The sequence below is a fragment of the Lepeophtheirus salmonis genome, chromosome 1 (assembly GCF_016086655.4).
Source record: "Lepeophtheirus salmonis chromosome 1, UVic_Lsal_1.4, whole genome shotgun sequence".
Classification (NCBI taxonomy): Eukaryota; Metazoa; Arthropoda; class Copepoda; order Siphonostomatoida; family Caligidae; genus Lepeophtheirus; species Lepeophtheirus salmonis.
In genome coordinates this window covers 32811208-32863046 of record NC_052131.2, presented here as the reverse complement: position 1 = coordinate 32863046, position 51839 = coordinate 32811208, and the positions used below count along the sequence as shown (strand labels likewise).

The 51839-nt window shown below is 33.0% G+C and overlaps 10 protein-coding genes and 1 long non-coding RNA gene across 15 annotated transcripts; 8 read left to right on the top strand and 3 right to left on the bottom strand.

The window, feature by feature from the left end:
• Positions 1-2493: 2493 nt before the first annotated feature.
• Positions 2494-8948, bottom strand: LOC121124593 (eIF-2-alpha kinase GCN2). The gene is made up of 3 exons (XM_040719754.2): positions 7868-8948; positions 7269-7797; positions 2494-7205 (listed from the first exon to the last, which is right to left on the bottom strand). The coding sequence occupies exons 1-3, from the start codon at positions 8191-8193 to the stop codon at positions 2937-2939; spliced, it is 5124 nt and encodes a 1707-aa protein (XP_040575688.1). The 5' UTR covers positions 8194-8948; the 3' UTR covers positions 2494-2936.
• On the top strand, positions 8931-10131 carry LOC121124632 (uncharacterized). The gene is made up of 3 exons (XM_040719808.2): positions 8931-9136; positions 9224-9341; positions 9415-10131. Exons 1-3 carry the CDS (start codon positions 9075-9077, stop codon positions 9988-9990), a joined length of 756 nt encoding a protein of 251 aa, XP_040575742.1. The 5' UTR covers positions 8931-9074; the 3' UTR covers positions 9991-10131.
• Positions 10038-12290, bottom strand: LOC121124617 (uncharacterized). Of its 2 annotated transcripts, XM_071891232.1 has the most exons (5): positions 12233-12262; positions 12155-12186; positions 11871-11986; positions 11628-11810; positions 10038-11562 (listed from the first exon to the last, which is right to left on the bottom strand). In XM_071891232.1, the coding sequence occupies exons 3-5, from the start codon at positions 11958-11960 to the stop codon at positions 10225-10227; spliced, it is 1611 nt and encodes a 536-aa protein (XP_071747333.1). In that variant the 5' UTR covers positions 11961-11986; positions 12155-12186; positions 12233-12262; the 3' UTR covers positions 10038-10224. The 2 variants fall into 2 exon arrangements, with proteins under 2 accessions (XP_071747333.1, XP_040575716.1); XM_040719782.2 differs by lacking the exon at positions 12155-12186 and having other exon boundaries at positions 12233-12290.
• Positions 12291-12772: 482 nt separating this feature from the next.
• Positions 12773-13534, top strand: LOC121124582 (bublin coiled-coil protein). The gene is made up of 2 exons (XM_040719744.2): positions 12773-13023; positions 13107-13534. The coding sequence occupies exons 1-2, from the start codon at positions 12909-12911 to the stop codon at positions 13274-13276; spliced, it is 285 nt and encodes a 94-aa protein (XP_040575678.1). The 5' UTR covers positions 12773-12908; the 3' UTR covers positions 13277-13534.
• A 489-nt stretch (positions 13535-14023) lies between these two features.
• Positions 14024-16540, top strand: LOC121124535 (uncharacterized). Its single transcript, XM_040719699.2, has 2 exons — positions 14024-14210; positions 14387-16540. Exon 2 carries the CDS (start codon positions 14394-14396, stop codon positions 15021-15023), a length of 630 nt encoding a protein of 209 aa, XP_040575633.2. The 5' UTR covers positions 14024-14210; positions 14387-14393; the 3' UTR covers positions 15024-16540.
• On the top strand, positions 15817-16284 carry LOC121113587 (required for excision 1-B domain-containing protein-like). The gene has a single exon (XM_040707447.1). The coding sequence runs from the start codon at positions 15817-15819 to the stop codon at positions 16282-16284; it is 468 nt and encodes a 155-aa protein (XP_040563381.1).
• On the top strand, positions 16534-19660 carry LOC139904695 (lysosomal alpha-mannosidase-like). The gene is made up of 2 exons (XM_071891195.1): positions 16534-17158; positions 17231-19660. The coding sequence occupies exons 1-2, from the start codon at positions 16724-16726 to the stop codon at positions 19613-19615; spliced, it is 2820 nt and encodes a 939-aa protein (XP_071747296.1). The 5' UTR covers positions 16534-16723; the 3' UTR covers positions 19616-19660.
• Positions 19661-19751: 91 nt separating this feature from the next.
• LOC121124562 (histone-lysine N-methyltransferase SETD7) lies at positions 19752-21588 on the top strand. Its single transcript, XM_040719723.2, has 4 exons — positions 19752-20261; positions 20317-20521; positions 20579-20821; positions 20884-21588. The coding sequence occupies exons 1-4, from the start codon at positions 19920-19922 to the stop codon at positions 21480-21482; spliced, it is 1389 nt and encodes a 462-aa protein (XP_040575657.1). The 5' UTR covers positions 19752-19919; the 3' UTR covers positions 21483-21588.
• Positions 21490-25966, bottom strand: LOC121124545 (extended synaptotagmin-2). 3 transcript variants are annotated; one of them, XM_071891215.1, is made up of 4 exons: positions 25416-25656; positions 25130-25327; positions 23944-24559; positions 21490-23890 (listed from the first exon to the last, which is right to left on the bottom strand). In XM_071891215.1, the coding sequence occupies exons 3-4, from the start codon at positions 24395-24397 to the stop codon at positions 21723-21725; spliced, it is 2622 nt and encodes an 873-aa protein (XP_071747316.1). In that variant the 5' UTR covers positions 24398-24559; positions 25130-25327; positions 25416-25656; the 3' UTR covers positions 21490-21722. The 3 variants fall into 3 exon arrangements, with proteins under 3 accessions (XP_071747316.1, XP_040575642.1, XP_071747324.1); XM_040719708.2 differs by lacking the exon at positions 25130-25327 and having other exon boundaries at positions 25416-25966; XM_071891223.1 differs by lacking the exon at positions 25416-25656 and having other exon boundaries at positions 25020-25136.
• Positions 25967-26027: 61 nt separating this feature from the next.
• On the top strand, positions 26028-30138 carry LOC121124573 (trypsin-1). Of its 2 annotated transcripts, none has more exons than XM_040719732.2 (4): positions 26028-27576; positions 27637-27845; positions 27910-28055; positions 29831-30138. In XM_040719732.2, the coding sequence occupies exons 1-4, from the start codon at positions 27406-27408 to the stop codon at positions 30052-30054; spliced, it is 750 nt and encodes a 249-aa protein (XP_040575666.1). In that variant the 5' UTR covers positions 26028-27405; the 3' UTR covers positions 30055-30138. The 2 variants fall into 2 exon arrangements, with proteins under 2 accessions (XP_040575666.1, XP_071747345.1); XM_071891244.1 differs by lacking the exon at positions 29831-30138 and adding an exon at positions 28313-29213 and having other exon boundaries at positions 27372-27576; positions 27910-28129.
• Positions 30139-36613: 6475 nt separating this feature from the next.
• LOC121126925 (uncharacterized) lies at positions 36614-37818 on the top strand. The gene is made up of 4 exons (XR_005867363.2): positions 36614-36867; positions 36926-37034; positions 37093-37432; positions 37502-37818. It is a non-coding gene; the product is annotated as an uncharacterized lncRNA (long non-coding RNA).
• Positions 37819-51839: the final 14021 nt, after the last annotated feature.

Genomic DNA, 51839 nt, shown 5'->3' with positions numbered 1-51839 from the left:
GAGTAGATGTTGCCGGAGTTTCCACATAGACGGCAATACTTTTTTACACTTGGTACAACGATGCCTTTTTGTTGCCTTGATTTTCTCTCCGAAATGTTTTTCTGCAACGTGGTGTTTGAGCTGTGCCAATTGAGAAAAGGAGGCGCCACAACGCCAGCAACAAAGTGGAAGGGGTGAAGAGGATTTCTTTTTACGCTCTTTTCTTCCAAGACTTCGAGGAATAAAATCTCCTTGATTAAGTATTTTTGACTCTATGTTGAGTTGCTGGCATAGGGATTCCAGGAGATAATACTGGTCCATCAAATTTAATACCAAAGTATTTCCGTACAAAAGTTGAACGAAATATTTCATACATTCTCCAGAGATCTCAGGAATAACTATGTTGTACTGGAATACACAAGTGTTCGTTATTCGAAAGATAATAAATAAAAATGTATATATACACGCATGTAAAAACAGGATTTTTTTTTGTCGAAATCGTTCTCAAAACTTTTGAAGACTGTTTAATATTCCTTGATGTTTATATTTATCCATTTTGAAAATTAAAAATAAAGTACAGTATTATTACTAACAAATTGTAAAGTTTCAATAATAATATTTAGAAATGTAAATTTGATTAAGTATTATGTATTTTCTAGGTGAAATTAGTTACTTTTTTTATTGAAAATTTATTATTTATTTTTATTAAGTACAAGGAAGTCGAATGAACTAATTTGAAAGAATAAGTTTTATAGAACTAATATATTTATATTATTCCTCAAAAATTGATCCTTTTTATTGAAAAAAGGATAATAATTAAGTAGACACTGTACGTGAACTGCGTATGGCGTGCACCTTTCTGAAGAAATACTTTTATAGAATAGCATAATTTTCGAAATAGTTAAAAATAAACTTAATAGTTATTGTTCTAATATTTTTAAAACTTTTTCTCTCCATTCTTGTGAATAATGGACCGATCGATTTCAAATTACTATACCTTCAACAACAGTTTCTTTTAAAACTGTTCCTTAAATTATATTTTATATCAATAGATGATATGTATTACATCTTCTTTGTTTTTTTAATTTTAAAGTTTTTATTTTAGAAGGAAAGAAGTTATTCTAATGCATATTTAACTAATATATTATTTGAAATAATGATAAATTTAACCATTTTTTTTTACAAATGTAAAGCATTATACATTTAGGGTAACTTTCTTCCTTCTAAAATAAAAATTCTTTCAAATTAGTACATGCGACTTCCTTGTACTTTATAAAACTAAATTACTTTTCAACAAAAGTATCTAATTTCACCAAGAAATACATACAAAAACCTAAATCAAATTTACATTTTCAAATATCATTAATGAAACTTTAAATTTGTTATTAATATTTCTGTACAAAAGGTGTCCGCAGGGGGAGGGCTGATCCCCAAATTAAGAAATTTTTACTTTTTAGTCGAATCTTTTTTTACTTTGGATAAAAAAAATTATGCAAAAAATTTAATTTTTGAAATTTATTTTTCAAAAAATTAAATTTTTCTGAAAGCTCTGATATTTTTGACATTTTTTTCCAATGAATTTATTTTTGTTAACAGCTGTAGATTTTGAAAATTTTTCCCCAAAAATTTATTTTTTGTGAACAGCTGTGGATTATTGAAATTTTTTTACAAAAAATTTTATATTTAAAATATTTTGAAAGAAAATTTTATATTAGAAATTAAATTTTGAATTTTCTTTTCCGAAAAAAATATTTCTTGAAATATTTTGTGAATAGCTTTGGATTTATTTTTTTTTAATTCCAAAAACCAAGCCCCCCTCAAAAAAGAAAAAGATAATCTTGTGGACGCCCCTGTGTCCTGCATTTTTAATTTTTATAACATTTCTCTGAATTTGAATTGTCGATGAATAATTACTTCTTTCAAATTTCAAACTTCTTTTTCTTGAGCCAATATAAAAATTCGACAAAATATATCCTTTTTCGCAAAATCGTACCGATATTTTTTTTAAAATTTTCAAAATCTATAAAATAATCAAAGAATATTAAACAGCCTTCAAAAGTTTTGCGAACGATTTCGACAAAAAACAAGTGTGGATATGTAATATATAAAAAACAACTCACCTTTTCAGATTTAAAGTAATGCTCCTTCATCCATTCCTTGAGCATTGGACTCACGGAGGCAAGTATTGTGCTATGGCAGAACACTTTTTCTCCTCCTTTACAAATAAATGTTACATCGCAATAGGCTTCCACGTCAACGAGAGATTTGAATTCCTCGCATTTTGAGAGATGATGGTTATTTCGTATGATTTTCATATTGATCTGAAGATCTGATACATTTGAGCTGAGATAAGATGGTACAATGTGATTCAACTCCATGCTTCTTTAGGATGTATGTATGTAGTAGATACATATGTTTCTATATATGATCGAAGATCTAAACAGAACAAGAGAAAGTGCAGTGAATAACAACTATCTTTATCAATAGAAAAATGACTTCTACCTAAGAAGGATATAACCATAAGTATTGTATTTTTATTTCATAAAAATAGTATGGACATATTAATTTATAAGATTATATAAGATAGTTCGTTTTTTTTGTTTTTGTTTAAAATAATAATGCTAATTATAGTAATAATTAAATAGCACATCACAGTGTTGTTTGTATGAATAGTAGGGAAGGATAAAGTAAGGAGCGACTTGGTAATCATGGATAGGTTACAATGTTATAGTAAAATTGTTAAATATTTATATTTATTAATTATAGCAGGTAGATAATAATATATACGATCGCATCTTCTGTATAAGTAGATAGGTATCAACATGTGTTTTTGTGCTTTGATTTGAGCAATAAGATTCAAGTTTCTAAAACCAAAAAAAAAAAAAAAAAAAAAAAGATGGACGAATCACACACCACATATTTCAGACATCATACTCAGTTCATACTGAGTAAAACATCTAGGAAACAAGGAATTTAAATATATGATCCTCACAAGAATATAGAATAATTATGTGAACGTGCTTAATAAACTTCAACTCATGAATTTCATCACAAAGGGTAGTCAAGTCCTTGCGATATCGGATGTGGCGATCCGTAACATCCTTGATACTGTTTTCAAACTTAAATTCATTCTCCAAGTCTAAATATGCGGCAAGAGACTTGACTACATTTCCAGGAAAGGGAAGTCCAATCACTTCAAAGAAGTTTTGAGGTCCAAATATAACCAAATTATTTTGAATTCGAGATAGAATGGAGCTCTCAAGTCTCTTTTTTTGTGAAGAAGTAAAGCGCTGTTTATCTAAAAACTTGAAATTAAAATTGATCTTGAATTTACTATGAGAGCTTCCAGAGTTGAGAGAGAGGGAGAGAGGTCCGGCACTACCCAAGCTTCCGGTTATGTTCATACTTCCGGAATTGTTGCTACTACTACAATTACTACTTATAGTGGTAGTTGTCGTAGTACACGATAGTCCGAGAGCTGCAGAGTTATTTGTACTCTCATCATACATATCATCTCCATCGTGAGTAAAACACTTGTGTAAATAGTCACAGAGATCCGTCAGGGCCATCTTTTTCTCTGTAAATCGAGAGTCTTTTTTATCCCAGGACTTGACGCGGATTTCCATTTTCTCGTCCCCAGCTATTACAACCATAACAGTAGCTCCTATTTCCAAACACAAATCCTGAGCTTCATCTAAAGAGTAATCAGCGTCACACAAATATAGACTCAGGCCCATATTCCAAATTCTTTTAGCGATCTCACATTTCTCTCTGGGATAAGAATATCTTATAGAACATAACATAACATCCGCACAAGATCGTAAATCTGGCTCGCTCATGGAAGATACAATCTTGTCCATAGATATAGAAATTCCAACTGCAGAATAGGCATAATTCTCCAATGTTGTTGATGGATCATGGCATAAACTCATATCGGAGTAAAATCCATTGAGAATGCTATCATATCTACCACCGGCTGCTATCACATCACATTGCTTTGTCTTGTGGTAATTTGGTTTCTTCCTCACAAAATGGCAATACATACCTGAAAAATGTCCAGTATTGTAAACTAGGGATGGTGCAATAACGAGATCAACCTCTACCCCAAATGTCCGGCAATAGGAAATAATGACTTGTAACTCATGTATAGCTTTTTTAACATTATGACCAGCCTCATTTTGACGTTTTGTAATATGACGAAAATGACTAGAAATTTCCTGAACAGAGCCTTCTCTCTCTAAAAACTTTGTGAGAGAAGAAATGACTTGATCAGAGAGCCCTATATTCAGCATTCTCTTATAGCGCTCCAGTTTTGTTAAACGACGCTCTCTTAATAGCTCATATATCACAGTGTATTCATCCTCCAGGACCCCACAATGGCTTAGGAGCCCCTTGAGAAGTAAAACATGATTGAAACGAACGAAATAGTTTCGTTCTTTATTTCCCAGCTCGCGTATGAGTTCATCCACAACGAGAATAACCTCAGCATCTGCAACTAGATTTCCAGCCTCTGGGGACACAATATCAAAGGCACATTCAATCAACTCTTTCGGAATAATACCAAAAACAGCTTCCTCTCTATAAACTGGAGAAATACAGTACCTTTTGAGGCAATGAATATTAGATTTGGCTAAATAGCGAGCAAAATGTATACGGAGGTCATGAGGAAGCGTGACAACTCCTCCATTTCGAGTCATGACCTCAACTATGTTGTCTCGATGTTGATCATAGATTCCTCGTTTTCCCTTTGGCATAAATATGGGTACGTTTACACATATTGCACCATGACGTCGAAAAACGTTTGTAGCTATTTTTCTAACACTCTCTTGACATAAAAGAGCCCGTTTCCTTTTGTGTGAAGATACTTTTGGAATCTCTAGATCATATTTGAGATCATCAGCTAATCTCATTTTTTGAGCAAGGACGGCGTCAATTAAATAATGATAAGTTTTACTTTGCTTATTACTGAGTGTATGTCTTACAAGTTCACGAACTTCAGCCTCTTCAACCTGGGGAGGGGGTAAATAATCTGACTGTAAAAGCTCAAAAGACGATGGTCTCTGCATAGGATCGTGATTAAGGAGCCAGCGAATAAGAAATCCTTGTTGTTCCATTACATGTTCGTCAAAGTCTGAAGGGAAGATTATTTCTTCTGAACGGAGATCTGTTAAAATTTTTATTCTTTCCATTCCAGTTTTAAGTGGATGATAGCACATTTCAAAGAATATTATACCTAAACTATAGATATCTACTTTTTGATTATAAACAGTTGAACGCATCTTTTGGACTTCTGGAGCAATGTACATAGCAGTTCCGATTTGTCCAGTCAGGTCACATGGTTGAATTACTCCATTTTTATTACAAGTAAATTCCATTGATACTTCTAAGGAAGAAGATGATTCGTTAAAATCGTTTTTTTCGGATCCCTTAGATCCACCCATAATAATGCTTGAAGTAGCTAGGCCGAAATCCCCGATTTTAACGTGATCAGTGGAATCAATGAATACATTAACTGGTTTCAAGTCTCTATGAATCATTCCTTGACTATGAATATGAAGGAGTCCTTCAATAATCTCTCTAAACATGCGCCATACTCTCTTAGTGTCCTTAAATAAATCTTTGTCGATTGCATTTCTAAGTGTTTGCTTATCACAAAGTTCCATCTGTATGTATAAAAACTGAGACATGACTATAGATTTATCAATGAGGGTAGGATTTAACTTTTTTTCCGATTTTACCACTACATTATTCCCCTCCCTAGATGGCTCAAAGGAAACATCCTCAAATACAATGTCCTCATCATCGTCATCTTCTTCTCCCCAAGAATGAGGAAGGAAGGAAGTACCAAATACCTCATCATCAGATAGTTCATCTGCGTCACCCGAAAGCTCAGGATGAGTAGAGCTAACTTCTTCTTCATCATCATCATAAACAGGAAATTGATGCGAAGAATAAGAGAGACTGAAGTCCTGGTTAATGTCTTGTGGAGTTTTAAAGGGAGAAGATGCATCTTTTCTTTTCCTCCTGCTTAAAGATAGAAACGAAGATGAAGAGTCCGTCACTTCTACTCCATTGTTGCTTTGACTATCGTCACCCTCACTATCCGAGTCTGCCTCAAGTGTTGCAACCTCCATCCATGAGTTATAGTAACGGACAACATTCTCATGATTAAGTCGGCTAAGGAGTTTAACTTCTCGCATGATTTTTTTAGTCACGGATTTATCACGTGGATTTAATTTAATTTTTTTAATGGCATAAGTCTGTCCATCTAATCTATTCTTGACTTTAATAACTTCTCCGAATCCTCCTTTCCCAATATGACTTATAAGTTCGAACTCATCATTTAAACGGGACACTCCACGAGTAAGAGGAGGATTATAGAGTCTTAATGTTTCATCTTCATCATTCTCATCTCCACTCTCTTTAGTAATGTTCAACTCTTGGACTTTAAGTACTTCACCTGAAAATAACTCTTCATCAAAAGGTAAAGTTTCCATTATCCTTTCTTTTAAAAATGTATGCTCTAATAACTGAGCCGCTGTCCAACGATTTCTTTCGTCTTTCATGAAACATTTTCGGAGGAAATCTACAAATTCTGAGCCTAGGCTTTTAGGAATGGATGGAACTGCATCCTGGACAATAAATCCATTACTTAAAGAGAGAGCTAAGATTCCGAAACGATAAATATCCACTTTTTTACCCCCACGTCCAATTGCACAAGGAAATTTCGCAGCATCAGTAATTGAGGGTCCTCCTACTTCCATAATATCAGAAATTAAATCTCGAATCCTCTTATTCCAACTCCAATTACATACTTTAATGCATCCCCCATTCGTAACAAAAACAGAAGTATCTCTCAAATCTCGATGAACCACATTTTTTTCATGCATATAATCTAGGGCTTCAAGAATTCCTGTTGCAAAGTAACGAAGTATATTCAGATCCATAGGAATGTTTTCTGTGAGATAATAAGACAAGTTTGATCCAGGAATAAATTCTTCAAAAACTCTGATAACAATAGACTTCCCATTATTATAATGAGACATTCCGATGTATTGTCCAATACGAGGATGATCCTTTTGGATCTTTAGTATAGAAGACATTTCCTGCTCTATTGAAGATATTTGACGAATGAGAGTTTGCTCATCATAGAACTCTGATGGGTCTATAAAGCACATTTTCTTATTATCAGGATGAGTTTTGAAGTTCCAGACGGAGATAGCAACCTGGGGAGAGGAGGGAAAAAGTAAAAAGATTTTAATTATACAACATTTATCATGATTACGAACCATCTTCCCAGTATTTTGAACAATTCCATAGTACACACTCCCCCCATTACTACAGATCCCTCCAATTCGAGCACCTTTATTCACAATGATTTTTTCACCTTTACTGATGTAAAAGACCTGTTCCACAGGAGTATTATCCGTACTTCCTCCAAAGTCTGAGCTTTCCGACCATAGACCACCACCACCGCCACCCACAGATGATCTCATTGAAGATCTCCGTCTATTGGAGAGCGCATTATTGGATATAAATATGGAAGACTCTCTCTTCCTTCTTGACTCCTCTTTCTTGAGTAACTTTCCTTCTTTAATCTTCTCTGCCGCTCGAGCAATTTCCTGCTGGATTAGCTCCCTCTGTTTCTCTACATTAGCCTTTTCCTGCCTTTGCTTGAGCTCCTCCTGGACCTTGAGCTTTTCATGTCGAGCTTCCATCTCTTCATAGCAGGATTTAAAACGAGGACGTTGATCAATTTTGGTGAGCCAACTCGAAATCTTGAGCGCTATATCCATGATCATTACCTCACCCAAATTACTAGAGAAGTACAAAATATTTTGTTGATATATCAAGGCCATAAATAAATCAAAATATAAAACTAAATTACTTGAGACAATGATCATAGATAATTCTCTTCAGTTCTTTTAAATCCTCATCCGGAATGGAGTTTTCATTCTCGGGTTTGATAAGACATGGAGGGGAATTGGGATAATTTTCAGAGAAACGAACATGCAGATCCATAGATACTTGTTCTGTATCATCTCCCCGCCGGGAGTCATGATTCGGCCTCAGGGTTAAAACAAACTCAGGGGCTCTTTGGATTTTCCAAACGTCATTCTCACGTAAATCCTTTAGGTCTTTGTCATAAATACTCTTAAGAACGTCCAATTCAGCCTCTTGTCGTTGCTCAGGAGTCTCATCCTCTGCATCCATGGATTTGTTTGTTTCCTAGTCCTTAATATTTTGTATCTGCGTCTGCTTTTAAGTAGGAAAATAGGATTGGATATTTGTACATTTTGATACATAGGCTTTGTACATTAATGCGTGGTTTTTTCTCAATAGGTCATGTGATCACGGAGTTGTATGTGAATTTTCAATTCTTTGCGTAGTAAACTATTAATTATTTGTGTGTTAATGTAGTCTGTATACGTACGTACGTCCGAGATTACAGATAGAAAACTGTTTATGCACTGAGCAGAAGTTCATGCACATTCTGCATTCATTAAAAACAGTTACAGAGAACAAAATTCATTAAGTTATTTTTATATCAAATAATTTGCAATTAATCATTTATGTATATTTAAATGTTCTTAATTTCCCTGTTAATCAATGAGTAAATTAAATAATATAACGTACTTCAATTCATTACTTAAACGAAAAATGAAAACGATTATGTTCTTCATTCATCACTGTTAACAATGAAGTATATTTTTATTCAATATAAGTACATCAACGTACTCTTTCGTTTAATCATTTTTATTCATTTTGGTGATTTCATAGATCTTAAATCCATAATTTATGTTTAGACTACAACTCCAAAGATATATTAAGGTTACTAGGCTATTTGTGAATATAATTATGGGGGTACTTAAGTATATAAATTAAGATACAAAAAGATAGTTTTCATATCGCAACCTTTCACAAGGAAAAATAACTACCTAGCTGCTGCTGGCTAGAATTATGTAAGCGTTCATGATCTTGTAATAGTTAAGACTTAATTCAATATGAAAGATTTTATATTTATTACTTAATTCAAGAAGAGAAGCTACAGAGTCGTTGATTTGGGAATAAATACAAATTGAAATTCACACTTAATGTCAGCTCTGGGTAAATGTTTCTTAAAGGTGGGATGCCTGACTCAGTGGACATGCATTAGGTAAATAAAATTACTAACTACTTCCCAACTCGTCTAAAATTGACAGTTCCTCTTTCTTACCCTTGAACTATTCCTCATTATTATTAGGTGCATAACAACAACCAGGGTCTCATTTTCATTGGAGACTCATTATGAAGTACTGAATGTGGAACGAAATGCTAATTCCAAGCAAATAAGAGAAGCTTACATCAAGAAATGTAAAGAGGTGTCCTTGAAACCGTGAAGGATATGAAGTTTTTTCTAGCTCTACTTATATATTCTCCTTTTTCCCCATTTAGTACCATCCAGATAAGAATATTGGTCGTGGAGATGCAGAATTTAAGCGCATTACAGAGGCATATGAAGTTCTGTGTGACAATCAACGCAAGCAGGACTATGATAATTCCTTCTCTTCTGATTCTGCATGGAGCTCTCCTGACGAAAAGTATGATTCTAATCCGAATCTACACTACCAAGAGCTTCGAAATGCTCGTGAAAGATCCCGTGCCTACGGATATCCAGAAACAGATGACGAGTACTTCAGGAAGTACTCTCCCATGACTATTGCAATGGCTTGCGTTGCTTTCGCTGTTGGAAGCTTTTTTGTGCATTTTTACATCGCATATCTTGGGTACGAGAAACATACAAGGCATCTTGACAAGGTTAAGGATCGGTTAATACAGCAAAATAAGGCTCCATCGTGGATGAACTATGCAGCCTCAAGTCATCCTGTAGAAGAGCAGGAGTATACTGAAGAGGCAATTGAGCAAAGGAAGCAGTTGGATATTCTTGAGCAATATGAGAGACCTGACTATAAGGAAGGACGGGAAATTGATCCATTTAGAAAGTATAGGAGTATTAAGAGCAATTCTTAAAGTGTGTTGCTCCTTAATTTGCAGTTTGATCATTTATATGCCAATTGTTCACATTAAGCTAAAATCGAATTATATTTAAACTTTGAGTAAACGATCGTTCATATAATAAAGAAAATATTAATATAGTGAAAAGTAAATAAACTTAGTTCTTAGAAGTACTTTTTTATACAGAAAACACACCACTGAGGAAATGACAATTAATCAACAATTTATAATAGGCTGAAAAGTGTTTCACTATTGTTCCTGAGATATAATTTTAGATAATAGTGTTGGACTTTGTAGCAATTTGCAATAAAACTCCACCCGCTCTCTCAAGTCAGGTTCAACCATGGAAATCTTTTCCAAGACAATTCCCATAGTAATTTGTGTCGCTAAGGGATGAAAAACAAAAACTTTAAGAGTGGCTGACAGAAAAAGCGAGAGTAATTCGTATTTTTGAAGTTCAGCCTCTCGCTGACTCCAGAGCATGTCTAAAATGTATGGAGAGTCCTCCAATATATGAGAATACTCATTTATAATCCAAATAAGATTGATCAACTCATTGGAAGTAAGGGATTTGAAATGTCTAGAATTGAGACAAATCAGGCTCAAAATTGGTGCAACTGACTTGTTATGCAAACAAATGTACCTTATTAGTTCCAGAACTGGTTTAAGCAATGCCAATTTCCTTTCAGAATTCCTACTTAAATTTTTCTCTATTTTATCTATCAGGTCCTGTCGAGGAGCGTCACAGAGAGCGAGGATTAGCTCTTTCTCCACCTTGGGCTCACTAGAAGTCAAGCAAAACTTGAGTAAGTATGCATCAATTTCTTTCTTCAAATCATTGGACGCAAATTTTCGTATTTGCGTACTTAACAGTCTTGCTTTATAACACAAAATGTCAGTGGAGTCTTTATTCTTAAAACGAAGCTCTTTAGAAATACTTAGAGCCTCGTTTTCACCAAGTTGATTGAGAAGGGATATAAACTCCATGATTTGAATGGCTAATGATGATTTTCTCAGAAATTTACACAGTTGAGAGCAAATCCGTTGATTAAAGTCTATACATAATTTATTTGCTCCCTTTGGTATAACTTTGTGAAAGAGTTTAGCACAACATAAAAAAATGGCTCCGTTTTTAGAGTCCAAAAATGGATCCAATGCATTCATGAGAACCATTGACTCTTCTTCCTTTTTTAAAGTATAATATTTCTGTAGATAATCAATCACAAAACATAACTCCAACTCTGGTAGGTCATTCAAACGACTCAATATATATTGGGCCATACTCCTGGGAATCACAATCCCCCCTTCATCCTCTAAAATAATATTAAGAGTTTGAAGAGAAAAGGTAAGAACCCCTGGATCTGGATCTTTAATAATTGAATAGAGAGTGTCAATAAGTCCAGATTCTCTAAGTATATCAGGACTTTTCAGATAGAATTTCCCAGTTCCTGTGACGGCAGCCTTGCGGACCAATGGATTAGAGTCTCTGAGACATCTTTGAATCGCATGGATATTTGTCTCTGCGTTGAGAGAGGGGAGTGAACAGAGAGTACTGATGGCAACACTTCTTATCCTGGGATTGGGATCCTTTAAATAAGGTGAAATTACTTTTAAAGTGTATCCACCATTTATTACTCATAAAAATATCTTACTTGTGTGTCTTGCATTAGAATATTCTGGGCTAAAACACCGACGTCCCCTTGATGGGAAGATAATTTGAGTAAAAAAGAACAAACATGTTCCTTGACTTCAGCATTATGGCTCCCCAGGAGACGAATCATGGGAGAAATAAGTGGTTCAGTCTCAATATTTCCTGCTTCAATCAAGGATGGAATCTACTCGGAATAAACAATTCAACTATCACAAAGAATCCTACAATATTAAATAGTATTTACTGGTTCGATTAATTCAACCAATTTTCGGGAATCATTTTGGACGGAGGGATCCCAGAGATTTTGAATGATGATTTCCGTGGGTGAAGACATCTTCAGTGTTGTTATTGTGTCGATATCTGAAAATCTAGGATTATAAAACTTTTTTTTTGTGATTCAATAGCAGCTTGACGTCACATTGTCAACATTGAATTAAGCAAATGTTATCTCTTTTTTATAGTTTTAATATTAATTAATCTAATCAATTCACATTTGTTCAAAATCGCCGCAAAATCCTTAATGCTCACCAATTTTGGAAAACTTTCTTATTCTATAATTACTTAATAAATTACTATAAATATGAAGTTATATATATAAACACATACCATATTATTTGATATTTGTATCGAATATCCAACACTGGTCGACACACTATACAATAATACTTAGATATTATTATTATTGGAAGACCTGGTCTTTAAAGTATAGAGTTTGAGCAACCTCTCCTCAACATTTATCACATATTTTATGATCGAATGACGAAATGCTAGTAAGGGTAAAAATTTAACATGGCAAATATATTATATGAAGTATGTACATGACATAATCATTTGATAAATTGCTTCTTCATGAGATATATATATATATACCCTATTTGGTCAAATTTTAGAAATGGAGTTACTGTGTTCAGGTTCAGCTTATATGTAGTATGTCAAAAATACATTTTAAAGAGCAAAAAAAAATATTTTTCTGCTCCTGAACTATTTTGAAATAGATATTATTATTTATGACATAAAAGTTAAATGTAGAAAATGAAAAGTTTTGAGGAGAAAAAGGGAATGCAAGTCCATAGAAGATGCTTCCACTCTCCTCCTCAGCCCGCTGCATGACGTCACATAATCACTAAAACTGAAATGATGTTAACTTAACAAAGTTATTTAGTTCGTAAAAAAAGAAAAAAGAAGACTAATAAGTAATAACTAATAAATAACTAACTTAATAAGTGGGAATTATAATAAAAGTGGTTCAAAGGTGAGAGGAGTAAAAGACGACGGGTAAAGCATGCCTAATTGGGATGAAGGACCATCAGAGCATCCACCCTCTCTTGTTTCGAATGAAGAAGAGTTTAGTGAGGAAGAAGAAGATTCAGAGATAGACGAAGAAATTGATGAGGAGGGTAAGCTGGAAGCGTCTTTCTTTCTTTCGTTCCATCCCTGGCTCTTAATTACTCATTTGATCTTCTTCTTTTTTGTCTTTCAGATCTAAGGGCCCTCAACGAACAATTAGACCAATTGAACACCGCTCTTGACAAATTAGAACGATTTAATGACTCCATTCACGGTCAACTAAAGGATTTACTGCAGGAAAATCGGGAAACCCTTCGATTACTACAAGAGGAGGCAGCATCCAAAACCATGGAGCTTAATTAACTAAAACTTTTCTTTCTTTTTTTGGGTCAAGATCCGGGGCATTCCTACGATTATTATAACTTTTTACTTTAAAGTGTTGTTTCACCTTTTGTTACTTACTATTATAATTATATTTCTCTCCTATAAGTATAGTTATAGATAGAATCAATATGAAATTTGATTATATTCCTTCACACTTTGTATTTTTTTTTATTTCCTGTCCAATTACAAAATATTTTTACAATATTATTTATTTATTATACATATTATTCGCTGTTATTTTGTATACTCTTTTTATTTCTTCCTATAATTATTGGTTTATCCGCCATTGTTACAAAATAAATAGATATATTTATTCATGGATAGAAGAGCCTGTGTCGTGAGAAATTACATTGACAAAAGGGTTTCTTCCTTTAATGCATTATTGGTTCTGCCGCCATTATATCAAAATAAGACTATATATATATTTATTTATTCATGGAGTGTTGAGAATTTACATTGACAAAAGGGGCCCTAAACATCAATTTACAATCCCTAAGGAATTAAGTATTAACAACGAGATGCGAATCACTCCCCCTGAAGAACATAAATGAAGAGGCAAAAAAAAAGTATATATATAATTTTATTTTTGAAAGAGCTCACTAGATGACTCTGTTTGTAAAAAGTGACCAACTGTTAGTTCGGCTATGGCCAGTGTATTTCCTGGTAAAAGAACTCAAGTAGTACTTATATGCTTTTGGCCATAAAAGCTGGTAAGCTTTTTTCTGGAAAAAAAATTGCGTCAAAGTTCATTTCGTAAAAGAATTGTGAAGAGAAAGAAAGAAATAAAAAGGACTAAATCACCTAAAGGTTACTCAAACACAAGATATTTGGACCCAGGAGATTTTTTTGTTCCACAATAATAAGAGATTAAAAAACTGTGAATGGGATTCAAAAATTTCTTTCGAGGCTGAAGGTATTTCTTTCATTATTTATTTCTACCCTTTTGAGATAAATTTAAATATTAGTAATGTTAAATGTAATCCGTAGATTTATTTCTTATTGTTCGTTTTTATAATAAAATTTAATTGATAAATTGACATGATAGTCGATACTAATGTGGTTTTTGTTATCCCTCCGGACTTTGCTTAGCTTGTAGATGCAGAAGATGAAGAAGACTGAGCATGGAAGCAACAAGAATGAGGGCGGGGATGATGAGCTCCTCATTCGCCCTTTCAAGAAGCTCAAAGTATCCCGCGTTGGTAAACAGGACGAGAAAAGCCTCTCCTGTTGGTCGTCCTCTCCAAAAAATCATCTCTCCACCTCCTCCCCGGCATCACCTAGTAGTATTATATTAGCTTCATCAGCCCCTACAGTGCGTGGATCCCTCCGTTTCAAGCCCTCTCGCCTCTCGTCCGTCCATTCAATCAACAATCATCATTCAATCAAGGAGGTCTCTACCTCCTCTTCGACCACTACTCAAGCAAAGGAGAATCTGTCTTCCTCTTGGAGAAGCACCGATGAAGGGAAGGACTTTTCCTCAGTCATTATTCGGAGATTTGATACGATTTCCCTCTCAGGGAAGCGAAAGAAGAAAATTCGAGAAATGGGAGAGGATGTTCAAGAAGAATTTGTGGTTGAGAATGGGGGAAATAAAGCCGTCAATTGTGCCACTCAGGCCAGACAGAGCTATAACGACGTATCTGTGGATGATTTAGCTGGTTATTTGGAAAACTCTATGGTTTTTCCCAAGAAAATGTCCTATATGGCGGAAATGATGTACACGTGATGTGATGGAAGGAGTTTCTTTTTGTTTGTTTTGCTCTATGTTGTGTATCTCTTTTTTTTTCCAACAGCTTGACATTTCCTTCATATAATATCCCATCATTGATGATGAGTGATGATATATATATTCACCAAATCGGACTCCCCAGATAGAGAGAAACAAACGGATACACATTTTCTAACTAACAGACAAAACTGTTTCTATCACTGTCGTCTCTTGAATGATTCTATCAAATCTATTGTCGCTTCATTTATAATATTCCTCCTGAAAAGAATTCTCTATTCAATAATAATGAACCCAAACCACACATTTCTTTCTTTACACTAGATTTCTTCAATGAAAACTGAGAAAAAGGACATACACTTGGAAACGTCTATTAAAAATTGGAAATTTAATCAAATTTGCATATACAAAGTCACATATCCAAACCAGGATTTATATTCTATAGTCGTTTTTTCTTTCTTTCTTGAACTTTTAATTTTTATTGTTTCTAAATTTAGTCAAAAAACAAACAAAAGAAAAACCTTTAAAAAAATCTTAATTTATATGATGATGAATTATAATTAATCTTTGTTATGAATGTCAATTATATATTTAGCAGATACGCTACTACGTACTCTTAATCCTAAAATACATATTTTATTGTGATTCGAATAATATAAAGTATGAATAAAGAACAGAAAAGTAATGGACTGTAATGCTAAATAAAGTGCTAATAACTTGAACGAAAAAAGAAAAAAAATACCACTTGATCCGGTCAATAATAATTTTAGTTCGTTTTTAGACTCAAGTTGGGATGTCACTGAATGAGAAGATACGAGAATTCAAGTCACTTCAAGAAGACAGAGTGAGAGAACACAAGAAGCTGGACCTTGCCTTCAAAACCTATCTATCTAGTGGTCCAGAGTATGACTTCAAGACTTTTCAAGTGGCCGTTGGAGAGGCGACCAAAAGCTTCAAGGACACATCAAATGAAATCTTGAAACTCAAATCTCTCCTCATATCCGAAAAAGAGTATGAAAATACGTTTAAGCAGAGCATTGAGGAAATCCAAATACTGGAAGGGGAAAAGTTGAAGGAAACAGTGGAGTATCAACTCCTGGCTCAAGAGGCGAATGATGATCCAGATGATGATGTTGCGGATGCCAGTGCAAGAGAAAAATCCAAATTATTAAGTCAAATAAATGAACATATTGCTGATGCCATGGAGGAGATAAGGTATTTGTTGACGGATCTGGAGGAATTAGATGAAGGGAAAGATTGAGAGCATATTAAACTGTTATCTCAAGTCCTCAATACATTATAATATTCCTTATTTATTTTAATATTGTATTTCTAATGATTATATAGTTAATGTTAAATCTATATACTACATAGAGATAAATATGTATGATTTTGTTGTTTACAACTTGTGCTGTACTGAATAAGTTATTCCAGTTTACAATAACATGATGTTTGGGATATTGTATCTAAAAAAGAAAAGAGAAAATTATATTGAGCTTCCTCTCCTGTAATAATTCGTTCACGTTTAACCAGCAAGCATTACACTGTCTTGATAATAGTATTCAAGTGACTGTGAGTGATTCCTTGTATTCTTTTTATCAATAGTATCTTGTCTTATTCTAGTAATTAGTGGTTTTACATATTTTATATTGTTTATTAGAAGCCTAGATTTTTGAATGCAAGGACATTAATTTGTATTCATGGAAATGTCTAGCATTTCAAAAACATTATTATTTCTCCTTTTGCTCTCATGCAACTTAAATGTGTCAATTGCAAGTCCCTCATGCCATCCAACCAAAGAGAATGCCATCAATGTCCACTTTATGCCACATACTCATGACGATGTGGGCTGGTTGAAAACGGTGGATGAGTATTACTATGGAGGCAAAAAGGAGATAGATCCAAGCGGTGTTCAATATATACTTGACTCTGTTATCAAAGCATTGGAGGCTGATGAGAAAAGACGATTCATTTACGTTGAAATGGCTTTTTTTTGGAGGTGGTGGATAGAACAGAGTGAGGGAATGAGGAAAAGAGTCAAGAATCTTGTAGATGAAGGAAGATTAGAGTTTATCAACGGAGGATGGTCAATGAATGATGAAGCCGCTGCGCATTACAATGCTATTATTGATCAGGTAGAACACTTGAATAGTAACTAATAACTATGTATATAAAAATAATAATAATTGTATTATTTGATCAAATAGATGTCACTGGGATTGAGATTTCTGAATGATACATTTGGAGAGTCAAGTGTACCTGAAATTGCTTGGCAAATAGACCCGTTTGGTCACGCCAAAGAACAAGCTAATATATTTTTCAACATGGGGTTTAAGGGATTATTCTTCGGACGAGCAGATCATGCAGATATTGCCCAAAGACGACAGGACAAGAGTCTGGAAATGCTGTGGGAGAGTCGCCCTGGCTCCTCTCGTCTCTTCACTGGTATTCTACCAAATTTATATCAGCCTCCCAATGGATTTTGCTTTGATGTATTTTGTGGAGATGATGCCATGGTAGATAATCTCGAATCTCCAGAGTACAATATTCCCCAAAAAATGAAAGCATTTTTAAAAGTAGTGTTGGATGAATCCAAGGTATATGCCACTAATCAAATACCAATGACCATGGGAGGTGACTTTCAATATACGGATGCTTCTATGTGGTTCAAAAATATGGATAAAGTAATGAAATATTTCAAACATGAGAAAATTAACATACTCTACTCAACTCCATCATGTTATGCAAAAGCAGTGAAAGCGAGCATGAAAGGCTCATTTCCCATCAAAACAGATGATTTCTTCCCCTATTCAAATGATCCTCATTCTTATTGGACGGGTTACTTCACTTCAAGACCTTCTCTAAAAGGAATGATCCGCGTATCAAACAACATTTTACAGGCATGCAAACAAATGGATGTCATTGCCCACCTTCATTCAGAAAATGTCATGGTCATGAAACGGGCACTAGGAGTAACACAACATCACGATGCAGTAACTGGAACAGGGAAACAAGCTGTTACCAATGATTATGCTTCTAGACTCTCTATAGCATCTGAAAAATGTTATGATGTAATGAACTCCGCCTACTTAAAGCTCTCAAATTCAAACCAAGTGTTTTGCCCCCTTTTAAATATTTCAGAGTGCCAATTTTCATCAAGTCAATCAAAGGATTTCTATGTCAATGTCTACAATCCCACTTCACATCCCCAGAATTACAATCCCCATTTTCCTGGAAATGGCAACTATGAATACTTTATAGATGGATCAGCTATTTCGACTTTTCCTATTTCGAAGTCCGTCATGAATATACCTGGCCGTAGTTCATTTGTACATAATGAGATTAATGTCTATTTTGAAGCAAAGGAAGTACTTCCAATGTCCTTTAAGACATTTAAAGTCAATGTAAGTCCGAAAAAAGAATCAAAAGTCAAAGAGAATGAATCCTTAAGTCGAGTCATTGGAGACTCTAATTTCAAAACTAATATCATCCTGGACAGTCATGGAAATATCAAGGGATTAAAATCACCTGAAGGAATATTCCGTTTTAACGTTAAATTTGCCTATTACATCGGCCATTCTGGAAATAACAGTTTTCCAAAAGAAAGAGCTTCTGGAGCGTATATATTTAGACCTCTATCTCAAGTTCCAATACCGTTTCCAAATCCTATAGAAAAACCCATAATTAGGAGATCTAAAAATGTAATCGAATTAGAACTCAAATATAGTAATTGGACAAGTTTAGTTACAAGAATCTTCAGAAATGAGGAATATTTTGAATTTGAGTGGTTAGTTGGACCTATTCCAACAGATAATAATGAAGTTGGCAAGGAAATTGTTCTCCAGTATACTAGCAAGGATATTCGATCTCAAAATACATTTTATACGGATTCCAATGGTCGACAATATATTAAACGGAAAAAGGACTTCCGGTCAACATGGAAGTTAGATCTAAGTACAGAGCCAGTGAGTCGAAATTACTATCCTATAACAAGTGCTATAACGGTTGAGGATTCACATATTCGAATGGCTCTACTTACTGATCGTAGCCAAGGGGGTACTAGTCTTAAAGATGGAGGAATTGAGACCATGATTCATAGGAGATTGCTATTCGATGATGCTTTTGGCGTCAATGAAGCGCTCAATGAAACGGCTTTTGGTAAGGGTCTTGTTGTCCGTGGTAAGCATTGGTTACTGTTTGAAAAACCTGAGTCAAAAGCCCCTTCTAGATTTTTATCGATCAAGAAATACGATGACTGTATCGTTTCCTTCTCCGATTCATCTAAAGCTTTATTTGTTCCTCTTCCTCCACTCAATCATGATGAACTCCCTCAAAATGTTCATATTCTGACACTTGAAAGAGTTTCAAATGGGATTCTTATTCGATTTGAGCATTTTTTCGATGATCTTGATGACAAAGTTTTCTCTAAACCAGTCGAATTTAATTTAAGAAAGATTTTCAGTCCTTCTGTTTTGCCTTTTAAATCAATTCAAGAGGTATCTTTGGGTGGAAATTTTTACTTGAGTAAGACACTTTCGGATACAACTGTTCGTCTAAAGCCAATGGAGATTCGTTCTTATATATTAAATTGAAATGTTATTACTTTGGAAATAAAATATAAGCGATTATTTACGACATTTTCTAATATGTATTAATTTGAAATTGAACATAATATATTTTCACATCCTTGGCTGACACTAAAAGCCTATAACTCCGAAAGAAAATAAAAAATAGTTGATACACATCTTAGGATAGAATTGCATAGGTGCACTGTTCTGTAGCATGTTTTTGGAGGAGCTTTCCTTTATATAATTCATCTTTCTCGTGTGTAAAAGAAATACAGTTGTATATTCTAATTATTTAAACTCCGGTAATGGACATCATAAATACGTGAGAATGAGTAATACTCTCCGAGATTGGATTCAAAGGATATCTGACCCGAATTTTTATCCATGGTCAAACTACTTGTTTCCACAGAACTCAAAAGATGTTGTTAATAGAGTATGTGATCCAACATTACAAGTGGATTTAAAGGATGCAAAATACAGAGGAAATACAGGAGCCAATGGTAAACCTCATGGAAGTGGAACACTTTCCTTTTCTAATGGAGACTCTGTAATAACAAAGTTCGAGAACGGAGTTCGCCATGGCGATACAGTAATATCCTCACCGAGATTAAATATTTCTAGACTTGTTGGTAGTTATGACATGGGATATTTTCAGGGCCCAGGAAAAATAGTAAGTTCTATGGACTAAAATAGAGTAAGAATTGTTTAAATTATTTGTACCTTAGATCACGACGAATACTTCTTCGTATGAATGTTTCTTCAAAGATTCTGTTTTACATGGACCACTTCGTAAGATAGATTTAAAAAAGTTTCGTGAGTTTCGACGACAAGTTTCATTTATTGGGATGTTCAAAAATGGACTACCTCAAGGGCCATGTTGGGCTTATCTTGAAGGAGGAGGATTTCTCTTTGCACAACTCTCAATTGAAGGTTAATCTCTCACTAAGTAATAATTCTTATTAAAGTTATACATTTTTAATGATATAGGACTAAGTTTCAATGATTATGACCTGGATTTCACAAAGTTTTTCACCTCTAAAAACTGTGCTTATATTTACCCTGATTTTAAAACTGCTTATTTAGGTGAATTCATTGAAGGTGTAATGAAGGGAGCTCGGTGTGCTGAGGTTATATCTGTTAAAAAAGATATAGTGAGTGGAATATTAATTCCCATCCTAAAACTCACAGAACCTAAATCAGCAATTGTACAATATTTTAAATCCAATAAAGGTATGTGAGCAAGTAAACTATAAAATTATCTTCATGATTTTTTTTTAAACATTGATTTTCAGAAATCATAAATGATCAACCTCTTGTACCTGATCCCTACGAATCTCGTTGGATTGAATGCCGATCTTCTCTTATCAATGAAGCAGGAGAAGGCCTCTTCGCCAAGGAAGATATTCCTTCAGGAACCATTGTTGCATTTTATAATGGCGTTAGAATTCCATATGAACTCGGGGGTCCAACAGAACATTGGTCCTCATCAGGTTACAAAATATTTATAAATGCAGACTATGAATCTGGAGAAAGAATGAATATACCTGAGAAGTACGTCAGCTTGAAAAACTATTATGCTTCGTTGGGACACAAAATGAATCATTCTTTCCAGTCGAATTGCTCTGAATGGTTTTTCCATCATCCTAGATTTGGGGTCATTCCTTGTGAAAGAACGATAAAAGACATCAAACGGGGCGAAGAGCTTTTTTTAGACTACGAATACGATCCACACAACTGTCCTGAGTGGTTTTCCATAGAACTGGACGCTTTTTTAGCTCGAAATGACGATGATGAACATAAAAGTAAACTTATTCTCAATAATGTTAAATATTCAAGATATAATGAGTATCTTTTGAGTTTGAAGAAAAAGGAAATTGAAGAGACAACATAAGACCATATTAAGAATATAATTGACTTTTATTGATTATAATTAATGGAATGAATAAGTTTGTAAGAAGTTAGTAACCGAAATATAGGTCCTGAATATAAAAATATAATTACACGATAAATAATAATTTCTTTAAAAATTAATTTGTAAAACAATGATGACTATTTTGATGATATCACACACACGAAACAGAATAACTTTAATATCCATATAAGCATATTAAGACTATATATTTTTTGGTTCTCATTCTGACATCTTGAAGAACTTGAGGGAATGAGTTGGACTAAATCTAAGTTTAATTCCCGCGAAAGATGAGTGTATTTGTTCAAATCTCTCATTCAATTGAAGAGTATACCACTTGGTGAGAGTAGAATTGGTTGTTAGTGGCAATAAATCCACAATGAATTCCCCTAATGACTTGGATCGGAGTCCCTTATGGATTTCAACAACAACTTCAAGCTTCCGAGTCAACAAATCATTTTCTGAGAGGAAATATTCCAGAGTTTCCTCAAAATTTGGTTCAGGTGTTTTATGATGCTTGGTTTTCCTTTTACCATTTTTAAGACGACGAACTAATCGTTGAGGCAATTCTTCGAGAAGGTACAGCTTGACGCCTATGTTGCTATTTGGAAAAACAGGAAAGTTTTTTCCTTGATGTACGACGACCGAGAGCGTCTTGGTCTTGGAGTTGTACTTAATGCTAAGTCTCAGTTTTGCTCGATAATCAGGGAATTTACTGCTTCGAGATAATTTTCCCGGAGATGGAGGAGTAGGTAGGTGGAGATTGTATTTTTGGGACACTGATATAAGATCAGGTATACTAACAGGTGTTTTTAAATGATCCTTGAGAAGATAACTACCACAAACTTGTTCTTCACTCGACTCGTTATTATTGATATCCTCTATGCTTTGTCTTGGGGATTTTGGAGAAGAGAGCACGATGGGAGGAATAGAAGGAGCGGAAGGAATAGGTTTGTTATGGAGCACTTCAATCTTTGATGCAGAGGATGTCATACTTTTATGAAGGTCCTGAAGACTTTTTTGAGACTTTTCATGAGAAGCTTGATCATTTGTTTTATCAATATATCTAAAAACAGCAGATATAATTATATTAGGAGATTCCATCCCTGGTTTCAATGTCTTAGATTTGAGGTTAAATTGCTGGTTTAACATGGATAAATCCTCTTTTCCAAGGAAATCAGACACATTCAATCTCAGAGAACCAAAGCATTTCTCCTTAGAACTTCTCTTCGTATCTAAAACTGAGATTTTTAGAGAATCGACCTTTGGATTAGTTACTAAAAATAATAATCGATGCTCAAAAACCGGATGAATACTCCCAACAATAACCTCGGTTTCTTGAATAACACCACATAACTCCACTGTCACTTTAGGGTTGGGTAATTTGAGACCCGTTCTTCCTCCCAGTAAATTCGAGCAAGAATCAATCTCCATGACCAAAACACCAACGCTACTACTCGTATCAAATTGAAGCTCTTGTGATATTTTCAGAGGATGAAATGACATCGTCAAATCTGACCATGAAATAATTGCGTGCACTGATCCTCGTTGAACCCCTTCAAGAATTTCCCAGATTTCCTGAGAGACCCCAGTTGTGATTGCTGTTTTTACGACTTGTAGAGAAAGCTCGCATTTTCCAAGAAAGTCGTCCTTATTAGAAGAATCCTTATCCCATACATTGATCATTATTTTATCTAATGACTCTGGATCATCAACAATCAAATCAGCTGTATAATTCCAATTAGGATGAAGATTGTTTTGTATAACATGAGTTTTATAATTATGGGAACTACTGTCTGCTATGATTTCTAAGGTTGCATATGGATCTGACTTGTTAAAATTTCCAATTAAATTCATATCCTTATTTTCAAGTCCTTTAGCTTCAAGTATTTTTATCGTGAGAACACCAGACGGTAAACGAATAGAATGAGTTTCACCCTCTTCTAAAGATTTTGAAGAAGAAAAGGTCCTTGATGATGTTGTATGTGGCTGGAGAGCAATCTTAAAAGAATTTGGGTTCACGAAATATTTTTCAATTTCGTCATGAAGAAATTGTTTTAGTACGACTTCAATGCCAGGGAAGTCCAGAAATTTCACTACACCATTCAACACAAAATCTATATCTGGTCTATCAAGAAAACATAGTCCCACATTTCCGACAAAGGGTTTGTCTCGTAATAAAGGAGACAGATTAACCCTGAGACAGCTTTTGAGAGTCAGATCCTTAAGACCTCCTTTCAAGTAAAGAGTTTTTTTCAGAGGTGTGGATATTCCAAAAATAGCAGATATTTCCATGTCTCCTGCATAGACTAAATTGATATCCATAATAATTTCTTTGCGATGTACTGAGGAATGGACTTTAATACCAGTGATCCGAGGCGGTATTTGACCTGAAATATCAAAAATAATTCTAGGTAATTTGCATATGATTGAGTCTCATTACCTAAATTGAATGACGGAAAAGAGAGCGAGTTTACTCGGAAGCTCGCAAGATTTTCCTTCAATTGAGGATCTTTTTCCAATTGGCTGAGCATATTCCCCAAATAGGCATCAAAATGAGGCCATAGCTGTTTGATAATAGAATTAATCCATTCGGATCTTTCTGTATCTGGATGAAGAACCCAAGCTGGTAAATGATGTCTTTTAAGATTACTAAACCTAAACTCCGAACTTGGTGTAAGTAGAGGATCATACTTTTTATTTGGTGTTGTTTTTATGGTCACTGTGTAAATAAACCAGGCAGAGGCAAAAAATAGACAGACCTTGATGTCCAAAGCAAAATATCCAAAGAGATAAATGAAAATCCAAAAAATAAATCGATTCAGAATAATGTAACTCATTTTAGAAGTGTAGGCTGGTGGTTGTGGCGGCGAATATTCCATGTTGCTAGGCGTCATGTATCTTGCTGTAATCGTATCGTGAAAGTGTTTTTTTTTTTTTTTTTCTTATTTAGTTTAGTTGAATGGTGGATTTTCCATTAGTTAGCTAAAGAGTTTTTCTTCTCATCCTAATATAGATTATTGACTATAGTTCAACGACAGAGCTCGGCCTAGTGATGACTGATAAAAAAAATATGAAAAAATGTTAAATAGCGAGTCTCTTCTCTAACTATTGATAATGAAATAAGAACATCATCGCATCAATTCATCGTCCAATGTAGTAGAAATGAAACAAATGTTTTACTACTAATATTGAATCAATACAATTGTACATGTGTACTGTATATAATACGTACAATACTTATTTTTATAAGAGTAAATGTTTGTAACAAGAACTGTTTCATATCATATACCGAGGTACCTAGGTGTAATTAATAAGAGTTTAGTTTTATTATTCCTTGACATACTCCCGAGTGTGTTCTCCAGCTTCAATCTTACGCACACTCATGCATTGATATAATAATTAATAATAATACTCAAATCATTAGGCCTTCGTCCATGATAATGATTAATTAATTGATATTATATATAAATTTAGTAGAGAGTTCACCAATATAATATTATACAAGTAATATATTACCTGTCAAACCCATAAATACTAATAGCTTAAATAATAGTAATATTATGTCAAATGCCTACGCCTCTGATCGAACAACAAATGTGTATTCAATACATTACTAAGTTACTCACCTCTAACTCTGAGCCCCTTATCGTCCATACCAAATCCATGCCTTGCTCCTCTTATTTTATTATTAGTAATATTAAACATTTCTAACTCTCTCTCTGTCCCTTCGATCCTCCCTCTCCCTTACTTCAACTTTATCTTTACGTACGTACTTTTAACTCTCCCTTTGTTCATATTATTTACTTCTTTCACAACTTATGTACCTATTAATAGCCTATAATATAATATGTTCTAGGAAAAAAGGCTCCATGGACTATCCTCGTGTACTGATAATGTATTTATTATATTTACCTCAAATGTTTGTTTTGTGTAGCTAACATATTCTCCTTGGTTCTCACAGGTTTTCCCCCATTAATTATTATTTATTTTTTTCGAGATGGATCAAAGGAATAATTTCTAAGGATCCATTCTCAACAATTGATGCTCCATCTACAAGCGTACATTTCACACTATTATACAATACTTTAAATATACAATTAATATTATTATATTACTACAATGTGTCTAAAAATCCATTTCGTTAGGTTGCACTACTTTAATCACTTATGTAAAAAAAGGTTTGTAATCTTTGAATAGTATATTTAAAGTTACTAGGAAAGAGCCCTCTTTTTGTACTAGGAGGACTTCAGTTCTCCGGCCAGGTATATTATTTATATTTATATAGTAACAATTCTTTTGTATTAACAATAGTTACGTATGCGGTCAGGGAGGAGAACCTGCTATTAAGAAGCTGTAGAGGAACGATACGTAACATAGGACATCTACTATATTGTTAAATGGACGGTCTATGTATTAATATTACTAATGTTAGTCACTTGATAGTTCACCTTAATATTATTAATGACCTTGATTCCATTAATAAGAATCAATGCGTCATGATAAATGTGCGAAGCGGCTTAAAAAAGTGATGATCACATCATTATCACGCTTTTGGGACAAGACAACATAGGTAGCTCCAAGAATTAGGAAATCAATTTATTCTTAAGGACAATATTGTATTGTTTACAGTTGTCGAGATCCATACCTAGAAATTACTCTGTACAAAAGCCCCATTATTTATAATATGTCCATGGGATTTTCCTAGCTCAATATTATATTTATATATAAGAGGTAATGAAACAACTGCCCGCCCTGTGATTGCAAATCTATGGCTTTTCTCATCTTAAAAAAACACAATTTCTAATCCTATGATTTTATTTATATCATTTCCTTTAATAGTTTGAGGGCGGAAAGGCAATTTGTAGACATAAAGAAATATTGGAAAAGATCCAAGGCACGTTAGCAATTGATCTATTTATTATAATTATATAGAAATAATTTCTTAATTCGGATAGGACGTACTTTGAATATATTCCAAGTAGGAGAATAACTTGTACCTTCATCAACTGGCTAAATGATCGGAATAATAAAGCTCTTTAAAAAAAACACGCAACTCTTCAAAAAGCGACCTCTTCCGGTTGAAAAATTAAAGGAGATCTTAATAAAAAAAAATCATTGCTCTGCAGTTGCTAGATAAAAGTCCTTAAGACACAATTTGAAACTATCTCTCCCTGTCTTATCAAAATTTTGATGCGTTGATTAATTATATTAGTCAACTGAAAAAAATATGTTTAAAGTTCTAGATTCAATTCTTGTCACGCAGACAATGAATATGTAATTAGCTAACTCATAAAAAATATGTGATTTTCGAGAAATTTGGATTTCAATTTTTACCATTTTTGTAGGCCTGATCCAATTTTGAGTTAATAAAGAAATCAGTAATCTAAATGAAAATTATTTTTTTTCTTTATAAAATTTTATTCTAATTTCAAATAAGAAATTTATATTGTATCGTCAAATCATGAGAAAATCCTATTTAAAAGTTAAAAAACAAAATACTTTAAAGATGTTGTTAGAAAGGGAACAATGCCTCCAGGTTTCAATCGTTTTTACTCTAAAAGAGTTCAATGACAGTGTAAATAATACGGATTTCATTTACTAAAGAGTATTTGATTCAAAAAGATTTCGCTTAGGAGCAATATTTATTTGAATATAATTTTTTTGAACCAGAAATCTCTCTAGCCTAAGAATTGAAATCTTTAAAATTTTGTGATTTTAATCAATAACTCCAAAAAATAATTGTTCTTGAAATAAAGAAGTGGAATTGAAAAGATTTTTGAAGATGTACAATTTTACGGACTTTTGTTATCTGTCTATTTTTATCACTTTATCTTTCTCTCCACCTTATAAATATGAACATTTGTCAAAAAAAAATTGAGATAGAGATCAAGTACATAGAATCATGTCCAACTTGATGTATCTAGGAATACTCTTTGCTTGTCTCCTGACTCCATCAGAGAGCAGGTCCAAAATTGTAGGAGGAACTGAAGTATCACCTCACTCCGTTCCCTTCCAACTTTCTCTTCAAACACGGAGTGGATCGCACTTTTGTGGGGCCTCCCTACTGGACAAGGTAATCTCTTTGCGGGATTCAGTCACTTGATGATATCTGATCACTGAATCTATGTATTAGGATCATGCCTTAACAGCAGCCCATTGCTGCCTCCGCGTTCATCCCTCAAATATACAGGTGTTGGGAGGTGAGCATGACTTGAGTTCATTGGGTAGCTCAGAGCAAAAACGCTTTGTCAAGAGTGCGAAATTACATGAGGACTATAACCATGAGTACATGAACAATGACGTTTGCATTTTGGAGTTGGAGAGTCCATTTGTGCTGAATGAGTGAGTGATTTTGTTCGCTTAGTTCTATATATAGTTTGCATAACACATCTGATTTATTCCTTAGTAAGATCCGTGCAGTCTCATTGCCAAGCAAGGGTCAAGAGTTTCTTCATGGGAGTGCAAGTGTTACGGGATGGGGACTTACATGTGAGTCCTGTGGACCCTCTCCTGTTCTCCTCGGCGTAGATGTGCAGATTGTATCCACTGTCGGTAAGTCGATTCCATTCCTTAGAAGAAGCTTAGGCGGTGGAGATGATTTTTTTTTTTTTTTGGGGGAGAGAAACGTTTCTATAGAAGACATAATTTTGATTACCTCTTTTAATAAAGAGATTTCTTGCGATAACTCTTATTATAAGAAGACTTTTCTTCGATGACATTTATTTTTATTTTAAATTTGACTGAATTAATTCAAAAAGGATTATGAAATGTGCACACTTTTTTCCCGTTCTATTTCTTACCAATTAAAGACTATTTCTTCTATTTGTAGAACAGTTAGAAAATGAAAGCGAGGATGAGACGGGAGGGCTGTTTACTTATATTACTTTGTAAAAAAAGCCACTGAGGGTGGCACCCCAGGGCGTCCGCAGGATAATATATATATATCTTTTTTTTTGGGAGGCTTGGTTTTGGAATTTTTTTGAAAGAAAATTTCCAAAATTAAAATTTGCATGAAAAAAAATTCAAAAATCTACAGCCATTCACAAAAAATTAATTTTTTCGAAAAGAAATTTCGAAAATCCATAGTTACTATCAAAAAGTATATTTTTTCGGAAATAAATTTCAAAAATCCACAGCTGTTCACAAAATATTAAATTTTTTGAAAAAAAAATTCAAAAATTTAGAGCTATATAGAAAAAATTAAATTACTAAAATTATTATTCAAGTATAAAAATTTCCCAATCTATTTAGAGAAAATTACATTTTTTGGGAAAAAATATTTGAAAAATTAAATTAAATTGCAAAAAAAATTCAGATATTAAATTTTCTAGTATAAAGCAAAAATTCCTTAATTTGTTCTTTTTGTTTTAGGATGGGGCTACAACACCTCCATCCCACCCCCTGTGAACGCCTTACACCGTCTTGGGCCAAAATAATATAATTCCCAGAATGATAATATTATTTAATGTAAAATATAGTTGTATGCTACTCATATAGAGGGCGCTGTAAAAACTCTTCAGAACATGCGCCATTTTTTTAAAACAACTAGTTAACAACAAGCTACAAATTGTCACACCACATTGTTGATAAATTTGTTTTTTTTTAGTTTGCTCATGTGCTGTTGAATCATCTAATCTTAAGAAATTCAAACAAATTTTAAATGATAAATATTACTCTGATAACATAAAATAAATAGATCAAGCAAAAAAACAATAATCATATTTTAATTCCTTATAACATTCATTACCTACACGATTGTTTTAATTCTATCCCCTTTTTCATTTTCTATTCCAAAAGAAGCCCTTGGTTTGTCATATAAAAATAAGTAAAAATAGAGTATTATTTTGTTAAATTACAAATATATATAAATAATTCAAATTACATTTCCTTCCTGTTAAAATTACTCCACGATTAATGCCTTAAATCAGTGGTTCTAAAATGCAGGTATGCCTACCCTTTGAGGTACTTGGAGACACTCTAGGGGGTACTAGAGATTTTGAAAGAATATTTTACAAGAGGTACATAACAAATTTTATAGTTGAAAATAAATTATAAAAACTAGACCCCTTCGAAAATATAATCCTGCGGACGCTAAAAATGTTTTGTGCTGTTAAGGGGGTACTTGGGCTAAATAAATATTTTACAAGGGATAGATCACAAAAAAATGTTGAGAATCCCTGCCTTTGATTAATTTGATTTCCAGCCTTTAAAAAAACAAACAAGAAACAAATAGAAATTGATAAGCCGAATATTGTTTGGTTTGCCTAGTAAAATAAGATGCTTATGCTTAGAAAAAGTATGAATTCATCATTCATAGTCCTTTCCAGATTGCAAAAATAGCTACCCCTACGAGAACATTGATTCAGATATGATATGCGCCATGGGGCAGGAGGAAGATGCGTGTCAAGGGGACTCTGGAGGACCTTTGGTTTGTCAAGGAGGAGTTCTTTGTGGAGTTGTCTCCTGGGGCTACTCATGTGGAAATCCTTCCTTTCCGGGAGTGTATGTCAAAGTGTCTCATTTCATTGATTGGATTGAGTCTCATCGGTGAAGGATGGATCCTTTTTTATATAAAGCTTGTAATTTGATTGATTAAGATTACTATCAGAAAGAATACAGCAACTACTTAGCTTAACATTGCCTCTTCATTCTTGTACTTGGGAGTGAAATACAGGGATAGAAAAAAGGTCAGATCCCCCTTTGTTCCTCCTACAAATTTTCCACTTCACTGTCTCCATAAATTACTTATTTAGCTTATTCTTCTCCTATTCTTTTCATTATTATTTCCTTTTAGAAAGTTAAATTGCCAGAAAGGTAATTGTGAGTGTTTCTTTTTTTTCTTTCACTTACATAATTCAAAGATGCTTTACACATCGACCAACGAGCAAACAAGCAAGACATCCTATTGCCTGCCTATACATTAATGCACTATTATTCTCTTTGATAATCATAAAAGAATAAGAGAATAAATGGCAATAAATAAAATAAAGAATCACAATTGAAGGACCACAAAATTAAAGTGAACCAAAAAAAAGAAGGGATTTAATGAGGCGTTCAATTATCTTCTTAGACATTTGAGGGGGGTTGGCTCGATGATCTCTCCCCGAAAAAAGGACAATAAAAACATATGACTCCTAACAATAATGCCGCATAAATAATTTAGCATTAATTTGATCGAAAAAATAAATATATACAAAATGTCTTTCTTTCACCTCTTCTATTTTTTTATTCTAAAGTTATAAACCATGTTGCGATACGCACCTGTTAGCTTGCGTAGATTCAAGGTCTATGTGGAATCTTTTTCCCTCGTAAGATGTCCCTCCACGAATTTTATGATTTTGTTGACACGGGCATTGGGGAACAAGGACACGCACCTTGAGTAAAGGGAAAATATTATAATTTCACCTTAAATGAATGCAATAAATTATGTGAATGTTTTTTATGAGGAAGAGCAGAAGAGGAAAAACTTAGTTTGATGGATTTTTAAGACAATTTAACGGACTTAACAATCCAACTCTAGGTAAAAGCGAAAATATAATAATAAATCAATGTTTAATTGCAAAATAAATAAATATATATATATGTTTATAATTTAAATGAGTATATCGATACAAAATACAGCAAGGAAATATTGCTTTATTCAACTGTATTGTACATAAGTTTCCAAAATGGACAAAATGTTATTAAGTTCGTATAAGAGAAAAATGTGGATATGATCAAATTTTCGTCTAGTTGACACGCGGGTAAGTTGACATACTTCATTTTCTAGCAAGTTGTGTTCTACGACTTTTGTGGAATAACTACTACATGTAGGATCTGAGAAATAAGGCTCTTGTCTATTTGGAGTTCAAATTCAATCTGAATTCAGTCTTTGTTCTCCAATATAACATAACAACTAATAAATACATACGTGTTATTGGAAAATACTTTTCTTATTTAAATACGAGTATTATTTTAGGAATATTCCATTTGAAATGTGATGTTGTCGTTAGATTATTTCCAATGCAATCATGTTATGCAAATGTCTAACTAAAGTACTTACAATTAAATATTGTATTTAATCGTATGTTACTTATCACAAATGTCATATAATAATGTCGTACTTTCGTCCGACACTACCTATTAGTGTCTTAGTAGCTACAGCTCTTTCACGGGGATGATGCACCTATTTCTGAGGTTTTAAATATTTTCTGAATTTACACTCTTGGAGTTATTTGTTTTTGTAATTCAAGTATTAGCTTACATGCTTAAGCCATGGCTACTCTATGAAGGTTTAATTATTTGTAGTAAATATTGAAGAGTTAAATGTTTTCAATCGGTCGTGGGTTAAATGTTCAGTCGAATATTTTTATTATCAGTCAAAGAGGAGGAAAATTGACACATTTTAGTTGGGGCAACATGAGACATATCTGTATATAAAGAGTGGCCCACGAATTTTTCTTTTTGATATTGCTATAAAAAAAAAGACAGATTGATATTTTCAATAATGTTTTTTTATTTCAAAGCCTCAACATTCCGGTTAATAATGGAACACCACTTTATTGATATGACCGCCGTCGCTGGCCTGACAGTAGCCCATTCTGTCGACCAAATTTTTTAATACATTGTGAGAGCTTCAATAGCTGCAATGGCGACTCCAATTTCGTGTTTCAAATCGTCAATCGTCTCTGGATGGTTGGCGTAGCATTTATCCTTGACAGTTCCCCACAAAAAATAGTCCGACGTAGTCAAATTGCAGCTACGAGGTGCCCAGTTGACGTTGCCGTTTCGGCTTATGATGCGATTCTCGAAGACAGTGCGCAAAAGACCCACTGTAACGTTGGCTGTGTGGCACGTAGTGCCATCCTGTTGGAACCAAATGTCGTCGATTTCTTCCTTTTCCATTTGGGGAAATAAAAAATCTTCCAACATGGCCTGATACCGCTCACCATTGACTGTAACGGCAGCTCCTTGCTCGTTTTCTCGTTTTTTTTCCTTCGGCAACAGCAGCAATGTTTTCGATTGAGCTCACTGGACGTTGTTTTATCCATTAACGAACCATTTTCGCGCACACACTTCACAAATTTATCCACAAACTGCCTGGAAAGTGCTTTATTTCGACCGACGTAATTTTCTTGCAGTTTCGTTTGAGGACTCTTCATTTTGGAAGTAAGTTTTCAGTATTTCCCAATTTTCTTTGGGCATAAACTTAACCATTTCGTAAACCGGAGACGTTTTACAAAATATTAGACACAATGAGAATAAAAAAAGTGGTAGTTCAAAATGCAACCGCTAGATGGGCGGTAAAAGTGGAATATAAATGTGCTTGTGTGTCTTATATGGGTGCCCACGCTGTTGGGACTAGGAGGATGAAAATTTGCACGGGTGATTTTTTGAACCTGGTCAGGCTAAGAGGAGGGGAGAGATTATATAAGGGGGCTTATTCAATACCCAAACTACAAAAATTGTTTTTGGAGCTCAAGGAGAATAAATAAGGGATTGAATTATAAATCAACAGTGACTGCTGTTTCAAAAAACAGCTCTACGAATAATGACGGTTTCTAAAGTTATTCAATATCAAGTCATGGGGAAAGAAAGAAATCTTTGAAAATTGGAGTGTTTTTTATTGGAGCAAAAAATGGATTTTCAATGGAATATAGGATTTTTGGATAATATAAAGTTTGCAGAAATTTGTCTGGAAATTCGTTTGTATATAAATTTGACACATAAAAAATGATGTTCAACTGAAATATATGTCCTTTTCTGAATAATTTTGCAACTTTTTTCATGTTTTTTTCTTCATACGCCAATTTTCTATTTTTATGAAGAAATTCCACAAAAAGATGCATTTTGGAGATAAAATTATGGGTTTTAACATTAGAACAGTATAGTATTTTCAATTTCCAGAACATTTTGTTTATTTATTTTTGCAATATTTACAAAAAAGATAGTACATAATAGTAAGTATGTAGGAATACAATTTACAGTGCCAATAAATGTTTTTAATACTTTTTTGCAAAATTAGTTCAAAACAGTTTTTGAAAAAACATTGCGAATTTTGATTTGCAATTTTTTGACATTAAAAAAGATGGACTCCTTATCTAGAAAAAATTTATCATTTATATATCTTGGCATGTTATTTGAATTTTAAAACACAATCTTTGTTTTTTTTAAATTAATACTAGTATATTTCACATAATATATAGTCCACGTGTAGGTGCAATCTGTATTTATTTTTGATATAAGTTAATACGGAAAAAGTCTTCTTGAGCGAAAAGGTATAAGTAGTTGCAAAGCTGACTTAGGCAGCATTGGGTACTCATTCATGCCAGAAATGCAGATTTTGCCAAATGTTTGGTCACATGAAAATTCGATCTCTGGATTTTCTATGTAAGACGACAGATGACCGTAAAAGGGCCAGCTATGTTTTTGTGGAGCATTTTTTTTCTGGGAAATACTTTGCAAAAAGGATTCTGAAATGACTAATAAAAATAATGACTATTCATCATTACTTAAGTTTTGATGCCACTCAAAGTAATGTCAATTTAAATTAGTTTCTTCTTTTTTGGAAATCATCTCGTGACCCCTCCGTTGTGCCCCGCAACCCACACTTTGGGAACCTCTGAACCATGGTATCAAATTGGTGCCAAAAGTAGCATATTTTATTAAACTTAAAAAAACAACTCAAGTCACAAAATTACTTCTACAAAAAAAGGGGCTATAAACAAAGTAAGTGCAGAAGTTCTTGGCATTTTTAGCTCAACCCTTATCCATATTCACTTTTTGGTGCGGCTTTAACTCCCTCTCCTTATTAAGTAATTAGATTATAGCTTGTGTTCTTAATTTCAATACCCCTCTTACCACAACCAGAGTACGTACTTTGTATGTGCATAGCCCCAAAAGGGAATTTGTGTCATCTAGCACCACTATCCAAGACAACCACTGATATTTGAATTCCATATTAAGATTTAAATATCTTTATTTTAACTGGTTAAAAATGATAATTCCTTTTTTATGAAAATAAAGAGGAAAAAAGAATACAAGATATTATGATGAATAATTGATAGCATCTAAACAAGTCGAACTCCTACACTACTCTCCCTAGACGACAAAGTGAGGTAAGGGATCGTCTAGTTGGTAATACACAATAAAAGGCATCATAAAAACATTGATAAATAAACGAATAGAGCAGTTGTAGATCTTGTGCATCTTATAGTCGGAGACGCTGGAAGGATACTTGGAACTCCAAATGCAGGTCGAAGTCTATCCATAGAGAGATTGTCAGTTCTTGATCCAAAGTCCAATTTATACTAACGATCGTGCCTTAAACGGGCCCAAGAAAGTTGGGGAAAGATAATCTTTTATAGGTTTATTTTTAACAAAAACGAATTCGGTTTTTTTTTAATTGTTTGTTGATGGCTCCTTTATTAAAGTCCCTAGGAGGAACGTCTGTTATTTTCTCCATTATTTTAAAGAAACTTTCGACGTCGAGGTTGCCAGAAGTAAAGGTGGACGCGTTAAAGAAATTAAAGGTCATGAATCTTAAGCGGCCTGTGAGTAATTGAAAAGGTGAATATTTAGAACCCAAGTCTATTGGTACTGAGTTCCTCAATCCCCATAAAACTACAGGTAGGGCATTGATGTAGTCTTCTTTTTCATCCAGCATTCGTGCTACTAGCCCAGTCTTAAATGATCTGAGGAAACGTTCTATGAGTCCGTTGGACTCTGGATGGTACGAGGTTGTGTTCTTGCTTGACATCTCAAGTGTCCTGCAAACACCCATCCATAATAAACTTGTGAACTGTGTTCCTCGGTCAGACACAATGATTCCTGTAACTCCAAACCTCGAAATCCAACTACTATTGTCTTGGAAGTTATATCTGGAGTAGTTATGACTTGTTGCCATCTTGTGAAACGATCCTTAATAGTTAGGACATAGCACTGTCTCTGAATGTGTGGGAATGGACCGATTATGTCTAAGTGAATAAAAGAAAGTCTGTCAGATGGAGGATCAAAAGACGACGTTGGTTTTGATTTCCTGAAAAGTTTGGTTTTCTGACACGCTAAAAACTCTCTAGTGAAGTTTCTGACGTCTGCTCGCAAATTAGGGCATGCATAAAAAAGTGAAACCCTCCTTAACGTTTTATTTTTAACTCCAGATGATTGTCCTTGTGTACAGAATGCACGATTCTTTGACGCAATTCTGGAGATGACACAGCAACACGGAATGAGTCAACATTGTCAAAACCAGCAAGTAGGGTTCCTGCAATGTATTTAAAAGAAGGTTTAATTTTAAACCTAAGTAAATCAGGATCCTGTTTCTTTTGATCCTCAATTATATCTTCAATGGAGGTTGGGCCTTTTGTGATGTTATTTATACTTCTAGGAAGAATTTCTTCAGTATGATTTAATTTTCCAAAACATGTTCGATATTACAATTGAATTCTGCTATGAATGCAAAAGTACGGAACTGTTTTGGTGTCCAAGAGGGATTGTGAATGTCAATCTCAGTGACTAAAGGTTTGTGGTCCGTGAAAACTTTAAAAACTTGTCCATCCAAAGTCCATAGAAAATGTTTGATGTTTTTCTGAACACCTAACCATTCCCTATCAAACGTAGAATATTTCTGTTGTGTCGTTGAAAGAGCTTGAGAACAAAAAGCTAAAGGTTGCTAGTGTTCATTTACCTTTTGCTCAAGAACAGCTCCAATCCTTGTATCAGATGAATCAGTCGTCAGGGCTAGAGGCATTGAACAATCTCTGAATGCAAGTTGAGTACTTATAGACAATACTTTATAAGGGGTGTTCATGTTCTGTATTCCAATTAAACTTTAAATTCTTCGTTAAGAGGGGGTACAAATGAACTTTTGAATATTGTGCCATGCCTAAAAATCTATGCAGTTCCTCTTTTGATTTGGAGTTTGTATAAACTTTAAATTCTTCGTTAAGAGAGGGTACAAATGAACTTTTGAATATTGTGCCATGCCTAAAAATCTATGCAGTTCCTCTTTTGATTTGGAGTTTGTACTTTTTGGATTGCCTTTACCTTACATTCTAGAGACCTAAAACCTTTCAATGAAATAGAATGTTCAAGGAAGTCGATCGATTTCATCAAAAACTCACATTTTTCAGGGGAGATGATCATACCAGCTGTTTAAGTTAGAATAAAACCACGTTCAACGTTTTTCAATGCTCATCCATCGACTCCAAAGCGACAAGGATTTCATCAAGGTACACAAACACATTTGGGATTCCTCGTAGAATTGAATCGATGAGTCTTTGAAATGTCTGAGCAGCATTTTTAAGACCAAAAGGCATCCTCAAATATTCATATAAACCAAATGGCGTAATGATTGCAGTTTTATTTATAGAAGTGTTATTCATAGGTACTTGGTTATAAGCACTGTCTTAATCCATTTTACTAAAAACAATCATACATTTTAGATTAACCACCAAATCTCTTAGATTTGGGAGGGGATATGGATCAAGGTCCGGCATTGCAATTTAGTTTTCTGAAAAAAGTACCAAAAAATGGAAACTAGCTCCTGAACAGGTAGTTGCGTTCATTCCAAATTTAGAATGATAATAGCAGATATCCTTTTTCTCCTTAGATTTATTAAATTTGGACGTGTTATGAAGAGGTTTTTTTGAAAACATGATTGATAGGAGGAGAAACAGACGAGTCTTCAACAGTGCAAATATGTGAATTGCTAAGTTCTTTGGCTACAACAAACATTTGCTTCAACTCTTCAATTGAATGGGATTGTGCTCTCAAGTATCCTTGCTGGTCTTTAGGCACATTCCTGATGAGGGCCTCCCATGGTAAAGGATGACGCAAATCATGGATGTATTCCTCGTCAAGGAGACGCTCAACTTCATTTATAACTTCCCCAGGGGGAAATCCCGATGAATCGCACAGCATATCAGAATTTTTTTAAATTCTATCTGAAGGTGAGAGACCATATTTCTGTAAAATTGCCTTTTTTGCACAATCATACATGAGTCCTTCTTTTTTAATAGGAATAGACCTACAAACTTCACCAGGTAATGCTGAAGCCATTAAATAAGATTTGGCCTGATCTTCCTCATCCAAAAATAAATCCAGCTCAATTCTTCGAAACCAATTTTCTGGATCCATCGCCGAGAATTTTGGAAGGCGTAGTTCGGCTACGGCAAGAGTTAAGTTGCTGATCTCTTCCGCTACCTACTTTTTTTCGATCTGAGGGACATTATCTGCATGGTCTTGACCATCAGAATGAGATTTTTTAGGAGGGATGATATCACGTCGGGGTCACCAACATTAAGATTTAAATATATTTATTTTAACTGGGTAAAAATGATCTTTCCTTTATACGAAAATAAGAAGAAAAAAGGTGATGAATAATTAATATCATATAAACAAGTCGAACTCCTACATGTATATACTGAATATCCCTGAATGTCTAAATTTGTTTAATTAATTATGTTTTGGATCGATCAGAGAAGATCAAAGTAGGATAATAAGATAAAAATATAGGATCCTTGAATTTGTAAGATTTAATTTATTGGCTGCATCAGCATGGGCGTTCGCAAGATTGGGAGCTTGGTTTTTTGATTTTTTTTTTCCAAAATTACAATTTTTGGCGGAAAAAATGCAACTGTTAATTTTTTTTTCAAAAATCCACGCTATTGAGAGAAGATTAAATTTTGTGGAAAAAAAATTCAAAAATTAAATTTCAAAGATAAAATTTCAAAAAAAAAATTCAATTATTAAATTTTCCGAGAAAAATTCACATCTATTTACAAACAATTAAATTTTTGTAAAAAATCAAATTTCCATATCCATTCTCAAAAAATTTCTAAAATCCAGAGGTGTTCACAAAAAAAACGAACTTTTCTTCCAAAAGTTTTCTAAAATTAAATTTCAAATATTAATTTTTTCGGAGAAAAATCCATAGCTATTCACAGATAATTAAATTTGTTGGAAAAAAAATTGAAAAATTTAATTAAAAATTCTTTAATTTGGGGGCGGGGCTAAAGCCCCTACAGCCCTACGTAGATCGCCTATTGAATGTTCTTAAGCATATCAAATTTAATCGTTTTAAACTGCTTACACAGTAGTTCTCACTTACATAGAGTTATTTTTAAACCGGACAATTGTAATAAAAAAAAAAATGATAAATTTTTTTTATTGAATAATCACCAAAATCAATGTACATATTGATTTTGGAACAAAACAAATCAAAAAATAGAATTAATATTATCTTTATGAAATTACAAGGAAACAATTAATTAATCATGAATGGAAAGGGCTCTGATAACGATGTGTAAATATTCGACATCAAAGTAGTCAGTTTTATCAAGTTCAATTATTTGTAATCGATTTCATTTTATTTTTTTTGCTAGAAGGTTCACAACTGCGCTGATCCCCCTTTCCACAAGGTATGGAGTTTGAAAAACTATCAATGATTTCTTGCAATAGCCCATAAAGTAAGTGACAGGGGTTTCTTTTTGAGAACAAAACTACTGATACCCATTTCTAAACTGCACCTTAAGTTCCTCGTCACAGCGTATTCCGATAGTTATATTGTTAACATGACGTCTTTGTCTTCCATTTTCATCGTATGTGTTGATCATCCATAGTGGCATGCCCATAGTAAAAACATAACTAAACCTGATTTGTAAATCTGAAGGAAGGACATTTAAATGTTGAACGTAGAGGGAAACGTCATCATCCTGGATGTTTGTGAATGTGGGAAACTGGGAAAATTCACACCTCCATTTTTTGCTTCATCCAATCAATTTAACTAAGAAAGACAGTCACGTAGAACATTTAAATCATTTTATTCAACGTTATTAATATTTATGCATAAATTATAAATAATACATTTTTGGGGGAAAAAATTCTAAAATCGATAGCTATTCACAAAAAAATTAATTTTGTTTGGAAAAAAATAGAAGAATTTAAGTTTTTGGAAATTTAGATTTTTATTATTTTGGGGGCGGGGGATATCTTCACTAGAGTCTTCCAAACTCTATTTCCATTTTCAATTAGGGGCTATGTACAAGTACTACGTAGGTTGGAGGGGCGAGGGGGGGGGCTCTGAAATTGGAAAAGGATTAAAGAAATGTGTACCAAATGCAAAACAAGTTGGGGAGAATGGGGGTTAAAAAATGGCAAAAACTTTCATACATAATTTGTTCATGGCCCCTTCCTCAAATGAGAGTCTTCTTGAGGAGAGGTCTCTATCTCCTCGACCAGGACTAATCCCTTTTAAACAATAAATTATAATCAATTCTTCCGATCAATTAAATTGGAAGAAATATATACATATTCATTTATACCTAGAAGGTTGGAGGTTGCGTATCCCATGTTTAGTAATTCATGGACTATTCTACTTACATTGAATAGTTAATAATAAATTCTTCCTAACTTAACAACATCTAATTTCGGTTTAATGTAAAAGGGAGATTTCATGGAGGCTGTGGATTAACTTATATTCATTTTTTTTTCCCATATGGTAATATCTTTTTTTAAAAACGTCATATTTAGATTTAAGAATTCTCATTCACGAGGTCTGCTAATGTTGTCCTCTCTGTAATGTTTTAAAACGATGGCTTCCCATATGTTGAGCCATAGTAGTGTCTTAGAGTACATGGTAAAATGTCGGGCTTTATGGATTATAGAGTATCTGGAAGTGCTTGGCGCTATTCTTCATAAATTATGTCGCTGAACAGAACCATTACTACCATTTCTGACGTTAAATACCTTTAGTGCATATCAAAAGCTTTCAAAGTAATTTTGGAAAAGTTAAATTGATATGCAGGCTTGTACCCGTTCACTCTTTTTCGGTTCATTCGTTCATTTTCTAAAAAATTTCCTTTCGCCGTTCATTTTTGAATTTTTATTTATTCATTTAATATTTATGTGGCATAAATAGTCCAACCTAAAAAAATACTCATTAATATATAAAACCCTTTTTTTCGTAATACATAAAAATGATCCTCAAGGGTGTAGCTTACTAAAAACAAAACAGGCAATCTCAGGGGTCCTAAATTGATACTCTCAATTTTTATAAAATGGTGTCCAATTTATTCAAATTGTTTTCTTTTATGCCCTCAAAATAGAGGCAGTAATTTTATTCAAGGCAACCTCCAATTTATTTTCAACAGCTTCCCTCCTTTAAAAAATACCTGAACCGACATGTTTTTTCTGAGTTACCTTATTTAATGGAAAGGTTGACCCGTGGCATAGATAAAAATGGTAAGTATGTTGTTTGTTCAGGGGTGCCGTAATGAGTGCAAAGAAAAAAGTGTCCCCAAACCTAACCCGACTTTCGGGCTGAGCTTATTTTTTCCAACATTATAGTTGGGCCCATTCGGATTTCATTTTTTTTATTTTCTCGCTGATTTTTTTTTAAGATGCCTTAGATTGGTTTTTAATTACTTTACTGATTTTTTCAAAAGGTTTTAAATTCCTCGTGTGAGTTCATCTCTGATATACCTAAATTGGTCCTAGTTTGTCTATAGTGTTTACATTTCCCGACACGTTGGTTCTGTTTTTATTATTATTATGTATTGTTAGAGACATTAATGCCAAACTTTGGTGTGGAGGGGAACGGGTTGCTTGCCTTCTGGGAGGATAAAATTAGTCCCGAATCAATTGTCTATGCTTTTGGCTTCAATCCGACCTGAATGCACAGCTCGGACCAGTTACTGCATTTCTTAGTATGAATCAAATAAGTGCAATCGTCCAAATAAGTAACACTTGTCCACAGCTTTCTTTTTGAACATAGTTCAATTTTATATTTTGCATTGGCTATGGATGTTACATTTTTTCATTATTAATTATATTATTAGAAGTATTTATATTTTCTCAGAATATAGTAAATATCTAAGGCAATTAGTAGATTCAGTTTTGTGTAACAGTATAATATTGAATAAACATATTATTGGGTAATATTTTGCATAGGGCGCCAAATTGATTCGGATTGGCCCTGTTCGATTGCATGGTTGATTACAATACCATATAAATGAAATTTAAATACAAAAAACGAAATTAAGGAGAAGCGTCAAACGTCATCCATTCGCCTTTTTCTTTTTCAACTGGCTTTACCTGAGGCCCAAAAATAGTAACTAAATCCAACTAACTCGAAGATGAAGCTATAAAATCGAGTAAAATTATGTAGGTACTCAAAGCCTCGCAACTACGAATTATAGTTCAAACAAATGATCTGAATTTAATAGTACTCTTTATATACCAAGAACTTTTTTCCCTAGACTCGACTAGATATTAAATATGCTGCAACATAGAAAAATATAGTTATAGGAAATTAATAAATTAGATTCAACAAATTTTTATTTTTTAATTTAAATTTGAATGAGTAGCTAAGAATGAATGATACTTATTTAGATGTTTTCAATATAAACCCAAGATATTTTTTAACGACCACTTCCACCACTCAGATATAAATAAAATAACAATTTTTGATATAAATATTAAAGTTTTATTTACATCATAATTTTTGAACTAAATAAGTAAAATAAGATAGACGTTGAAAATATATCTCCATAATAACAAGCAGATTTTTTCTATAATATTCTTAAGTCCACTTCTGATAAACATCCAATATAATTCACCTATTAAGATTTAAAAATATATAATAATTTATTCTTACCTTTTAATTATTCAGTATTCAACTCCTTATTTTTTTTTGTCTGATTATCAGAGGTTCAGAGAAGCAATAGTCAATAATCTGTGTTGTCTCTTCAATCATTTTACTCGTACAGATACTTATAGTGGATATAGCTCAATAATATGAACCAAAATTTGATCAAAAACTTTATATTTTGAGATTATCATGGTGATATATTTATTTATTGTATGATACGTTTTAATATATTAGGTTTCTGTAGGATAAATATCTAGTTGAGTCTAGAGAAAAAAAGTTCTTGGTGTAGAAGAGAGAGAGAAAGAAGGAATAATAATTAGAGAGAGAAAGTGGTGATGGTAGAATTTAGTAAACGTACCCAAAGTACTTACATATTGTGCAGTAAAAAGGATTGAAGGTGGAAACGTCGGATAAAAATTTATGTACGTCGGAGAAATAGACTACACAAAAACTTTACAAGTTACTAGATATATAAATGCATTAACATCCATTGTACCTTTTATTTACTCCATTAGCACACGTTTGTGATTTTGAAGGCTTTTTTGAGATGAATTATTTTCTAGTGAATGGTTCAATTTAACGAAGCAACAGATTAAAAAAATAGATAGGCCTAATCAACTATATTTTAGCCACCATCAAAGATAATAATTATAATTAAACCTATAATTAAGAAAAAATAGTCAAAAAGCTACCTATTATGGACAATAAGAATATGAACGTCGAAATGTATGCCCTTCATTTTTTCCCCAGTTCATCGTTCATTTGTTCAAAAAATGAACGAAAAGAGTTAACTTTTGTTTTTTTTTAATTTTATTGATTTTTTCCTCCATATTATGGGGGTATTTTTACATTATTCGTGCCAAGAACTGCTTTAATTTGATAGCAATCATGACTAGATTTGAGTAAAAAATAAGAAAGATGATATTTTGATTGTATTAAATGGCTATTTAAAATATCTAAGTCTTTGGTGGCCCTTATAGACTACCTCTGATTTGGCTCATTTTTTGGACAGGCACTCAGAGGATTAAGCCTCACATTTGACAGAATGGGTAATAAAATCGAAGAAAATTTTAAGAACCAACAATCTTTTAATGCACCCTAAGTTTAGAGGCTTTAAATTTGGTTCATTGTTATGTTTTTAATTTTAATTATATATATTTTTTTTTTCTTTCAAAAATTATCTGCCATGCTGGAAAAGAAATCATTCAAAATGTCATGGTAAATTGTACTCCACAAGATGAAACTATCTTTTTCACTGTTATTGATGATCAACCTCAGATCATTTTAATAAACAATAAAAACGAGTCTACAGAGACAGGTTTTGAATTAAACTACTGCGGCAATGACGAAGTAAATCTTAAAACAAATCACATCAGAGCTTTTAATGCTTCAAACTGTAGAATATATGGGACTTCAATGTCATACAGTACAGATTCTTATATTTATGTATTGCAAAAAATAAATATTAAATGTGTAATTTGAAAAAGAGCATTATTTCATAATTAATAAGATCCTGTTCCAGACTCATCTTTAATTTCATTAAAAATTATTACAGTGATAATCCAAATATAGGACTTATTATACTTTCAGGCTCAATATGTCGGCTACTTTTTCTGTGTGAAAAAGTATTTCGTTTGCACAATGGCTGACTTGGCATCATTAAAATTCCAGAAAAGTTGTTAATACAAGTCCTCACTAATATCCTTATGTCAACCATCTTCGAAGGATTATCACGACATGCTTTAGAAACGTCAGAAGGAATTGATAATCGAAAAATAAAAATATTTTTCTTTTAATGAAAAAAGTATTGTCGGACATAATGTCCAACAATCAAATTAAAAAGATGAAAGTACGCTAGACAGATCTAGGATTTTAAAAAATATTTAGCTCCACGATTAGGATATTTTTTTGAAATCAAAATATAGTTGTAATTTATAAGAATATAAAGTTAGTCATTCTCATATTGAATCTAATAACATCATTTAGTCGTTCGCAGATGTGCGTCTTGGGGAGAGGCAAGACTCGATATTTTAGAAATACAAAGCAGAAAAACCTTTGACATACATACCTCTGGTTCCCCAAGGCTTCCCATTGTGACCGTTTCGTTTTACAGCTCCAACACATTGTATGATTAAACTGTCTAAGATTTCTTTGATAATTTGTGGAACATGAATTCTCCTTTACTTCAAACTACCTAAATTTGAATTGCATCCCACCCCATAGGAGTATGAACCAGAAGAACAAGGTTTTCATTCTCATGATCCATTAAGGGGGACAGATACATTAAGATGTTGGGGAGGAATAAGGAATTCTTGAGTTAACTCCATACTGAAAAAATGTAATGTACCAATCGATATGGATAAGTAACTATTTTGCAATCTTTCAAGGTGTTTTTTTGAAATTTGATATGAATTTTTGGTCCAATGAGGACTAAAACAAGTCATTATTTAAATGCATAATTGTTTTCCTAGTGACAACAAAAATACCTAACTTCTATGATTCTTAAAACTCAAAATTTTCAAAATGTTGTATCTCTATTTTTTTTAAATCCCCGAGTTCGAATAAGATATCGAATTTATCCCCATATCATTTCATACGACAAAAGTGAACAACTGAAGGCAATGAAACAGCCTTTCGCATACCTTGTCACCTCTATATATTTCTTTTTCTATGCTTATTGTAACCTCTTTCCTTGGAGCATCTGTGGCTCTTAACCAAGGAATATATTATATAAAAAAACTAGAGGGGCAACGTGTCTGCCGAATGAAAGGAGACAGTAACAACAGAAAAGAAGAAAATAATAGCTACCTAAACCTTAATGCAGTAGTAAAGTGTTGAAATTTATGTATTAAACTTGTCTTCATTTCGTTGTAAGCTTAGAAATAGAGCTCCCATAAAAATTTTTAATAATTATTGTTGAGCAATCTATGATATTATTATTCAATGATTATGTAATAAACACTGCTTTTAATTTATAATATTGACTTTACTCAAATAAAGTTCAAGTTTTCCTATCTTTAATGTAATTATTATAATTATTAGTCTCGGGCTACAATGTGGGATTTAGAAGAATACCATTGATGTTCTAATTATTTATATTTTTTTAATTAATACTCAAACAGTCGTATTATTATTTTGATATATTTTAACTATTGTCTTCAATCAAACAACTGATAATTAGGTCGCATAGTGTCCATTTAGTAATTTATTTATTTTTGTAAAGATCGTAAATCTTTGAGAGAGTATTATTTCCATATGTTTACAAGCAATTTAGCTGTTTAGAAGAATATTCCTGAGTCAATAATTTTAGAAATTGGGACGACATTCAGATATTACAATAAAATTCTATGAAAATAAAGAAGTCACTTATATTTTTAAAGCACAAAGTGACTTAACAGTTCCCGATAACTATTTATATGTAATAGCAAAATATGAAGATAACGGGAGCATATTATCTTTGAGAGTTTAAAACAATCTTCTACTTGTTTTCCAAAGGCAAAATAGTCGTACGAGTACTAAGGAAATTGGGAAAGAGGCTTGAAGTGTTGAAGATGTATTATTTTCTATATTTGCAGTACATCACGAATTCAAACTTAAGAATGGAATTAATATTTTTCTGATAGAGACTATTTAGTAGTAATTCGTGTGTTATAGGCATTAAGGACATTAAGTGACTCTTATCAAGGAAAGAGTTTACTTATAGTAGGAGTTGACTTTAGTAGGATTGAACACAAGGGTTTCAATAAAGGATTTTTAGTTGGAGCATGAGAAATTTCTTTGTTCCTCACTGTATTTTCCATTATATTTTCATTTGTGCAACTCTTCAGTTCAATAATATAATTATAGGATGATTTGATAGAAGATACAATAACTATTTAAATGCAATAACAGAATAGAATATATTTTGCAGACAAAACTAATGAGAAAAGAGAGGCACATTATCTTTAAAAGTCTAGAAACATCTTCCGTTTGTTTTCAAATCAAAAAAGTGACTCACAACTATTAAAGAAATCACTAATTAGGGATTAGACTTAAAGTGACCAGGTTATATAATTATCTATATAGAACATATATCTCAAACTCCACCTTATTAATTTAATTGATATCAATGTGATTGAGAGGAGTTATTTCTGCATTATATCAGGCTTGTGAACGGAAGGCAACATTGAACAGCGTTCCATGGAACGTGCGTTCAATGAACAGAACACGGAACGAAACGGATTTTTCTTTTTTTGGAACCCTGAATGTTGAAATCTAAAAAAGATATTTTAGCATTCTGTTCGAATAGTACTTATAAAAAATTCAATAAATCAAAGTTTATATTTGTTTTTACTTTTTTAAATAGGATTTAAAGGGCTGATAAAGTCAAATCGAAGGCTTGGTAGTCCTATTTTGTAGTAGTGACACAGGGGGGCATTTTTTGAAGGCCCTTATCGAATATTAAAGTTTCTAGTACTCTACCTTAGCTCAAACATATGCACTTCACCAGCCTCAATAATTGTGAGGCTCACTATTTGCCCGTGAATGTATGCGAATGGGTCACTAAAAATCCCTGAGGACATCTTAATGAAATAACAAGACTAACGTACTAAGATAATTTGGTATCTTCCGATATTTACATAGTATTTCTTGTTTTTGGTTCTCTTTTATATATAGTGTGTCACAGCAAAACGCGACCTTTTAGCGTATGACCTTCATTTAGAACAACTTAGTGTTGAATTATGTATTTGCGACTCCTTTCCTACCTTCTCATCTTTTAGTTATTGTTATTATCTAATATATGTATAAATTACTAGACTCATTATTCTTCTTATATATAGACCTGCATCATGTATGTTTGTCAGAGTGGTAATGACTATGCATTAATAAGAATATATATGTGTTCCTCTCAAATTATATCGTTGCCTTATTCCTCCACGTCTCTTCTCTCCTCATTTCTCTCGGTCGTCCTGGATTCATTTATTAAATAGTTTGTGTCTCTGCAACCTCATCAAGACACAACAGAGTGGGCTATACCTATATTATTAAAAAAAATAATTACTTTGTTATTTCTCGAAATGGCCGCCCTCTACGGCCACCATGGTCTCGAGCCTGTATCTGAAGGCTACGTACATCTTGACGACGTAACCTTTAGACATGGCCACTCACTACCTCTCGGTGGATGTCTTTAGCGGGTCGACACTGGGATGAGGGACGGCACAGGCCTTACTTTCGACATAGCCATATTCGAAAGGATTCACTTCGGGTTAGGAGGGAAGTCCTAAATGGTGTTTCCAGAAATCGGAAAAATTACTGTCAAGCTACGCACAAGGCCAGCCGGAGCGGAGTGCTGCTGGAACACTTAGTTTCCGTCTGGGTATTTGGAATTCACCCAGGGTAAGATTACCTTCTGAGTGGAATGCGGAACGTTGAACGAAAAAAAAAGAAGACCGGAACGCTGAACAGAAGGACAAAATAACAGAAAGCTTACAGGCCTGCATTATATACATCAAGAACACTTATCAATGAAATATTTTGCTTAGAGTAGGGGACAAAGCAATAATAATTTTAATAAACACGAGACTAAGGTAGATATTTTTAATACATATAATCAGTTTGTTTACCTGGATTTCAGCTGTTCGACGCATGGCAAAAGAAGGGTGTGAATTCATCAAAACTGCCCATATTACTTTTTTAGTTCTTAATATATATTCTTTTTTCTTAGCCAAGAGTTCTACCTACTATAAAACGCCATCTATGTAAAAAAGAACATAATAATCCCTCTTCTTAAAAAAATGTCATATTAATATATTTTCTAAAAAAATATGTCAATTGCATATAATGAAATTAAACGGTTCGTAATCATTTCATACATAAAAATAAGTAATTTTAATAGATCAATTTTACAATTTGATAGCAACAATTTATTATTGGCTACGATTCAAATGACTGGTTTTTATAACGAAACAAGTATTTTCCACTTCTCTTCTGTCTCATATTAGTCTTAGTATTGATTGCTTGAACTAAAATGAACTATTGCTAATTTATGTAAGAATTTCTTATTATGGAATTAATAATAGTCAAACAGGTACAAAGGATGACTTCATTGGCTAGGTACGTCTTAATTTGGCGTCTTATTTATTTATCTTTTGGGAAGAAATTTTAAGAGATGCATTAAAGATTGTTATTATGCATGGATATCACATATGAAAATATTTTTCTATGACCTATACATTCTTCTTCTTTTTTATATAAATTAATGCAATTACTTTCTTGAATGTAGTGATGTTTTGGTCTTAATTTAGGACTGAAGACTGCAGTCCCCTGTAGTTCAATCCTGCATATCAGTCCAAAAACTGATAAAGTTCAGTCCCTGATGACGTCTCCAGCTTTATTTGTTCTTTTTTTTTTATCATTCTACTACTGTCAGTCCGAAAGACCGGTCCTAAAACTGGACTGGACCGAATAAATAGAGACCGACACAAAACTACTTGAATGTACTAGGAATAGATAAGTGAATATTTTATTTTTAAGAGCTCTTTCACTCCTCTTCTAAATAAATATTTAGTGCGCATAACTATGTTTGTTATGACGACTAATTAATTTGTTAATTTTTCCTGTTTCATTCCTTGTCGGTGTATCCCTGAGCACAACACCACAAAATGTATCATGATTCATGAATAGCGAGAAACACTCCCAGCAATGATGTTTGCCTTGTTAGAGGCACTATGACTAAAGTAAGACATATGGTAGCACTTAATTTAGACCTTTGTTAATATCAGGTGCCTTTTTATGTGATTTTTTTTTCTGGAAACATGAATATCATTAGAGCAGGGTAAACATTACAATTATACTTAAATATTTATTTCTAAATCAATTTACACCAAAGACAGGTGAGAATTCTCCTTATAGAGGGAGATGATAACACCCCCACGATCTATTAAATAATGAACAAAGAAGAAGAAAGAGCAGGTGCAACAACCGTTTTTCCTTTTCTAATCGGTATACCAAATTTTTCTGTACACAGATCCCTTCTTTGACAATGACTAAATCTGCATTCTTCTTTGATATTATACTTATCAAGTCTTCTATCTCCATTTGCGTAGTAGTTGCAGTAGCAAATAAAGATAAATTGCTTTCTGAACTTATAATCAATTTTGAAGGATGTTGTTTTTCTAAATGTCTTCATAGAAATTGCACACGAATATAACTACTCTCCCTCTCTCTTTCTCTAAACTTTTTGATGACACAAAGAGGTCACCCAACTTCATTGGATACTATTTTAAGGAGTTCAACATTAGAGGTTTCTTGCTATTAGGTGGATAAGTATGATCAGCCTTAACTTTTTCGATAACCATTATCTACAGGGGTGTACTCAGGAGTAGGGCTGGAGTGGCTGCAGTCCCCCACCAAAAAAAAAATCAGGAATTTTTCTTTTTTTACTAGATTTTTTTTTTTTTTTCTTTTCAGAAAATTTAATATTTTAAATTTAATTTAGTCTTTTTCAAAAAAATCAATTTATATAAATAGATATGGGTTTTTTAAATTTTTTTCCAAAAAATTAATTTTTTGAAAAAAACTATGGATTTTTTATAAAAAATTAAATATTATTTAAGTTTTTAAATTTTTTTTCCAAATAAAAATATTATTTTTTGAATTTTTTTTAACTCCCCCCTCCAAAAAAAAATAATAACAATAATACATAATAATCATCCTGCAGATTCCTCTGATCTATTTTTCCTTAAGAAATTCGATGGGAACATTTGTTAACATAATATATTCTTTGTTTTTTCATAACCAGGATGATCTGTTTCCCAACCTCGAGCAATATGGCATTCTCGGAAAAATTTGTTTTTAATAAATTTAACGAGTGAAGCATCTATAAAAATAAATTTTTCTCTCTTTTGTTCCTATCCGTCTCATGTTTAATCCATGGCGATATAAAAACGTACAAATTGCAAACTATCCCAATTAATAAATATTTATATGGGAATTATTATTCAGAGGAGTACCAACTAAATCCCACAATTTGCTGTGGTGAAAAACCCCATTTTTGATGAGAAAATTTTTTCCATGAACATAAATGTTCACCTCAAAGAATTAATTACATTATTATTGAATATTTACTTTATAATACTCTGATTGAGCTGGTTCGTCTCCAGATAGTATATGAACTCATTATTACTGTGGTATGTCAAGATGTTGTTACCTCACTTCCACGCACAAAAAAAATGCATATTTTATATGTAAGCTATCGATGTTCCAGCGTATCTTCTTCTTATCAATGTTCTTCACGTGGATTATATTGAAAAATAAAAAAGTTAATTCATAAAATCCTTTTTTATGAGTTGAAGAAGTTTGTAGTCGCTGGACACTCCATATACAACGTAAAACCCTATTTTGAAATTTGTATTTTGATTTTTTTCAGGCTTATTAACTTAACTAATCAATAGCAACAAGATCTTGAATGGAATCATCCTATACTTCTTTAGAAACTGAGACGCTCCATAAATAAAATATATTCAAATGTAAAGTACAAATTAGGGTCGAACAAATAACTATTTGAAGCGCCCTCTATGTTGAGGTTTCCCTACTGCAGTCCCGTACAGTTCAGTCCTAGATATCATTCCTAAAATTGATAAAGGTTCGTCATGAATTACTTCACTCAACATTATTTTTAATTTTTTTTTAAATTAGTTCAATTACTAAAGGTCCGATGATTGGATTGGACCGAATAATAAGGACTGATACTATACTAGGTTTTCCATCTTACTTAGAGTGAGATATCCTTCGTGTCTCATGAATTTTTCTGGGGGGCTTTTTATTGTAGATTTATTATACTTGGAGGTTATTTTTGACTAAAGACACGTCTGTAGTGTATAACTTATGGGACGTATAATTTCTTTCATAAATCATTCCATGGAATTTTAATTGTATGTACAGTAAAAAAAATCTGATGTGAAGTAGACTTTCAAAAAAAAAGTATATATATATATTAAGTATTTAACTGTTCCCGTAATTCTTACTGATTAAAATATGTATTTTATAACAAAATCCTTAGTACCAAAACATTCTAAGTAAATTCAAATTAATATCCGGAAGCTTAATTCTTTGACATACTGAGAAAAAACCTTGGTGCCACACGCAATCAAGTTATGTTAATATTTTCATTTTATTTTTATTATTTTGCGAGAGGAAATGAGAGTCATTTATTTAAAATAAAATAAAACCTTTTCGAAAAAAAAAAAAAATCAAATCAAAGGGATATCAATTCATTTAATGGTGTGTTTTTATGTATGTAAATAAAATATTAATCAGCTATGTCATATGTATGATTAATAATCGGAAGTTATTAGTTTTAATGAGTGGATCACGGAACCTAATGATCCTTTAGGCCTTTCAAAGTAGAATATATGTTATGTACTCGTATGTAGACAACCAACTTAATTTTAACCTAATTGCTAATGAGTTCACCACGATATTCCTGCAAACAATTTATTTATATACTCGTAGTCACGAAGTTTTAAACTTATAGCAACTTCAATATAGACGGAAAGAAACCACATATGTTGGTACAGGAATACTTTGAGGTACGAGTACTACAACTTGCGAGTTTTTGGAAATACGAGTAGGATACCAAGCAAAAATTTGCATTAATATGCGAGTTTTTATTGCTATAAAATTTGATCAAGAGTTGGCATGAGAAGCGAGAGTCGCAAAAACATGAG

Coding starts and splice junctions, on each gene's coding strand:
- LOC139904695 (XM_071891195.1), top strand. CDS start 16,724: ATGGAAATGTCTAGCATTTCAAAAACATTATTATTTCTCCTTTTGCTC. Junction 17,159..17,230: donor ACAATGCTATTATTGATCAG/GTAGAACACTTG, acceptor TTGATCAAATAG/ATGTCACTGGGATTGAGATT.
- LOC121124573 (XM_040719732.2), top strand. CDS start 27,406: ATGTCCAACTTGATGTATCTAGGAATACTCTTTGCTTGTCTCCTGACT. Junction 27,577..27,636: donor GGGCCTCCCTACTGGACAAG/GTAATCTCTTTG, acceptor TCTATGTATTAG/GATCATGCCTTAACAGCAGC. Junction 27,846..27,909: donor AGTCCATTTGTGCTGAATGA/GTGAGTGATTTT, acceptor TTTATTCCTTAG/TAAGATCCGTGCAGTCTCAT.
- LOC121124562 (XM_040719723.2), top strand. CDS start 19,920: ATGAGTAATACTCTCCGAGATTGGATTCAAAGGATATCTGACCCGAAT. Junction 20,522..20,578: donor TGCACAACTCTCAATTGAAG/GTTAATCTCTCA, acceptor TTAATGATATAG/GACTAAGTTTCAATGATTAT. Junction 20,822..20,883: donor ATATTTTAAATCCAATAAAG/GTATGTGAGCAA, acceptor ATTGATTTTCAG/AAATCATAAATGATCAACCT.
- LOC121124617 (XM_040719782.2), bottom strand. CDS start 11,960: ATGTCTTCACCCACGGAAATCATCATTCAAAATCTCTGGGATCCCTCC. Junction 11,811..11,870: donor TGGTTGAATTAATCGAACCA/GTAAATACTATT, acceptor TATTCCGAGTAG/ATTCCATCCTTGATTGAAGC. Junction 11,563..11,627: donor TTCTAATGCAAGACACACAA/GTAAGATATTTT, acceptor CCTTATTTAAAG/GATCCCAATCCCAGGATAAG.
- LOC121113587 (XM_040707447.1), top strand. CDS start 15,817: ATGTCACTGAATGAGAAGATACGAGAATTCAAGTCACTTCAAGAAGAC.
- LOC121124545 (XM_040719708.2), bottom strand. CDS start 24,397: ATGACGCCTAGCAACATGGAATATTCGCCGCCACAACCACCAGCCTAC. Junction 23,891..23,943: donor TTTTCCGTCATTCAATTTAG/GTAATGAGACTC, acceptor TTGATATTTCAG/GTCAAATACCGCCTCGGATC.
- LOC121124582 (XM_040719744.2), top strand. CDS start 12,909: ATGCCTAATTGGGATGAAGGACCATCAGAGCATCCACCCTCTCTTGTT. Junction 13,024..13,106: donor CGAAGAAATTGATGAGGAGG/GTAAGCTGGAAG, acceptor TTTGTCTTTCAG/ATCTAAGGGCCCTCAACGAA.
- LOC121124593 (XM_040719754.2), bottom strand. CDS start 8,193: ATGGATGCAGAGGATGAGACTCCTGAGCAACGACAAGAGGCTGAATTG. Junction 7,798..7,867: donor ATCTATGATCATTGTCTCAA/GTAATTTAGTTT, acceptor GTACTTCTCTAG/TAATTTGGGTGAGGTAATGA. Junction 7,206..7,268: donor TTCAAAATACTGGGAAGATG/GTTCGTAATCAT, acceptor TCCTCTCCCCAG/GTTGCTATCTCCGTCTGGAA.
- LOC121124632 (XM_040719808.2), top strand. CDS start 9,075: ATGTCAGCTCTGGGTAAATGTTTCTTAAAGGTGGGATGCCTGACTCAG. Junction 9,137..9,223: donor ACTCAGTGGACATGCATTAG/GTAAATAAAATT, acceptor CATTATTATTAG/GTGCATAACAACAACCAGGG. Junction 9,342..9,414: donor ACATCAAGAAATGTAAAGAG/GTGTCCTTGAAA, acceptor TTCCCCATTTAG/TACCATCCAGATAAGAATAT.
- LOC121124535 (XM_040719699.2), top strand. CDS start 14,394: ATGCAGAAGATGAAGAAGACTGAGCATGGAAGCAACAAGAATGAGGGC.